Raw genomic sequence first — 60,658 nt, 5'->3', positions numbered from 1 at the left:
GCAGGAAATCAGCTTGTAGTAATAGAATCTGTTTTCTTTAGTATCTCAGAAATGTGTCATGAGGAAAGGCTTTTAAGCAGTACCTGGGAAAGGCTCTTAAAGGTTCAGAAATATACAGTGTTTAAAATCTACTTGGTCAGCTTTTTCACTGTAGCATCAAGAAACCATACAGCAAGGCCACAGCTTTGAAAGTATTGCTTTATTTATGAGGAATGCACCCAAAAAGGGATTCTTGTCCCTTCTCAGTGAAAGATTGTCAGAGCAGAGTAAAACTGCCTATTAAGCAGGAAGGGAGATTCTCTTAATAAAATACTTGCAAAGCAGCCACCTGGAGATTTGTTTATTAGTTTGCCGAATGTTGTAGACAATGCTGTAGTACAGTTATCAGGTTGGGAAAACAGTGTAATTTTAAAAAAATACCAAAGGAAAAAATCTTATCTCCTTATTCTGGTTTGTTAGTACTATTGTTTGAAAACTGCTGGTGCTGATTATTAGAGCTGTTTGTTCTAAGAAAAAGAGTGTTTCCTCCACTCTCTAAAATGAGTTATCTAACAAGTAGCTCAAATATGCAGAATAACTGTGCAAGTACCTGTATGTCTAATAAAAATGTGCATGTTAATGTATTTTTTTTTTTAAGAAATTAAGTATCTTTGCGGGGGTGGCTGTGGAAAGAAACTAGAATTTTTCATCAAATCGTAATTACCACTTTCTGCTCCTGGATTTTGAAAAGGAAAATATTCTTCATAGTATTCGGAGGGGTTTTTAACTAGTGTTCACACATGTTTTTTTGTGCAAGATGGTCTGAGACTATGAACTCCCTTGTGAACGAGGCTCAGAGATGTAAGTAGCTGTTTGTGATGCTTGATAATTTTTAAAGAAATATAGTTGGGGACAAGTTTTGGGCTTGCAGCCAGTTTATCTTTCCCAGTTGTCTCCTTTCACTTTCTATCTGCTTTGTGCCAGCTCTAAGAACTGAAGTTTTTGCCTTGTGTGTATAAGCTGTATTTTAGTATGTGGCACTTGGAGGGTGCTAGTTGACCTAACAGACCTTTGAGGGAGTGTTTTCTCTCCCATCTGACTTGAAGGATTGCTGTAGTGGTCTTCACAATGAGCTGAGGAAGAGAAAAGATCAGATTCTTAGATAAAAGTTAATTTCTATTACATCCTAAGGATAACATAAAAAACAATCTGAGTCTTGAGAAACTCTCTATGTAGATATTAAAGTAGTTATTTTTCTCCTTGTAGAAAATACATATAAGTGTGGCGTACAACTAACATAAGCTTTTGAGCAAATCCAGATAGAATTGAGTGTCTGGTCTATTCTTACTCCTTTTAGGCCATCATGACTGCATGACCTATTTCCAAAGAGTAGTAAGCTTTCTCATTTGGGTATCAATGTTTAAAAGCTGAAAATGTAAATTCCAAAAAGGTGCTGTTCGATTCTTGGGGTGGGGGTGGTCTGGTGTGTGGGTTTTATTTTGCTCTCTGCAAGTACTGAGACTTTTAGCTTAGAAAATATTTTTTTTTCCCTCTCAATTTAAGAAATAACTTCCATACAGGAAAAATTCTAGGTATTCCACATACTTTTTGTTTGTCAAATAAACTGTTACAAATTATAAGCCTGCATATTGTTATATATTGTTGGTTTATTATCAGTACGAAATTGTATGTATATTTAAAATATTCTAGCAGTCAATAATGGTTATGGTGTCTAGTAGTTGCTTCCCAGAAGGCATTTATTCCATATGGTGTTCAATAAGTCTTATCTTTCTGTAGTCTTTAAGAAAGTGTACATTTTTAATGTTAGGTCTGTCCCCTTTCCAAACTGAAAGCCTGTTACTCTGAGTGGAGATCTGTCTCTGAATCTCTTCTTTGCTGAGTGTCTTCCAGTTCCAAACAGCCTTGACTCCCTGTCGGAGATTAATCTTTCTCATTGACCTGTGCCATCAGAACCTTATAAAAAAAAAATACCGCCTCTTAGATTTTATCTTTATGTGAGTCAAGCTGCTTTGGATATTGCTTGGAAAATACTGCAGGGTTTCTTTCCATGATGATAATTAAAATACATTACAGTATTTATTAAAGTCTATTTGTGTTAGTAGTAGATGAGTTTGGAGCTACTTCTTATTTTAAGATTTTTTTTTTAACGTTAAAGATAAAATGGAGTTGCTGTGTACATGCCTCCTGTTTCTTTTGGACTTAAAACCCACTTTGGAGACGTGGAACTTGACAGTAAAGACCACCAAAATGCTCTCACCTTTAGGACATGTTGGATATGGGCTCAGTGAACTTTGCATGTCGTCTTTCTCAGGGTTTGGTGTTCGGGGTTTTTGTGTATGGGTTTGTGTTTGGGTTTTTTTTTTAATTAGTTGGGGGTTTTTTGCTGGTGTGTTTTGGGTTTTTGTGCTGGTATTGTTAGCTAGTGGCTTTCTCTTTGGAGAGATATTGAGATAGCTCTCAAAGGAGAAAATGGTCTCCATTTCAAAAGCAACCTATTATCCATAACTTCAACCCTTAAATGCTGCCCTGAGTCAATGGGAAAGCTTCTACAGGTGTGAGAACTTTTGGCCTGAGACAGGGAGTAGAAATGTACCACTTCTGTACTTGGTATCTTTCAGGTTTTGGTACTGTATCTGCTGTTAAGTGTCAACCACTTGTTGGGAGTGTTTGCAAAGACATAGGATGAGTGTTGGTCACGCTAATAAACGTTACGTACCTTTATTTAACAGCTCACTCCCAGAGATTTTGCCAATTAAAGAAAAATAGTGGATGGGTGTGTTCTTGTTTTTTGGATTGACAATTTGTTACTGAGATGTTCATACTTTTGCAGCTAATGTATCTGCAAATACAGAACTCCTGCCTTGTGTTTCAGTTCTGTAAGCTACTTTGCTTTTATTGCTATCTCTTGTGTGTCCCTTCCTCTCCTACTCCCTTAAACTTGTGTCGTCTTTTCTTCTCTGTTGTGATTTTAAACTAATCCAGCAGTGAGGTAGCTGGAGCTGTCGTCTCACAGGCTGGCAATATGCCTTATCCATGTTTTGCCAAATATATGGCAAGATTCACTCTGCTCAAAGCAACTGAGCTGTATCAGTTCATATTTTAGTTGCATTTCTCAGATTTTCTTCTAATTATGAAGATGGACAATGTTGGGATTTTTTGGCTTAATAGTTCAATATTTCATTCCAAAATTGCACCAGTTCTATTTAACTCCTGTTACTGTTTAAACTTGTTTGATAGGCAAGATGAATTTTTACTTCATTCAAATAGCTGCAGTATGGGTTAACTTTATTTTTCAGAGGTGTTCTTCTAGGACCTACTTCCAATTTGATAAGGATTTCCTATTTTAAAACTGGTTTATCACCACTTTGTTCCCTCAGTCTGCAGGAACAATTTCAATGCTGTTTCTGTTTGGGAATACCTGCCACCCGCAGTGTTTTGCCTCCCTTGACTACAAATCTTTGTTTTGATTTGTGTTGTCTTGTGTGTTTTTCCCCCATTTCCCTGTTTTGAGAAAATATGGGAAAAACAGCATAAAGTGGAATTGCAGTGTTAAAACTAAGTGATTAAACACCACAGATTAATGTGTAATCTTCTTCCCTTGAACCCCCACCCCTTTTTTTTCCTGGTAAGAGTATATTTTGAGGGGTTTAAATACATTTATTTTTTTAAAAAGCTTTTATCAGCATTACTGTCTTCACAACAGTTGTTGCTAATATTTAAGATGACTTCTGCAAATACTATCTGAACACGTGTAAGGTAGAAGTGAAACCACATGCACATGTTTTTGTAAAGGAGGTGGTGCAGACATGATGAACTTTCTCTAGAAGTGGTCTTTGTATTTTTTTTTTAAATAAACTATTTTGACAGTCCTTTGTCACTTTTCTGTAACTTACAATGTCTGCATGAAACAAAAATTAATTGTGTACTCTTTAACATACACTTTAAAAGTACACACTTACATAGTGTTTGTGGAAATGCAACATAGTCTTGATTATAGCAGTTGACAGAGTGGCAGATTATTTTTCTTCCTCTCCTGGAAGTATTTGTGCTTAGTGGTGGTCTTGTTTTTGAGAGAGGTAAAGCTTGTGTTGTTATGGTTCAGGTGTTATGAGCCATTTTGAACTGTCAGAGAAGAGGCTTTTTTTACTTAAATTTTTATTTTTGATCTGTCAGTGTCACTGACACTTTTAATTTTCAATATTTTATTTTAAAATATTATTTATGTTTGAAGTTGTTATTTTGTTCAAAATTATTTTACCTTAATACATAACTGCTGTAAAATATTCAGGTAAATGTTTATTTGAGAGTAGAGTCAGCTTAATTTCTTAAACTGCAAATGTATTGACTTGGTTAAGATTGTGACAGCATCTGGCAGTGATTTCAGCAGGTGTTTGTATGAGGGTATTAATACTACAGACACACTCCCCCAAATTTGTTTATTGACTTGTATACTTCTCCCATCAACAAATGTGATTATAATGTCTTTTATTTATGTTACTAGATTTGGTAGCTGATACTGTTATGCTTTAAAATACGGTTTTCCAAAATACTTTGGAGGCACTGAGATTCTGTGTGTTTAAAATTTATTTTTCTGCTTTAAAGGGGATATGTCTGTTACATGAGTGTGGTTGGTTTGCTGGTTTTCTTTTTTTTTGAGAGTGGGGTTTTCAAAATACAGCTCTTAGATTTCCCAGCCTGTATTATGAGTGGTGTCATGTCGCTTGCTCAGGGAGGGGTAATGTGCAGTCTTCAAGAAATACTACTTTCTGAGAAGTATTTATCTGAAAGTTAGTGCTGTGGCTGGTTTAGTCTGAGAGCCTACAATTGAGTGTTTGGAAGGTTAAAAACAAGCACTGAGGCTACTTCTGTAACAGATTACTTAACTTTCAGGTTTTCTGATAGCGTTTGACTTGACAATTACTACACAGGCTGCATTGGAAAAATATTATCAGTTGTTATTGTTCCTGAAATGTTAGAAATCTGTGCAGAAGCTGGCCAGCCCCTTGGAAGTGTGGCAAAAACTGCTGGTGAGAAGTTGTCATCCAACTCGCCACACTCTCCCTACCCTTTTTCTGTAGGCAGTGTATTAGCTGAGTGCAGTCAGCAGGTTTGCGGCAGGGCCAGGCTGGAGGTTCTTGGTTCCTGAAGCACCCTCCTCCCTGTGAGCCGCGCTCGCAATAGTTGAGCTGCTGTCATGATACGTTCCATGTGGACTGGTGTGTCCAGGCCGGCATTGCCTGGCAGTGACGGGTGCTGTGGCACATGCGTGCCCTGGGCACCCTTCCGCTTCCCATGTGCTGCGTAGATTCGTGCTTTCCCTGGCACTCTTCGCTCTTCTTCCTTGCCACGCAGATGGAAAAAAAGGAAGATTTTAATTCTTCTGATACCTGCTGTGAATCTGAGTGAATGTGTGCACATCTCTTGATGTCATCTGTACTAGAAAAGTGATCTTTGAGCAGGACTCCTGCCATCCTCCTAAATTCACTGCAAGAAAATGAATACATTTTTCTGCTTAGCCAGCCCTTCAGTGCTTAAGCCAAACTGACCTTTACTTCCATTTTCCCCCACAGGCTTCTGCCTTCTTTTTCCAGCAGTATTAAGTTCTGCCTTTAGTGGCCTCTACAGGCTTACTTCTAAAGACCTGACTAGGGTTTGCCTCTGCCCTTTTCCCCCTACCGAGGGATCAAAATTCCGTGCTCTGATTTTATTTTGTTTTCCCCCTGTTTTCTTTGCTGCTTATGCTTTTGCTATGTTTCATGTGGCAATTTTAAACTATTGTACTGACCATTAAAAACAGGGGAAAAAACCCTGCCATTCTGACAGTCATTTGGTGTCTTCAGTGCAAGATAGGGGAGTGGGCTTAAGCCAAGACACTCAAAATCCCCGAGTAGCATGCTTCTGGGGGATATTAGCAACAGAAATCATAATTCGGGTGTTTTGCGATGAGAATGCCTTGCTGCTGGCAGTAGCTGCCTGAATCCCTCCTGGCAGGGCCCACTTCAGACCCACGGCTCCTTTTCCGCTCTGGTGCGTGAGGACAGGCTGGGAACTCTCCCATAGCACTTTCTCTTTTCCACCTGCTGATACCTTAACTTGGCAGGGTATCTTCCATCAGAGATGAAGAAACAGGTAAAATTAGGCAACTGAATCACGAGTATGCAATGCGGTCTGCTCTGGGGTCAGTAGCCTCCCGCAGTTGCACGGTGCCAGTGCTGGTCTGGACACTCCTTCACAGGAAAACGCACTGCAGTTGATCTATCTATGTCCTTTAGGTTTTTTGCATAATGCATAAATACTTATCCTTCATAGGTGAAGTGCTCAGCTGCTAGTGAGGTGTGTCATGTAAGTAGCAGGTGGGGAGAAGGAGTGTGAGCTTGCTTCTAGCTGAAGTTACAGAGTTTGCTCTGTTGCTTTAAAAAGTGGTGGGTTTTTGGTAGAATTTTCACAGTTCACTTCTCTCCTTAAAAAACAGTGCTGCTGCTGCAAAAGGGGTGGTGGTTCTTCCCCCTCTTCATGGTTATGCTGAGCTGGCCCAACTGCTGGCCTGGCTGAAGGCTAATCATGGAGGTGCTTCTTGCAGTGTTAGTTTTCAGGTGGATTAGTAAGCCGATGACACTCTCCTAGATTACCCTGAGCTGACTGTGTGAAGTTGCACACATACCACCAGCTAACTTCATCTTTCTACCAGCTTCTGTCCTCTATTTAGATGTCCTGGCAGTGTTGTGATCTGTTTGATACATGGCAAGGTTTGCAATTTATAAGTATCTGCTAAGGCAGAGGAAAAATTGGGACCAGAAAAGAGCAGGAGGACCCTGAAATAGCTTTTTCTTTAGAATTTTGTTGGTTAGGTGTCACTGAGGTAGCAGCTTGGGCTATGATGGCATGCATAATCCTATATAAATGCAGTATTTTGTAATTTATGTAAAAGAAAACACAACAAAACTCCAAACAAAAACCCTTAGGAAAATCATGACATTAAGATCTAGAAGTGTAAAGGAATCTTTAGAACTTTTTAAATTGCTTTTCTTTGTGTTTTAAACAGACTGACTTAATATTTGAAGGGTAGGGGCGTTTTATGGGCTTTCATTTTGTTTGGGTTTGGTGGTTGTTTTTTTTACATCAGTCTCTCTTCATCCTAATATATTCAGGAAAACTGCTTACTTTACAGGATTGTTTTTCTGGCAATCACTTTTACATCATGTTTTACCCAGTTTAAAAATGAAAAATCACTTAAAACGAAAAGGAAGTCCAAAATTCTTTTCTCACAGCTAAGCATCTGCAGAAAGTACACCTTTTACTTTAGTGGAGCTGGGCTTTAATTTATTTACTAGATGTTTTTTTTCTGGCCTTTTTTAAATTCTTCTAACTTTTATTATGTGATGCTAGTTGTGGGGGATTGCTTGCTTGTTTTGAGTACGTTCCATAAATGTGTGAACATGGAAAACTGAAAGTAATGGATCAAAAACTTTTAAAATTATACTCCTCGCACTTTCTGTACTTTTTTTTAAAAGGGCAGGGAGAGATTATACTCTTACATACATTCTATTTGCCTAAATTATACTTAGAAAAGTATTTAAAGCTACCTCCATTTTACAGAAGGATTTGTATGCTGGCCTGGGCTATTCCTGAAACATTACGGGAAAATTCTGCCTTCAGTTTCATACTAGATGCCATGTTTACTAAAGGATTTCTTGATAACATCTGGTTAATAATTGAAACTCCAGTGTTCCTCATTATGCTGATAGTGTTAGGTGAAAAAATTGAGGTAATGAGGTGATGGAATTAGCACAGTGAATTCTATGCTTGCAGCGAAACTGAAAGCCCAAGTCTTTGGTGTTTTGTTGTGTGGGTTTCTTAAAAAAAAGAATGGTATAGCTGCTGTGGACATATGGAAAACATAAATTAATTCATGTGTAGTTCTGCATGTAATTTTATGAATGCTGTGTATATTCCTATTTTTCACTAAAAGTTCTCTGTGCTGTAGCACTTCTTCCCCACCCTCCTGACTGGTTGTATTTATCTGAAAATTTCTGTAGCATTTTTCTGGTATAAAAAACCCCTACAATTCTAATTAGCTAATTTCCTTTTTTGTTGACAGATGATGATGTACCTGCAGATATGGTTGCAGAAGAATCGGGTCCTGGTGCACAAAATAGTCCATACCAACTTCGCAGAAAAACTCTTCTACCTAAAAGAACAGCTTGCCCTACAAAGAGCAGTATGGAGGTAACTTTTTTGTTTGGTTTTAATTGTAAAGTAAATCTTACTGTTTCAAGAATAGGAAGCTAATTAGTGCTTTTCATAAGTTAACCTAATGACTGAATTGATTTATTTCATTAAAGGGTGCCTCCACTTCAGCTACTGAAAACTTTGGTCACAGAGCTAAACGTGCTAGGGTATCTGGAAAATCCCAGGATTTATCAGGTAATAACTTTTTGTATAAAAAAGGGGGGGGTGAAGACATTTTGACTTCACATGCACACACCTCCCCCAAACCTATTTTTCCTGTCTGTTCTCCAACTAAGAAACAGTAGGGGGAAAAAAAACAACTACAAGCTTGGAAGTATGATTTTAACCTGATTTTTAGAATCTGGTCCTCTAGTCTGCCTGCTTCACTGCAGGCATGTTGGTTTCGGGTTTGTTTTGGTTTTTGTGTTTTTCTTGTGGTTTTGTTTGTTTTGTATTCTCTGTGCTGTGTAGTTGTATCCAAGCTACTGTTAGAAGCGGTAATGCTGCAGCACTCTGACGAGCCTTATTTACTATTTCTCATATTGATGTATTGTTCCAGTATATTGTTTAGAGGTAGTTTGGATATGTCATTATAGCACTTCATTGTGGGGGGAGGGAGAGAGTTTGTGTGTATTTATAGATGAAAAATACACATATGTCTATATATATGTACAGTATATGTACATATTTCACACACATATACAGTATATGTACATTGTATAATCATGGAATCTTTGGGTTGGAAGGAACCTTTAAAGGGCATCTAGTCTAAACCCCCTGCAGTGTGCAGGGGGAACATCTTCAACTAGATCAGGTTGCTCAGAGCCCTGTCCCACCTGACCTGGAGTGTTTCCAGGGATGGGGCATCTACCGCCTCCCTGGGCAACCTGTGCCAGTGTTTCACCACCCTCAACGTGAAAAATTCCTTCCTCATGTCTAGTCTAAATTACCCGCTTTTAGTTTAAAACCATTACCCCTTGTCCTATGGCAACAGGCCCTGCTAAAAAGTCTGTCCCCATCTTTCTTAGAAGCCCCCTTTAAGTACTGGAAGGCTGCAGTAAGGTCTCCCTGGAGCCTTCTCTTCCCCAGGCTGAACCAGCCCAATTCTCACAGCATGTCTCCATAGGAGAGGTGTTCCATCCCTCTCATCATTTTTGTGGCTCTCCTCTGGACCCAGTCCAACAGGTCCATGTCTTTCCTGTGCTGAGGGCTCCATGCGGTATATGTGTGTATATAATATTGTGTATATACATATGTGTGTGTCTTTGTGCACACACATATATAGGCACACGCACATATCCTGCTTGTTAGTTTTTCTATGTAATTTTTCAGTCTGCTTCTACCCCTTTTTGTCTCCTGACACACTGTTTATTTCCAGGAGATCTGCTGTCACTTTTCCCTGGAAAATCAACACCAATGCCTGCCAATTCTCATAGATGTGGTTTCTGCTGCTTTTCTTGGTTTTTTTTAGTCCATGTCTCCCTTAACATTGTGAATTAAAACTGAGCAGCTGGCACAAGGCTTTGGTCCATTTTCACTACTTCTGTTGGAGTCTGCTCTTCCTGGCTTCTCACCTTCTCCATAGTGTAAATCTTATCTTTCAAGTCCTCTGTCTCTTCCCCCTCTGTTTTATTCTTTCCCCCCTAGCTTTGATTAACTCATTTAATTTCAGCAACCTCAGATTTCTATCCTTGAGATAGCCAGAACCAACTGAACATCAGCTTGTGTCATTCTACTTCCAGTTTCATTTCCTGATTTGATATCTGAAGGCTTGTGCAAAGTTGTCTTATCATAGACTCAGTTTCTCTTGCCACTTCTTAGTTTTTCTTCAAGGTCATTAACTTTGATGTGTTCTTCATTACACTTTTACCCACCTCCTTGCTTTAGTGAAGGTATGTAACTTTTGTCGAGTCCTGTGGTACAAATTACAGCATAAATGATGCTAATTTCCAAAGGAATTCTCCACACTTTGACTGCACATTCCTTTTGTTACATCCTTGAGCTCATGTAGGGAGAGTACGGGCATTGTGAAGGCTTCTGCAGAATGGAATTACCAGAGGAATTGTAAACAATGCTTTTATAATTGTACTCTTAAGATTGTGTTCAAACCAGTTGCAATCTAACAAGGGAGTGTCCTTCTCAACCCATTTTCTATTAATCTTTTTCACAGTATGGGTGATGGCTGTGTTTTCTTTTCCCCATTAAGTTTTTGAGATATTCCTCTAAATTTGTACAAGTATTGATTGCAGTGAGATTTTTTTTTTTTTTTTCCCGTTGGCTTTTGTTAGCATAAATAATGATAGCTGTTGTGACTGAGTTGTGAGCATGAGACTTTCTGGATTGTCATCAGTGGAGATTGTCTGTTGTCATCTGGAACACATAACTGTTTTTATTTTAGAACTGTAGGTGAAATGAAGGCATGGGAGTAGAAATATAGGAAAATGTCTTGGTGGAGAACCTTTCCTTCTTGTATGAACTCCGAGCTGAGGAAAATTTGGCAGAGATGAAAGGAGAAATGTCAGTCAATTAGTGTTTTCAAATGGAGTTGAGCCAGTAGCTGGAAAAACAGAAGACTATTCCTTCTTTTAATACTGATTTCGGAATTAGTGCTGCTGAGAATTGCTGTTTCAAATTGGGGGGGAGATCACCCTCGGATAGTGTCAAGAAGAACACATTAGAAATTTGAAATATTGGTGTGTTTTTTTCGATTATTTGCAACCCTGTCCTCCAGTGGTCTCTGCAGTGGACAATGAGTTCTTTCTTCCTGAGGCAGGAATATTAATGACTATACAAGAATCTTGATGAGAAAGCAACACATTATGTAAAAAAAAATTATTTACATATTTTCTATAAACTCGTCTAAGTAGAATACAAAAAAATGAAGGAACCAAATTTAGAGAAAAGTATGATGGGACTGTGCTGCTTACATCAGAAATGACCGGTGAACCTACAAATTCAGCATTTGACATCTGTAGAAAACGCTTACAGTTTTTAGATCTTACTCATCCAAATATTTGTGTCGTATGCTCATATATTTCTTGACCTACAGAAAGATTTAAATTCAGTGTATTCTCACTGTTTCCTTACGTTACCTCAACTGTAAATGTATGCTTCCTCTTACGGGGATATTTCAGCCTTCAGTACCACTTAGCTCATGTCATTTTAATCCAGGGTTTTAATCGTTTGACAGACTCTTCCTTTTTGTTTATTACTGCATAGGTTTTTTCCTCTCTTGCTTTAAAATCACTACATTTGCATATCTGTTTTATACTGGGCAGTTCTTGCTGTCTTTTATAACCATCTTTGGAAGACTTCAGTTCAGAGACAAGTAATTTCTTCCTTTTCACTGAACTACAGTTGCAGTAGATATTGAGACTCTAGGTTACCGGATCACTCATTGGTTGATCTGTACATTAGGTACATGCACAGCTCATAGTTCACAGAACTTACTATCCTTTAAAATGTATTTTTTTACTTTTCCTATTGATTTGTAAGAGATTTTTCCAAGAACACTGCATGCTATGTTTTCTGACATATTTCTACTTCTTAACGAGAAAATATTCTTACTAAATGCCTCCTTACAGAACAAAAGCTATTTGTCTCCATCTTCTCCACTAAAATGGACAAAAAAGGTATCCATACAAGACATAATTTACAGTTTGGAGTTCACGGGATGGTGTTCTTTGTCTTTGTACAATGACAGTAATTCACTTTCAGGCAGCTTTCCCTGCCCTTTGTCTTGGTATTACTATACTAGTTTCTATCTACTACGTGATCAAAATTAAAACTGAATTAGCTTCATGCATATCCTGTGGAAACAGAATGACATAACCAGCTGTGTTTCTCATTTTCAGTTGTCTGCTATATTAACGCTTTATTAACACTTTATTAAAATCATGAATCACTCAACTGTCAACTTATGTGAGGGCAAAGATAAAGATTGGTTATGACCTTTTGCACTTTGTTTTTATTTTTATTCTTGTTTGGAAAACTGTCAAATTTCTAATTTTTTTTTAATAAAAGTATGCATTCTGTGCTTAACCTTTGCTCTGTCAATAGGCATAAAACTGTCAGGAGTAGCAGCACATGACTCTGTCTGATTTGGTGGCCAGACAAACCTTTAACACTGTTTCAGCTTATTTTTGTAAACTGGGAGGAAGAACATATTGAATGCATCCTTGTTTTGTCAGATTGCTAAAAGATAGCCAAAACGTGAAGTGTGAATTCATAGAACAAAAGCATGGAGATCTGTCTTGGACCCAGAGGATATTTAACTCTTCACATTAGAAGTGAATTTGCTTTTTCAAGTTCTACTGGAGAATTCCACCAAGTCATCACTATATATCAGTGGTTTGAGTGCAGAAATCTTAAATCAACGCTGCCTTCTAAATTGAGCAGAAGGACAATTTAAATTAGATCTTTCACTTCTACAGGTTTTTGGATAAAGGTGGGTGAGGATAGCAAACACCTGCAAATTCATCTTCTTCATTTTGCAAGCAGTGCCTAAGTTTCCAAGCAAATACAACTTGAAAAACTGGGGGGTGTGTGTGTATTGTGGCAATTATGGTAAGAAGTTCTTTGACGCTTTAAACTAGGTCCCTGCCCCTTGCAGTAAGGAAACTCATCTGGATTTCAGTTTTCATTTTGAGATGGGGCCTAGGAAGGAAGATGGGAGTATGAACTACTGAGCAATGGGAGACACTACACTAGTGAACTTCCTCTTAAATAAAAAAAAAATTACTCAAGGTTCTAACATATATGAACTTAAAGCAAGAGAAAATTCTGCAGGTTGTTTAGGGAAGTAACTGATTGTCTTGGGAAGAAGATCAAATTGTGTGCCTCAGATTTGTGTGTTGAAAGGACAAGATGGGTCATGGAAGGCTTGTGAGGATTTGCTGCCTTGCATTCACAACATCATATTTCAGCTTCTAAGACAGTAGAAGACTGTATCTCCACATCTAACTGGAAAGCTACCAGAAAAAGATGAATTCAGGAGCAATGTCCAATTATCCTGTAATGCATTTCAAGGATAATTAGGACTGTAGAATGAATTGCTGCTGCCTGCTTGACACAGGAAAGAACCTTTATCTCCAGTGGAAAAGGACCTTTTTAAAAACCAGCACTGATTGTGCATGTAACACTTTTTGGTGATGCCCAACCATGGTCACCTTATGGACTGCTGGTATGTGCTACCCAGACTTTGGGCTCTGCAAATGTTTCTTGAGCATAAGGTCTTTCCAGACTACTTGCTTTTTATTAGTTTTGCTAACTTACTGGCTTCAGCCTGTAAGGTTTTTTTGTTTGTTTTTTGAATAAAAAATAGTTGTTTTTAATCTGGCATTAATAATACTACTGTTGAAGGGAACTGTCTTGGCCAGCTTCTGGACATTCATTCCTGTCTCCTTCCTTGTGCCCGTGCTAGCACTTCTGTAGCTTGTGGTGAACTACAACAAGGAGCTGATCCATAAAAAAACTAGTTTGGAGGAGGATGGGTAAGGATGAGGAAAAAAATTCTGGTTTAATCTGTCCATGATCAGTACTACAAACCTAAAGGATACTTTGGGAGCAGATAGCTATGGGAATGTGGAATGGTGAGACTCATCTCTTTTTGTACAGCATAGATTTGTGTTGGATTAAAGTGGCATGTACGTATAGCTTATGACTGTAAGCTGTGTTACTCTTGAGAGTAGCCATCAGTCAATTGGATAAATGCCCTCATAGCATCTTAGAGGGAATCAGTATTTGTTAGTCACCAAGGTGACATTCATACAATGGTGTAACAAGGAACAGGTTCAGGGAAAGTCACTGCAAAGTCAGTAATATTTCAGAATTTCTACTAACTGGTCTGACCACAGATGTAAGCATGACAGCCTGGAAAGAAACAGCTGTGATCAGTTCTCTCGTAGTACACAGATTCAGGTGGTGTGGTCTGTAGATCAGTTTAGCATTTTTGTAAAAGCCACAGTTCTGGTCCTTACAGTTCACATCTTCTCTCCTAGCTGGAAATAACAGAGTTGTTTGTGCTGCCTTGCCCAGGGAAGACTTGGGGCTTATCTTTTTTTTTTTTTTTTTTCTTTCTTCTTCTTTGTGGAATCTCACATGGAAACTATTTTTCAGAATGTTTATTCCCTCAAATTTAGTAGGTCACCCTTTCTGAGGGTCACTTTAGTAGTCTTCCTGTAGTAGCCAAAATCATAACCCGATTGCTCCCTAGGTTCAGATGGTCTAGGAAAAAAATGAATAATGTAAAGGGTATTACATGGATGTAATTACATTATGAACTTATCAGGAGCTTTAATGCCTTGCATACAAATCCTCTAAACTTTGGAAGCTGTTCTGTACAGTTCTGCCTAAGGATCCTAAAGACAATAACCAAGCAAGTGACCTGTGCAAACCGAACTCCCCTGCTGTGAGGATACCTGCCACAGAAGGGTCTCGTGAGAACGCAAACTACAGATGGGGTTTCCTACATGAACTGTCGTATGTAGAGTGCATGTGTGCCCAAAAGCAGGGGTTTAACAAAGTGCGTTCACGTCTCCACAGAATGATATGGGAATACCACTTTCTCAAACCTCTCAAGAAATACAACACCTGGCAAGGCTAACACTTCTCCTGGCTTAGATTTTTCATTTTAAAAGAAAGAGCGTAAATGGGAGCAAGTGGGAGGAGACAGCTTTGGAATTATTGCTGGCTACTGGTTTCCTGCATCCCAGACACCTTTTTTCCTAATGTGTTCATTGTGGGAGAACAAGGAAGTTTTACTAGTAGTTTTTCCAGAGGGTGTCTATTTCTGACTAAATTCTATTGTGTTTGAAAACATGCAGAGGTTTTGACTTTGGGACTGGATTATTATTATTGTTATATGGATAATGTGGGTTAATTGAACCACAATGAAGCTAATAGCATTGAGGAGCCAGTATATCTGGAACATGCACAGTAGCCTACTTAATGTCTGCAATTGTATTGCAGATTGATTCCTCCAATAGAAAAGGTGAACTAAAAAGTTTTGAAAGAGGACTTGAAATCTATAACTTCTACTTCTATAATCTTCTACTTAGATTTAGATGAAATGTGCTTTTAAAAAAAAAAACCAAACAAACCTGCTTTGATATCATTGGTGTTTTAAATAGAAATATTTCAAATGTCAAGTTTGTTGATCTATTTTGGTCAGAAGTTGGGCTGGTTAAATAAGTCAATAATCTTACATAGATTACTGTTTAATAGCAGCACCTGCAGAACAATATCTTCAGGAGAAGTTGCCAGACGAAGTGGTTCTAAAGATCTTCTCCTACCTGCTGGAGCAGGATCTCTGTAGAGCAGCTTGTGTGTGTAAACGCTTCAGTGAGCTGGCTAATGATCCAATTTTGTGGTAAGTGAAAAGCTATTTCTCATTATCTTGAGAAATATTAGATGTGCTGCATGAGGTGCCAGTACAATAGAAAAATTGAAATGTTGGTTGCAATTAGTTGAATTAAAACCAATTGTATTTTAATATGTCTGGTTTACTTAAGCATTATTTGTTACTTATGAATATCTGATTATATGTGTTAAACAGTAAAACTTTTGATTCTCTAGTAATGTAGATACTAGTTAAATAATGCTTGATTTAAAAATCAGTGAGGCATTCCTTCAGTAGCCACTCCTTTCCTTCTTCACCTCTCTCACCATTTTCACGCTTTTGCGAGGATTGTGTTCCTTTATGCAAAAGAAAAAAAAAACATATTTCTTAATGTTAAATGCAAGTTTTGTCTAGTATTACTTCGAATTTTTTTGGTTGATTTCATTTTTGTCTGGTTGTGGAATGGTTGGATTTCCCCCTTATGAATCCAGCCTACCCCTAGTTTATTGAGAGCTTGGATAAATGGGATCTAAATTTGCATTATTTTATGGGGGAGAAAAAATAACATGTTTAAGAGAGTTTTGGGGATGTCTTGTCAGATGAATTAAAACTTCTGAGATTCAGTGGCATCTTGTAAGTTTGGGCTTAATATCAGGAGCCTCAGACACTGTAATTATTTGTATTCTGGCACTAATCAAAAGAATCCAATTGTGTGCTTCGTTTGCTATTTTCTTCTTTTTAAGCCACTGTAATCTGTCCACTGATGAACTCTTCTTGAAATACAGTACATCATTTGTTCTCTGTGAATGCATTTTTTCAGCCTTTTTTTGGCAAGGTGAGGAAGAGATAGTGGCACACTTTGTTTTATTATCCATATGCCACTAGCTTTCCGAAGTGTTAAAGTAATGCAGAAGTTAATATAAAATTAGGCTAACTCCAGAGCGTAGCTAACTGCTTAAATTTCTTCATGGAAATTGCACGTTCAACTCTCGTTGCTTGGATCATGAAACACGTGTCAAAAATTTTCTTAGAAAAAACACAGAAGTCAGTCCAACAGAAAAATTGTTTTGGAAGTGTTTTAAAGTGGTTGGTACTGATCTTGGTCAAATTCACTGTCGCAGACTGGCAGATGCTGTTGGGGAAAAAACCCACTAGTTTTTAACATTTGGTGTGTTATGTTAAAATGGAAGAGTAATAAGAAATACATTAATTTTCTCTTCTGCTTGATACTTCTGCTCAGGAAAAGACTGTATATGGAAGTATTTGAGTACACTCGTCCAATGATGCATCCTGAACCTGGTAAATTTTATCAGATTAATCCAGAAGAATATGAACATCCAAATCCCTGGAAAGAAAGCTTTCAGCAACTGGTAACAGTAGTATTCATTTATATTCTGATTTAAAGATGGTTTATAAAAGTAAAAACCCCAACTTCTGAGATGTGGCTGACAATGGTAATTATTTAGGTTTTAGACTTTAAATAATATGATGGGGCTGAAGAGGTGGAGAGAGATCCCTGTATTGTGTTACGCATTAGAGAGATATCTGAAGTTTTTTTCCTGTTTTGAGGCATACTTTAGGGAGGGCACATCATGGTAAAGTGGAGTGCTTGAGCATCCAGATATTCTATCTTGGGTTTTCCTCATGTTTTGCATCACTGAAATTCTGAGGGAGAGATTGTCATGGTCTGTGGCTCACAAATAAACTTAAAATATATTGTTGTCGTCATATATTATTAAACCAGCATGCATGCTGGTTATCAGATTCATATCATCTTCCTCTAATAAACCAAACAGTATGTTAATAATGCCACTTGGGCTTAAATAGTGATATGGCTGACATGACTGGAGCTAAACAATTTATGTTTAAGGCATGCGATTGAACCCCTAAGTCAAAGTCTCAAAGGTATTATAAGAATGGCTGGACATGATACTTGAAAAACATAAGTGAGAGAAATAAATATCAAGGTGAGTGTGCTACACAATGCTGCATATAATTGGTTAGTGAAATTCTGAAGCCTGTTGAGGACAAATCCTTGACTTGGCTTCTTTGTTCAGTATTCAAGGTATAGGATTCAGGAAAGGTATAGGATTTTTTTTTTTCCCCTTACCTATATATACCTTATATATATTTCTTTTCTACAAATGCAATTTGTTTTGTGTCAAGCTGCTAGAAAATCAAAAGATGGAAATAAAGAGCATCTATTGTGGGGTGGATAAGGTACATGAAGCTTTTCAGGCACTTCAGAGGCTTCTGGCTGTGTAGGTATGTTAGCCTCCTGGTTTAGCTGACGACTGTCTTAGGATCAGGCTTTTTTGGTGCTGCCATTTCAAATTGGGTGCCTAATATGGGAGGTCAGAATATGATCCTTAGTTCCTGGAACAAACTGATATCAGCAAATAGCTTGCTAATTAGTGGATTAGCAGATCTCCTGTCTGTGCATTCAGATCCACTGATCTGCAAGCTTATCGTAAACTGTTTTCCTTGTTTCAGTACAAAGGAGCACATGTAAAGCCAGGTTTTGCTGAACACTTCTACAGTAATCCTGCAAGATACAAAGGAAGAGAAAATATGTTGGTATGTGTCTAAAACAGTTCTTAAGAATATTTTTATAATTTGCATGGATAGTTCTCTCTAAACCTGTCCTTTTTCTTCTAGTATTATGATACCATTGAGGATGCTCTTGGTGGAGTTCAAGAAGCTCATTTTGATGGACTTATCTTTGTTCATTCTGGTATATATACTGATGAATGGATATATATAGAATCTCCAATCACCATGATCGGTGCAGGTATTTAAACTGAAATACTTTGTCTCAAAGTATGACTTGTGTTAATTACCACCTTAATTACAAAGATATTCTGGTGTATTAAATATCCAGTATAAATGCCTATCTTTCTTCATCAGCCTAATCAATAAGTATTTTCTGTACAAGTGTCAGAAACTAAAAAGTAGCTGGTGCTTCTGACTGAAGTACCATTGTCTGCTTGTTAGTTCTTGGAATAACTTACCTTCTTATTTTGTTAGGAGAAGAAAAATCGGGTTTGTCAGGAAGTATACTTGGTTACATGACTGCAGCTGAAATTTTCAGGTGGTTCTTATGAAATTTGTTTATATATAACCTATCTCCAGAGTAGAATCCAGCAGTGGGAGCAAGCCCAAATTAGTATCTGTCCCATTTTCTTCAGCACTGTAATTCCATCTCGAGGAAGGAAATGAGAGCATCCAACAAAGATTCTGAGACTGGAGGTTCTTTCTGTCTCCCAACTCTTCCTCTAAAGGAGAACCTTTATGGAGAAGGAAATAAGACTTTCAGAATAGGAAGGGTTTAGGAAGTTAATATAAAATAATATACCTGGCTGCAAATTGTGATGCTTGTGGAGATGTTTGGTTTTCCTGTCCCCACTGTGAGCATGCTAGTCCCCCGTATTACAATAGCGTGGTAAGAATTTAGACTGTCTTAATGTTTGGTAGAGATCTTGGTTAAGAGGTGTCAGACCTCTTGCTCCTGTGGTAACCCAGAATTGAATTGCCTGCTGCCTGCATTTTCTGAGATACTGTCTGTCTGGGTTGGTTGGGGTTTTGGGGTTTGTTTGTGTTTGGGTCTTTTAGGTTTTGGGGGGCAGGAGGGAAGTCCCTCTTTTCAGGTATCTATTTATTCTGCATACCAACTGTTTTGTTCTTGAGTGAACCTATTCTGGCACTTCTTGCCTGGGCTTTGCAGCCTTGTCCGTGCGAATGATTTTGACCAGTGCAGTCAGATTATTCCAGTGTTAGTCTTAAAACTTGTCCCTGCAGATCTGCAAGATGCAGCTGCGTTAGTATGTCAGTTTGTTGGTTCATGACTATGTTTCTGAAACTAACATCCTGAACATCCCCACTTATAGTGCTTTGGTTTGTGTTGTGGAGAGGTTTTGGAGCACAAACTGGATTCCTTTTGCATGAGACTAATCTAAGAGACCTATTCCTGGAATACTCTTATTGCATTCTAATAGTTGGTGTGCGTTCAGTCACAGAGGGACTAGACTAGGACTAATCCAAAGTCAAAGTCTCTTCTACCCTCCCTGTCCTGCCGTGCATGTGGTGTGGATGTCTGATCCTCAGCAGTCTTTCACTCCAGTACCACTGCCATTATGCTGCAATGCTTGCTAATGCAGACGTGGCCTTAGACAAATAACAGAATACCCCCGGCTTCTGTTTCAGATAGGGGATGACAGTAATAGGTGCCAGTACAAACAGGGCAAGTCATTCGTGAAGTGTTTTAAAATCCAGAAGAAACTGGATCAGCACTGTCCTAAGATACAAAATTTCTCCATTATTTCATGAAACTTGAAACAACATCTTTGATATCTGGTTAAACTTTTGCATGTTCTCTGTCTCCTTTTAAGTTCTGAAAGACCCTCTGCTTTCCCTTCCATTGGAATTAACTGTTTTTCCGAATAACTTGGCTTATCTTAACTACAGCCCTTTAAAATCAGAGGATCTGCATTGTGTGTTTTTGTAACAGAATAGCTGTCTTGGGGATCAAAACCTCCAAGAGGAATCCAAATGCTAGATGTATTTACATTTCAGTTTCTGGCACTACTGTCTCTTCACTTCCTCAGACTTTCTCCACTGAATGGTCAGTGACATTGTAGAGGGAGTCAATTTTCATTTGTCTGGAAAAGAAAACAAATTAAAGTGAACCACTAAGCCTTGGAGAACTACCTCTTCTCTGTTCAGTCTGGCATGCTTTTTAGAATGGTAGGATTAAGGCAGCACCAAATCTTTCTGCAATTCTACTCAAATTTCTTTAATAGTTTCTTTTGCTGACTTCTGAAGAAGCACAGTGTTATTAGAAAGGCAGCTTTACATACCTAAAGCTTTCAAGAACCTTCTGCTTTCTCATATAAGCAAAATGTTCTTACAGAATAATGCCTGGTATTCTAGGTTTGTTGTCCTGTTTAATTTTGGCATTCAGAAGGAAGCCTTTGGAGGTATTACTATTACTGGGGCTTACCTGAACTGTCAAGTAAGAAGCAAGAATAGGGGTCCTGTAAGGAAATTGATGCATCTGGCTCAGTGGACAGAAATACCTATGAATGTCTTCGAAGAATTCTGTTTTCCAAGGTTGGGGAGGGGTTGTCAGATTACCACAGGAATACAACCCTTCCATGGAGTGCTCATCTCACTCAAGACACAAAGTCTTGTATCTTAATAGCTGAATTTCAGCAGTTTTACAGACGTGTCCTGATCTGAGAATCTTCGCTGAATATATTTTTCCTGTATTTCAGGAGATATAGCTTTCACTTTTTCCCTTTATTTTCCATTTGACTTAAATAATTTGCAAGTAAGTGAAAAAGGGATTATTGAATGATTTTTCCAATCAAGAAAAAACATTAGTAAAACCAGTAAGAATTATTATTGTAATTTTAAGGGAAGAAAAAAAATTTAAATGGTAAATACTGTCATAACTTGGTATTTACTTTTGAGTGCAAGAGGACTTGCACGTGCCTGAACTGTTTCAATACCATTCTGCATCTTTGAATTGAAAATTCTATTTTAGACTACTTTAGGACTGTGTTCTTTGGACATTTTACAGACTGCAGTAACTAAAAGGGCCTCTGCGTTTTTTGCCTGATACGATTGAACAGAGTCACAATTATTTCCTGCAGAATCTAGTAATTTTTCTATTAATGCACTGAAAAGTTAAATTGTTTTATTCCTTTTGAGGAATAAAAGAATTCTGAGGCAACATCCAGTTAGTTTTTAATTCTTTAGGCAGTCCCTTATCATAGGCTTTCTGCTAAATTATTTCTAAATGGTCTCGTCTTGGTCCTTAAACTGAGTGTTAATTCTGATCCCATGGAACATGATTCCCTCAGACTTCAGCAAACAGACTTCTTCAGAGCTATGTTTTGTTTGATTGTTAAATTAGTGGCCCTTTTCTTTCTTTGCCTTTTCTTATACTGGCTTCTCTCTTCCAAAGTGGCCTATGCCAAAAGCTGGAATATAGAGTTCTCTGAATACTTCTTTTTCAAAGATTAAATAGGATGTTGCAGAGAATTTCTGTTATGCTTTCAGAGTGAAACCAATGCTTGAGCAAGTCCCCTTCTCCCTCCTCAGCCTTTTCCTGGGGGGAATCTAAATTCAGTGATCTTACTAATTGACATGTTCCATAATGTGCATTCTGGGACCTCCCAAACTCGGAGACCTCTAAAGTAACTCATGTGCTTAGAGGAAGGAGATGTCTGCAGAGAACATCATCCAAGTGCATGGCAAACACTTCCAAGCACAATACCACAAATCTCTCTGGATGCTCTGAAACACTATCAAACAAAGCAATGTGAAGTGCAACTTTTCCTTGCCCTCTTAAGAGGGGAATGCAGTTGTGATACTAATTTATGGCTCTCTTATTTTCCTGTTTAGGGCTCTGTTTTATTTTCTAATTTTGGTTTGCCTGCAGTACTGCAGTGCCATTCTTTCTCAGATGCTAAAGTGTACTGTTGTGTATATACCAGTGCATTTGCACCATGGTGAAGAACAGTTAATTATATAGAAATGTTGCCAGGCCACAGAAAAATACTTTGTATGATGACACAAGTCCTTGTCACAGCCTCTTTTAGTTGTTATGTAGTACTTAGTGAATAGTGGTATGAAGAAGAGCTAGACTACCTTAAAATATTTGCAGCTCTGCAGTAATGAAAGCAGAGATCTGGCTTTTAGATAGTGAGAACAAGCTGGATAATGATGTAAATGTTGCTTCATTCTGACTGGCACCTTTCTGCCTGAGTGATAAAGAACAGGACATACCACTTGTCTGTACTAGTGTCAACAGACAAAGGAAAAGATCTGTGTGTGAGAAATCCTGTGTGTAGGCTCTTCGATAAAATACAGAATTTAGGGCAAATACCTGGTCACATTTGTGTGTCTCGAGTTGGGAATGGTTTGAAATTGCCATCAGATAAGTGATCTGCTATAATATGTGAAACTTCCATATTTACATTTTGTGTATTGAGGAAGGCTTCTTCTGGCTTGCATATTTAACATGCAGTTTTGAATCGGACAAACTATCCTGCTTGTGAATGAAGTATTGTCGAATTTATACCAACGTAAGACTATTGTTAACTTGTGCTCCCTCTGCTGTCTGTTGCCATACCAATGTAAACATTTCCTTCCCTTGGATTAAGGATAAAGAATAGAGCAGAGCCTTGCTGTTAACACAGGAAATCAAATCGGATGTTATGGGAACCTGCAAATTAACCATTTTGAAACGTTCTGTACATACTTTCAGAAGTATAGTTCAATCTAATTTTATAAGATTTTCTTCTAAAGAGTAATAAGGATACCAATTCAAAACTCTGAATCTTACATTTGATAAGTGTGGGGAGTTCACTTATAGGTCATGAGCAGATTATGAAGCAGTTGTTTAAATTGGTTCAAATTAGTTATGGAATGTATGTATTTAGCTTTAATAAAGGGTTTAGAATACCAAAATAAGTTGTACTTAGTAGCAGAATTACAGTCCCTCTAGACCGGAATCCATGTTTAAATTGTTAATTCAATTTGTAACAAGTAGTAGTCAAAAAGTAGCTTTGTACAAGAAAAGATTTTTCTCATGGCATTAGATATTAAATTGGTGCAAGAATGTCTTAAAGTTCTTCACTATCTTTGAAACTTTCTGGTTTAAGATTCTTCTGACATGAAGACTACTTATGTGCCAAGAATAGTTTTCATTTTCCTTTGTTGCTTTGAACAGAATTCTTTAAGTCTTGAGGACTTTTTTGTCAGTGGCATAAACTGAGACTTAATAAATGTCTTCTTTACAGCACCTGGAAAAGTAGCAGATAAAGTTATAATAGAAAACACTAGAGATTCCACCTTCGTTTTTATGGAGGGTTCTGAAGATGCCTATGTTGGATATATGACAATCAGGGTAAGAATCTCAAACTTGAGCAGAGCTTTTAATAATATAATTTTAATATCTGAGCAATTAAATAAATACTACATTTCTGTGTTGTCTTCCTTTTTCAGTTCAACCCTGATGACAAATCTGCTCAGCACCACAATGCACACCACTGCTTAGAGATTACCGTGAACTGCAGTCCAATTATAGATCACTGTATTATTCGAAGTACTTGTACGGGTTAGTGGGCTTTTTATTGTTTGAAGTTAACACTCCGTTTAAAGTTAGTAAACTAACCAGAGCACATGGAAGCTGCACACAAAGTGATTATGATCACTATTGACATATTTCATTGATTGATACAGGTGATTGTTACAGATCTGCAAGCCTTATTTGCCTTGAAATGGCATTTTTACAGGGACTTCTTTGTGTCTAAGACTGTGATAATGTCCAAGACTAATGCTTAGTCTTCTATTTGAATCAGTTTGGCCTCTCTGGGCAGTTAGTTTAAAAACTGAAAAGTGGCAGTTTATATAAACTTACTTGGTTTTGGTATATGTAGGTGTAGCTGGCAGGAGAGGGCATTTGAAAGGAGCATACATGGGACTTTTACATTAAGTTCATTGCTATATGCAGTATTGGGATTGATGGCATTATGACACTCATGAGCTGTGACTGCTACGCTAAGTTCACTTTCCTGTCAAGAGTGGAATGATTTGACATACTCAAAACATGAGTTCCGAACTATACATGCAGAAGAAATGCATAGTGTGGAAAGCTAGACTCATTTCACCATCGGAGATAATGAGGAATTTATACCCCGATTTGGGGAACATTGGTAGTCTCGATTCAGGAAAGAAAGGGTCAGAGACAGTGGAAGTAAGAGGCTGCAGTCATTGGCAGGAAGACATGGCAGTTCACAATCACTAGGCACAAGACATGCAAGTTTAACATGTTTGAACACAAACAGATGAAATGGAGTTTGGAGTGTCAGAAAGAAGAGGTACAGGAGAGTTAAGATATTGAGTCTTTGCATGAAAATGGTAATATGAACTTCATATACCCAAGTTCAGATAGTGAAATGGAATGGATCTACACAGCAGGCTGTGCATAAAGGCTGCTTAGGTCAGCATAAAGGCAAGGAAACAAGGAGATCTTCAACTAGATACTGAAACTACACTCTTCTGGTACAAACCAAGGAGGAGGGAATTCTGTAGAGAACTGTAATAAGAATGGTGGAAGGATTCCTTGTCTGTGCTTTGTAGAGGGAGATACGCTTGCTTTTGGAGGTTTCAGGCTATACAACACTACTTCACTTTTTGTTAAGGCAGCTCTATGGTTCACATCATCATCTGTTTTATTTGAGACCTATCAGCTAATCTGTGGAATTTTTAAAAACTGAAAGAGAGGAACAAAGGACAGCTAACTGCTCTCAGTATCCTCATTTCTTTGTTTAATGCTAAATACTGTGAAATTGAGTATATGAAGAAAATTTGTTCTAGAAGTTTCTATATACCAATACTGGGGACCCTGATAACAAATGAGAGGAATTACATGATTTTCTTGGACCTCATTCAGCTTGGCTATAAAAGTAGTTTGAAGAGCTGCATGGCTTCATATTGAAACATGTTCCTATAGATAAGCTAGTAGATCTTGATGTTTTTGTGAAAACTGTTTATTTAAAACTAAGCTTTGATAATTTTTTTCATGACCTCTTTTCATTATGGAAAACTATTTGTGAGAATTTTGGACTTTTACCCTTTCAATACTCTGGATTTCTGAATTTTTGCTGTGTTGTATTGCCACTTTTTTCCAAAGTTAAAATTTCAGGTTGTTTTTGGATGCTGTTTGTAGGCAGTACCGTCATCACTTATTATTAATTTTTATTGACTTTTTAATCCTATGAAGCCTTGCTATAGCCTGCTTGGAAAGTACTGAGCGTGTGTGTGTGTTTAAAAAAAAAGAAAAAAAAAAAAGGCAGTCTGCCAGAAAAGGCATTTACTGTTTCCAAGTCAATGACATCTCTGAAATATTGATCCATAAGCATTCAAAGCCTCTTTCCTAGCACATGGTTGATACCCTTTCTGTAGATCTCCTAATTACGTTAAAGCATATTTCTACATTACATCATATGTGAAGTTCTTAATGTATGTAATATGTAAAGATCGGGCGATGTAAGTGCGAGTGATTTAAGCTTGAGGTTTCTTGCTGCCAGTCCAAAGCATCTTTGAAATATTTTAAAATAAAGTTTAAATGGCAAGATCCTGAGTCTAGAGGTTCTATTGCATCCATTGTAGAGAAAATCTGTATTAGCCTTTACCTGGATAGATAAAACAAGAAGTGGATGGCAAGATGCCCTTCTCTCTTTTTTTTTTTTCTTTTTTTTATTGCTTAAGTGTGTGCAATCGTTCTATTCTGAGTAAACAAAATAAAGCCTAAACCAGTAATACATGTGCTTGGCACTCTAAAAGGACCAATTTCACGCAATCAATAATGAAGTCCAATGAAGTGAGTCAGAATAAAGACTGCTTTCATCTAAATAAGCAAAATTTGGTAGAGGTATTCTAAAAGAATATCCCACACTGGGTTCCCAAAAATCCACAGTTCCTTGGTGTCATCAAAGGAGGTAGATGAAAGGGGAGTGAAAGCAATTATGAAATATAAGAAAGGAAAAAATCAGAAGTTATTAGCAATTAGTAAAAATAGGAAACTAGGAATTGCAGGAAATTGTGGGAACACCACCCTCCTGCCCCCAAATACAGACATCCCAGCAAAATACCACCCTACCCCGCAAAGAACTTGAAAAACAAGACAAGATATAAAATCTGTCTAGAAGTGACAGTGATTGCATCTTAACTTGGGGAAGAAAGCGAGTTTTAGCAGTGATGCTGATCCATCATAGATATGGAAGAATTTGAATGGCAAAGTGTTGTGTAATTTTTGTTCCATATTTAATGAGAATAGGCAGGAATGATGAATGTGCTCATACCCTAAGGAGATAATGAAATATGTTCCACTCTTGACAGTAACTGTGGATGAAGTTAAACAGCTGTAAAAATATACATTCTAAAATCATGCAGGAGTTTAAAAAGAACTGGCCAAGAAATCTTCTGGGCTCCTATTATGTATCAACAGTAACTTGAAACCTGGGTGAGGTGGTGTTTGTCCCTGGGGCATAGGGCATGGGGGAGACTGAACAGGATGATGTGTGGCAAACAGTGCTGCCTATTGATCCTGGGTAGAATAATGAGATAGTAAATGCAGGGGTTTGGTCAATCAAGAATTTAAAATTTATTATTAAAGCAAACTAATGTGTATTTACAGAAAGTTGTAATGGTTGCATCACACTTCTAGCATTTTTGGTTACTTCCTTTGACTAAAAGAAGGTAGCAGTCCTGGTATAATTACATAGACCCTTGAAAAATATTTGATTTCACCCTGCAGTGCCTTAAAACACCAGAATTTTGCAGCATTGCCAGAGCACACATTAAATATATGAAAAATAACTTGTAAGGTAATTATATATGGCTTTTTTGTGGCTATTTCAAAGATGACTTCTTGACTTCAGGCCACTCTACTTCTTCAAGTCATTGATAAAAATGCATATTGATGAATTTGTAGATGATGAAGACTTAGGGTGTTATTTATAACCAAGAGGATGGGTTGCTACACCCTTTTTGGAAGGTGGGGCTGTCAAACAATATTCACAGTAGTGTGGACAAGTGTGAAGTTACACACACAACTTGCTTTTTTTCCTAGTTTTAAGTGATAAACCTCTATCTTGGGAAGCCAGATTGCTGGAAAAAGCTTAAAGAGTCATTGTGGGTGAACAGCTAAATACGAGCCCTTGTGTAGTCGAGTGGCCAAAAGAACTAATGTGATGGTTAGTTATACTTGTGGGAATATTGAGCAGAAGTAGAGAGACTGTATTTATGCCTCTGCTTAGTCTTGCTTCAGAATAAAGTGCCCCTGGTGTCCATAGCAACATGTTGAAAATTTAGAAACGGTTCAATGAAAAGTCATAAAAGATAAGGCAGGAAAAATTCAGTTGTAATGAAAAACATACTGACCACTATTTGTTACTTTATCAGGGAGAAGGCTGAATTGCTTGCACTAAATACATGCATGCATTGAGTATGGCATACAGTGGTATAAAGAGAATCAGTAACTCTCCAGCGTCAGCATCCAAATTCAGATGAGAAATTAAAGTGTAAATTAACGGGGTAACAACTCTGTAACCAGTTAACAAGCTTTACCGTGGTTTCTAAGTTGTTGGAAATACTCAAGTCAGAATTAAATGTGTTTCTAAAAGATATGTGCCGGAGTTCCTGCTACTGGAATTGAAGCAGGAATTAATTCAGGGAATTATTATAGCCTGTATTATTCATAAGATCAGACTAGACAATCAAAATAATTTCTTTAGGATTAAAAAAAAAAGCTCTGTAAATGAGTCTATGAATTATTGAAGTATAGTCTTTGTGGTGCTATGCTAGAAGGTAATATGAAAGCTTACTAATAGAGCATGTACTGGCTTGCTTATTTAGTGATGTGTAATTGCGGGGAAGGTGTGTGTTATGTAGGCCAGATACCCTGAGATGAGATCTCACCTTTCTGAAATCACTGTGAATCTGCCATTGATTTTTTTTTTTTTAGTGGCAGCAGAATTTCATCTTTTCATTCTTCATGGAGTTCAGGGAGTTGAGCTGATCTGATGAATTCCTGAGCAGTCTGAGTCCTAGCTGCCTAAAAAGAGTTTGTTTTCTGGGTAATGGTGTGGTAGTTGAAATGATCCAAGGAGCTTTGTAATTCAGCAGGGAAGAGACCTGTTGGTTTCTGATGTGTAGTTCTGTACTCAAGATTGTGCTCTTTGTCTCCTGCTCATCTTTAGTTAGACAGCATGTCTTTATATGCTACAAAATTATTAGTTGTTTGGGCCCTTTGAAGTAGTGGCTTATGAAAGTTTAAAGGGAAGCAAAATAAGGCAGTAATTAGCATAAAATTTTATTACATTTCTGTTGTCCTTTGTTGTGAACAGTCAGTATACAGTCTGCCCAACATAGGGAAATAGTGAGAACTTTTATAAGCATGAATTATTATGTAAACTACTGTCTATTTTAGCAATCATACGCAGCTGCGTAACCTTGGCAGAGTGATTTTTTTAAAGCAACTCCTACCTTGGTTTTTTGCACGTGCAAAATGATGACATTGGTGTTTTTCTGCCTGTGGCTTGCAATACTTCGGCACCGTGCACACTGAATCTTTTTTAAATTTCAGTTCACACTAACTTTTTGAGCAAGAGCACTGCCAGACTGTTTATAAATACACTATGCTTTGAAGCTATGGTAACTGTACCGTTTTCTTCCAGTTGGCTCTGCAGTATGTGTTAGTGGCCAGGGAGCTTGTCCTACTATTAAACACTGTAACATCAGCGACTGTGAAAATGTTGGACTCTATATTACAGACCATGCACAGGTATTTTCCAGTATCAGTTTCTTTACTTTGATAAAATTGCTTACTGTTCTTGATTCCCATCTTACTTTACATTTTTATTTCCCAGGGAATATATGAGGACAATGAGATCTCCAATAATGCATTAGCAGGGATTTGGGTTAAAAACCATGGAAATCCCATTATCAGACGGAATCACATTCATCATGGACGTGATGTTGGTGTTTTCACTTTTGACCATGGCATGGTAACGTATACATTTTCTTTTGAGGAAAGAAATACAAATGTTGCATAGCTAAAGTTTGCATTTCACCGAAGAAATGTTCTTTTAAATATGCTTTTACATGTGAACAGATGTTTTAAAATATGCTCACTGTTCTTCTCTTGCCCTTCAGTGGGCAACTTCACTTTAAAGATAATTTTATCTGGAATAGGTTTCACCAAGCTTTTTGCAATTGATTGGCAGCCTGTTACATTGAATTATGTTGCAGTGACAAAATACCTCTTGAAATAGGATGTAAATGGTAGGCTTACATTTACACTATTGCTTCATTCTTTTTCTTTTGAAACAGAACAAAAAATGAGGTGCTGGAAGATTTAAAAATGAAATAAAATGCTCTGTGGAGACTTAGTCTTATTTTAATGTTAAATCTCTGGTATGTCCAACTTCTCTGGAAAGAGGACTTTTCTAGTATGGAGTTAGCTGTGGAATTTTAACACAGAATTCTGTTTCAGAATTCAGTCCTCCTTTCATAAAAATGTTTGTTTCTGTGGGATGAAGGTGATAACTTCCATGTACTTTCTTGTAAAGTAGTGAGTAATGAGTTTGCATAGCCCTTGAAATAAACAGAATGGATTTTTGCCACTGAAGTAAAAGATTACTATTTGCTGATTTGTTTTAGCAAAATATTCTACATGTCTTCCCAACAGTGCCAAATCATTGTTTTTCCTGCTTGAATGACAAAGACCCAGTTCCCACCCAGCTGGCAAAATGAGCAGTTTTCTTCTAGTTGCTCTTAAAATTACACACATAAAAACTACAAAATGTGATCAGAGTATGGTGAACTAAATGTATAACTGTATAAAGGGTGCTGAAGTTAATAGTCTTCACTGTGAGGTCAAGTGTAATGTTCAAAATCAACATGATTTCAGATTCCCTCTTGCCTTTATAAGGATATCTGGGAATTTCATTATCTTTCTGTATGGGATGGATACTGCAGGGCATGGATTGCCTATGATTTTGGTGATAGGGAATAATAAACTATACAGTCAGTTGCTTTGGGAGTTGCATTTTTAAAGGTGCTGTAGATAAATAGGAAGTTCTTCTCTAGTGCTGTGCTGTTGCTGTAATGAAAACCTCACTGTAACAGACTTGATTTCAGAACGCTGCTGAAGAATGAGGTCAGCCAAACCAGTGCACGTTCCATGTACTGTGGGATACTAGTGCACGTTTCCCTCCACACATTTTGTTCCTAGCCTTACTACCTGACACACTTCTTGCCTAGCTATGTCTAAATATATGCTAGGCCTGTTCCTTGGCAAGAAAGACCATAATTAGACCCGGCATGTTATATCCACGGATATTCTTGGTAAATAAATGTCTTTTATCATCTAAGTAGTGTTTTTGCTGGTAGATCTCATTTAGTCCCTGAGAAAGATAAATACTTCTAAAAAGCATTAGACGCTAATGGCTTTGACTAGCTGAGGAAGATGAGTTCCAAGTCACACTTTTGCAGACGTAGCTGGAGTGTAAACTGGACCTCCGTTTTCTTGTTTCAGTTTTCTCACTTTATCTTATGACCTTTGGGTCCACTGTTCCTTCCATATCCCTTGTGTATTTCAACTTGCTGTCACCACCCACCCACACCCTCCAGTTTAGTATGTTCAGAGCACTAACTACAGTAGACATTTGCTTTTAACTTAGATTCATTCAGTGCTTGCTCTTAGGAAACTATAGTCCACCATTTTAAAGTAATCTTATTCCTAAATAAAATATTTATTAATTCGGGTACTAAATTGCTTTAGCTTTCCTACTGAACTTCTATATGATTATGTTCTACACTACGTGTTGTGTTGGAGGACTGTTGGCTAGGTCTCAGATGCCTATTGAATTAAATAATAATCTCTCATAATAAGACATTTCTTTAGGGAAATAAATTTCCATAATTTTTATGAATGATTAATACAATTATAGCTAATGCATAACATAGCAAGCTTTCGGGGAAAAAAAACCAAACATGTAGTTTTATTGTGGTAAGAGGAAGAAGAGAAAATGATTTTTGAAGATCCATGTTTTGATCCCTGTCTGGGTGTTTATAGGCTGACTAAATTGTGGATTTTTTTTTTTCCCTTTGTTAGGATATCTTCCCTCCCTTGTAAGTACTTGTTCTATTGCTTCAGTTCTAACCCAAATCTGGTTGGGTTCTTGATGAATGTTGGCAGTCTGGAAATAGTATTAACAGAAAATCCACTGTAGGTAAAAAAACTAGTGAGGCCTTTCTCCTTTCTGCCCAAGTTTCTGGGGAGGTAGAGGTAAAGGAGCAATGCAGTACTAGTTGTAGCTGTTTGATTTGTAGTTTTCTGGTCTCAGCAGAAGCTAAGTGGGTCACGCAGTGCTCTTATTTTTGCTGCTGGCACACAATCTTCTTCCCAGTGGAAGGTCAGATGTGGTGAGATTCTTCTCTGTTGAGTGCTGCTTCTCTGAGTGCTTGAGTGCTTCTTCTCCACTCTTAGTTACATGCTAAGGACCATATTTGTTCTGTGCTGGGCAAGATTATACCAGCCCAGAAGAATGCCCTTCTAGCAGTGTTCTGACAGATTTCTTTACATCATTTTATATTCCCTAGAGATGTGGTGGTTTGGCCATTTTGCAAAGAGTGGTGGTGAATGTAAGATGTTACGTCTTAGGTTTATATTATCTTATTGCTTGGACACTGCCACTGCCTCATTTAAGCTGCATTAACATATTGTATAAGCACTCCTAGTCCACTGCAGTGGATACATATATGCATACATCCCTCCAAGACAGGCTCAGAAACATATAATGAAGTGATTTCAGCTGTAGAAAAGCTGATAAAGGAGAGTGCTTCAATAACTCCTGGAGGGGAGATATCTGTATCTAGGTTTGAGGGTTAATTGGAAAGTCTGTCTAGGAGCTGCTTCTTGTTTAAGTACTGAAACATAAATATTAAGTATATGAGACTGAAATATTAAAAAAAAATTAAAAAGCCAGACTAAAAACTTGATTCATTTTAAATAAAAGTGTATTTGATCTGTTTTCTTACCGGTGGAATGCCTGTTCCAATGCTGTGATCAGTGTGGTATCACAAGCAAGATGGAATAGAAATAAATTTTTCCGTTTTGTTTAAGGGAAACACTAGTACATTAAAGAGAATGTGTGAATAATATTTATCTCAGCTGCAAATATTATTGAAATGTTTATTAGTCATAAACTCCTTTGAAAGATCCCTCCCCCCCCTTCCATCTCAAAGTCTGCTTTTGGCAGTGTCCTCTGTTCTGTATCATGCTAGTGACAGAGTTGATGAAATTACATTGTTGGCAATACTTCCATACTTTTTAAGTTACATGGTATCTTTCAGATACAAATCCTACCTACCTAAACAAATAAATGGATTTTCTATGTTCACTTCTCCCCTTCTTTTTGGGTATGTTTTTTTGTTGTGGTGGGTTGGGGGTTTTTTTGTTTGTTTGGGGTTTTTGCCATCGCTTGTGACTGCGAAGTGGGATAAGTACATTCCAGTACTGAATTCCTACCCTACACGTTATTTTCCCGTGGGTTTCTGTGCTGGAGTGCTGGCTCTGAAGGGTTCAAGAGTGCTTTGTTTTTCAGTTTCGTGCTCTCAGACTGTTCTTTGTGTTTTGATACTTGTAGAAACTTAACCTCTTATTTCTAAACTGGCAATATTCTGATGTTTGCCTTAGTGCTTGTGCCAAATGTTTAACAAACAGGCATTAAAAATGCAGCTTGGCATTGGCAGCCCTCAGCGCCTTACACTGACCTCTCTTGCCAGTTGCCTGAGATGAGTTATGAGACATTTGTCATCAATTGTATTTAGTAGTTGTATGCAAACAACAATTATGATTTATTGTAAGAATAAGCAGAATTTTATAGTTTAAAGATGGGATCTAGGCATAACAGTCTTGGATTTTCATTGCTCCCAAATGAAAAACGTAGCACTATTGCTTGTTTGTTTTCTTTTGATGAAAGAAAAGTATAGAAGCATGTGTCTTAAGTTGGGTGATTGTGACTAGTTGGCAGATCAGTCTCTTAAATACCACAAATCAGATAATTTTAAAGTGTGTATATAAAGCCCAAAAAATATAAATAAAGCTTATGCCACTTTCTATACAGACTACATAAATACTCAGCTGGCCTTTTGCTGCAATAGCAATTTTTTTCTACGCACTAAAAATAAATGGGTTGTTTTGAGTCTTGAATATGGCTCGCTTTTTTATAAAAACTACCAGCTCTCAAATAAAGACTATTCCAGGCTTCGGGAGGCAAATTTTTATAAGCATATTTTTTATGCTGTCAGCCACACTTATTATGGCTATTTAATTAAGCTGATACAGAGTCAGATACTCTTTAAGCAGTTCATTTCTTTCTGTCTTGGTCTCTGGTTTGGTTTGGGTTTTTTTTACCCTGTTGGGAATATGAGTGTCAATACATATTTTGGAAGTGTTAAAGCTTGCACAGGTGTGTCTTTTTTCTGTTTTGGTTTGGTTTTGGTTTTTTGGTTTGTTTTTTAAATATCTGTATTGTTTGAAAAATACATGAAATACCTCTGCATTTCTGTAATGTTGTGATCTTTGAGACAGAGAAAGAAAAAAAGACCCTTTTAGAAATACATAGGGAAAAAATTCCTCTGAGAAGAAAAGCAGTGAACAAAATCCCATCAGTTACAAATTTTAACCCTAATGTATTTCAAAGCAGTATTTGTTAGGCTAGATAAAATGCAGAAAGCAGAAAAAACCCCAAAGTTCAATTACTAAGGTAATCTTAATGTAAAAAGTCTTCTGAGCTTGTCCATCTGTGCAGGGAGCCCATCTTTGCCATCACATCAACTTTTTCTGTACACTGAGTAGTGTGTGGAAACATCAACATTACCAGTACTGTGGTGTTTGTCTGTTCATGATTACTTTCTCTGCTCAGTTGTAACAGGATGCAGTGGTGTGTTCTTGCCCACACTTTCTGTCACTGTAGCTGTCATCTTGCACCCACAGGTAATGCTTTGCCTGGTGTGTTAAATTTGCTGTACAAAGCTACTTTTTCATATTTAGGATTTTTTTCAAGCAGAAAGCTACTGCTTAGGTGTTTTGAGTCTGCTTACACTTGTTATTTTTGTGTAAGAGTGTAAATTTTTTTTTTCCCACATGCATTCTTTATTCCTTCTATTAATCACAAGGGCCCTTCTTTTTTTACTAAGCAATACTGGCACTGTCAGGTGCTGCGTCCTTCAGGTTCTTGTACTGCTAATTAACTAATTATAACAAGAAGTTGTCACAAAACACAAGTAAAATACCCAGCACATTTGAAAATCGTTCTTAGAAGGAGGTGGAGGCAATACAACACTTGTGAGCCCTCTGTGCAGAAGGGGATTATTTGACTTTCCTGACCTTAATAGCTGCCTGGCAGAGTCTCCATAAAGAATCTGGGCTTGAGCTGCCCGACAGCTGGAAGGAGCTTAAGAGCTGCAGGTTGGGCAACCCATGTGTGCTGCTAGATAGAAGTGTAAGAAAGGAGCAGGCTGTTTCTAATGATGTGGCTGGTTATATCTGGAGCTAGCAATAAGCTTTGGGTTTGAGAAACAGTATTAGCAGGCCCTATGAATAATAGATCATCTAATTCCATAATTAATAACAAGGAAACTGTGTTTGTTAAGAAAATACTTGTTAACTTTCCAAGAAGAAAATGTTGTCTGAACCCATATGTGATTTCTTGGGATACAGAAGTTCATCACATCCTAAAAAAATTAAAAGGGAAGATGTCTTTGAGAGGATGTAGTTCAAAGGCACAACAATGCCTTTTTGAAGAGAAGCAGTTGTGGTGGCGTTGTTCTGGGAAAGATAACAGGGGTTACCTGGGGGCATCTTAAAGACTTTGAGATAAGTTTAGCCCTTCTCCCTAGGGGAGTGAATTTGGGCTAAAGAAGTTGTTGGTTTCAACAGAGAATGGTATCGGAAGTAGGCAGTCTGGAAATGAGGTGATGTTCAGGACTAGAAGAGCATGTGTTTCTGACAAACAGCAATTGTGTTGGTTTAACTGAATTTGGTTTAATTATAATGCACACAGGTGGTGTTCAGACAGGGTCTCAACAAGTGCAAAAATACAGAGGGTTTAACTGCATCAGCTCAAAGCCAGCAGTTCAGCTTAAGGTGACACTGCTTGAGGTGGACTTGACTTTATAATGCAGTTTCTCTTTATGAATATTGAATGTTATAGGATCTTACCTAGCAGAAAGCCTTGACTTTCTGACCCAGCAGTCAGCCTTATAAAGGAATGAGAGATGTAGATTTTTTTTTTTCATCTATCCTTTTTGAGGAGCATTCTCCCTTCACAGAGGCTTACAGCAAATTCTTACTTTCCTCTGAATCAGCGGTCCTACTTTTTTAAGGCAGTAGAATAGCAATCATTTCAAAGGCTCCATTTTCTACTTTCTTAAGAAATGACACTTGTACTCTGTCAAGTGATGTTATGGTGTTATGGTATGTATGATGTTACGGACATAGTGGGCAGAGTACCATTAATCTACAGGTACCTCTTCTGTTCCTCTCTAAAGTTGCATATTATGTAGATACATTGGGACACAAGCAGAAGTGAAGGACCCTTCTCTTTCACTTCATTTCCAAGCAGCTTTAAAAGTTACACAGTATACGGTATTGTTTTCAGGAATTAGAAGTATTTGTACCATAGTTTCCTTACTATTGAATAACAGTGCTTGCTGAAGCTTGCAAAGATACTGCTGACCACATGATAAAGGCCCTGCTTGTTTGAAACTTCTACGTGGCATCTGAAAGGGCTGTGATGAAGCGCAACTTGAAATACCTCTTCTCTGTCATGTTGCTGTAGTCGCAACATATTTGGCACTCAAAGGGAAGATAATGTGTGAAGTAATTGGAAAGATACCAGCATATACTGGTATAGTATTATTTTGATTGAAATTATATATTCCATTAAAAGGATTAAGCTTTACTGTGTACCAAATTGTCATCTTACTTAAGTTTCTCTGAGGGCTTCCTTTTAAGTGAAAATTAGTAAAAAGAAGAAGAAAAAAAAAAAAAAAGTGGTTCCTTTTGGGATAAGAAGTCCCAAAGACTGCCTGTTGGCATGAAGGTCTATTTCTGAGGAAATCTTCTTTAGATTCCCCTGTTAGTGTGTGGCTTCCTTGAGAACTCTGAAAACATCTTGACTTACTCTGAAGAAATTTATCTTAAGTCCTTGAAAAAATATATTCTGAATATTTACAGAAAGTAGGCTTTTTCCATTTGACTTTTTTATTCGTCACCCAGAGGGGCCTGGGGAGCCAAGCTATGCACTGATAGTATTTTTTTTTGAGAATGTTTAATCAGTGCAGTGCCTTTCCTGTCTGCAGTCCTCAAAGTATGTATTTCTGCTGTTTTTTTAAAATGGAAATACGTTTGAGGTCCCTTAGCAATTCACAGCACACGTGTTATACAACAGTGAAATGGAGTGCTTTCTACATAGATTGGCAATAGCTTCAGTAACTTCCGTGCAGTAGGTAGTAGAAACTCCAGGACTGAGGTGCTCATGGTAGGGTCATGTGAGTACAAATGCTGGAATCCAGTTACCAGGAGGTATTTTTTTTTTTGTAAAATGAGCACAGGTTTGTTTTACAAAAAACAAAGGGTTTTTTGTAGATTGCAAGTAAAACAACTCTCTTGATTATCATGACTGAGTAACTTAGGTGGCTACAGAAAAACAGTATTTGGCTGAGGTGCCTATGGGGGTGACAAAAATCAGTGAAAGTTGAGCCCCTTTCCTTTTGGGTCAGATGTTTTACCTATATACATGTTATCAGTTCATTGAACAGGTAATCTTTTGCATGATGAGGACTGATACTGCTAAAACTATGGCTGGTATCATATAGATTGTTTATACTGTAGAGGGCTTTGCAGAGCACAGACACAGCCATCTAGGAGAAAAGAAAGAACTAAGATTGGTTCACCTTATCTTTTAACCATATGTTCTTGGATGTAAGAGACAGTGCAACTTTGCTCGTTTCTCAGCAGTAGAGTACTGCTCTGAATGTCATGTGCTCTGTTTTTAGTCTTGCCCTTCGCAGCTGCCTGCTGGAGATATTCTGGGTTAGAGCTTTCAAGAGCTTGCATCCAAGCCATCCACAAATTAAAACACAACACTTGTCTACCGTCTCCAATAAGAGATGCTTCCTCTCTTTTCAGTTGTTTAGTTTCTGTTCTTTTAGTTTGGGCAAAATGGGTGTTAGTAATACCATTGAAGTTCACCTCAAAGAATAGGCTGAATTTTAGTATCACAATGTTCTAAAACTGTGCCAGAACCATGCTCTTAAAAGTTACTTTGCATGGCGCTGGAATGAACTAGAATAGAAGAAATCACTGGGCAGAAAACAACCATTTTGCCAGATGAATTTTCAGACAGACCAGTTCATTGTGCTGCTGCGCAAGTGCTTGTTGGCATAGCGGAAGGAAGATGCTTGGGATGGCTGTGTGGAATGTCTTTTTTTTCCATAGCTATACTCTTTATAAAAGCATTTGTTTAAATGCAGTTTTGTTGTGGGCCACCTACTACTGTTGCAGTGTCTAAATGAAAGTGTACACCATTTAAAGGGGAGGGGGGATAACAAGCTTACCAGTTGGCTGCTCAGACCAATCCAGCCCTGGAAAAATTACTTATCTCCCACATCCATATGTATTTATTCTGACCAGTTATTTCAAAGAAATTTAGGACACTTCTTCCTAATGAAATCATATTCTTACCAAATATATATGAGCATGGGTCTGAAAATAAGCAGGTAGTCTTCTCTATAGCACTGTTCTTTTTGTGTTGGACCTGTGGGCTTTATGGCCTTCGAAAGGAGTTGGATCCTTAGGAGCTGCTAAGGTAACCTGATATTCAGCCCTCTTTGAGGTGCTATATCCAGAGTTACCATTTTCTCTTGATGTTTCCATGGGTGGTAGTAAATAGCAATGCAAACACAGTATCTTTGAAACAGTATTTGGGGGGGGGAGGGGGGCGCGGCGGGGAATGTGATATAGTAGCAGTAGCTGTTTTAATTAGCTATGTAAGTAATGATATATTGTCAGTTTTGGTACTGTTTTCTATTAAATGAGGATTGTATTTAGAGGGGAGGGAGGGGAGAAAATAGCCTTCGTTTTCAAAAAAAAAAAAGACTTTTACAGGAAACTGCATGTTTTGTGTCTTAAGGGTTATTTTGAAAGCTGCAACATACATAGAAACAGGATAGCAGGTTTTGAAGTGAAAGCATATGCCAATCCTACGGTAGTTCGGTGTGAAATCCATCACGGACAGACTGGAGGAATCTATGTTCATGAAAAAGGAAGAGGACAATTCATAGAGAACAAAATCTATGCAAACAATTTTGCAGGTGTTTGGATTACCTCAAACAGTGACCCAACAATAAGGTATCATTTTCCTCATTGATATTTTATTACTTAAAAGAGATTCGATGGGGATGGGAAAAGTGCAATTTTACTTCATTTATTTATAATGAACTGTAAATATTCCTGTATATATAAAAATGAAATTGCTCTGTGTTATGTTGAACTGCATTTTTAATTTGTTTATATACATGGAAGTGTGTGTTTCTCCAAAAGCCACAGAACGTAGATTCTCTATTTTAAATCTGAATATTGCACAGTCCTAGACACTACATGTATAGTATTGTACAGTGTATTATAATAATTTTGTAATGCAAATACTTTTGTTTCTTAGGGGCAATGCAATTTTTAATGGGAATCAAGGTGGTGTTTATATCTTTGGTGATGGAAGAGGCCTTATTGAAGGAAATGACATTTATGGTAAGTTAATTTGCTTATTGCATCCTAAATTCTGAGAAAAATGAATATGTAAGTTGTATTAAATAACATTTTTGTTAACAGGTAATGCATTAGCAGGAATACAGATTCGAACAAACAGCTGTCCCATAGTTCGACACAACAAGATTCATGATGGTCAACATGGTGGAATTTACGTAGTAAGTATTGCCTACAAACAGGCATGCAAACTTGTTTTCTTTTCATATAAACTTTGGAAAAGGGTACTCTATATAAAATTCTTTATTGTACTTAAAATGACTGAATTTCTTACATTATAATTGTTATAGGTACAATACAGGTTAATTGTAATAGACTGAAGCTGGTGTTGATATTTAAAAGATGGAGGCTCTTATGAATGTCACTAAATTATTTCTACCGAAGTAAAAAATTTAAAACGGGAGAGACGGCAATTTCCCCATTTCTTGGATAAAAGCTTTTTAAAGGCTTAATTTTCATAGTATCATTATCATTGCTATAAAAAAAAGTTAGAAATCTGTGCAGCGTTTTTGGAGTGTAATGTTTACCACTAACCTCAGAAATTTTTTTTTTTTTTTTTGCCTTCAGGATGATATACATTGCAATTGCTGTACGGTCGTGTATTGTAAAAGTGAGGAATAAAGCACAATTTCCAGCATGTGCAAGGGCTCTGCTAATTGAACTGAAAGAGCTGTCAGGTTCCCTTAAGCAATACCAGATTTTGAGAAATACTTGTGTATCTTTCTGCCAAAAGTCAGCTAAGGTTCAGCTAATGCTGCAAATGCGCAGCTTCATCAGTTCATTCTGTAAATCTAACCAGAACAGCTTACCCTGACCAAGAATACTGTTGCTTTTATTTTTAAGTGCAAACGTGTGGTAAAGTTAGTTAGCTTAAGAGACATGCCAGTTTTTTGTTAGTCTGGTGGACAGGGCTGGGTGTAGGTTTGAGTGCCAGGAGCCACAGCTTTCATCCGATTGCGTGGCGCTGGGGAGGTACCTTTTCTACCAACAGCTAGCAGAGATTTGCAAATACTATGCAGAGCCTTGAAATACAATGATTTACATGCAGAATGTTCTTTGTTTCATGGCAAACATTCAAAATCATGATGTACTGTTATTTAAAAAAAAAAAAAAGGTGAAAATATATACTCAAATAGAAAAGAATTACTTTGCTACAGTAAAGAAGCCATGTTGGGGAGGGATGCGTACAACCAGAAAAACAGTATTGGCAGTTAGCAGGTTTTCTCAACTCTTAATTTGTCTTATATTTAGCATGAAAAAGGACAAGGTGTGATTGAGGAAAATGAAGTTTACAGCAATACTTTGGCTGGAGTGTGGGTGACAACAGGGAGCACTCCAGTCTTGAGGAGAAACAGAATACACAGTGGGAAGCAGGTGAGTTTTGCTCTGTGGTTACAAGGGGGCCGTAGAGGAGAAATTTCTTTTAGTGTGTGTTTTTTTTTTTTTATACTTCATTACTTTGGAACTAATAATGTAATCTCAATGTGTTAGGTTGGAGTTTATTTTTATGACAATGGACACGGCGTGTTAGAAGACAATGACATCTATAATCACATGTACTCAGGGGTTCAGATAAGGTAAAATGTATTCTGATTTTACATTAAAACAGATGTAGCTTGGCTTGTGCTCTTTTTGTGTCTTTTTAACTGTTCTTGTAATTTTGTTTCTAAAAGTAACTTTTGGAAATACAATATGTCTCTGCTTCAGCTTAGAAGAAAGTTACTACTAATACAGCCTGGTTATTGACTAGAATGTGTGGCCCTTGAAGTCTGTAAAGCTAAAATATGTTTGCATGTTTGGAAAACACTGTATTTTAGTAAGATTTTTAAGCAGTGAGAGATATGGGGCACTTCTGTAGAGGTGTTTTAACCATTTGGCCTTGGGAGATAGTAAACTGTTTTAAATGACTTCTTTGCTTATGTTTCTCTCTAGAACTGGAAGCAACCCCAAAATTAGACGCAACAAGATCTGGGGTGGTCAGAATGGTGGTATTCTTGTCTACAATTCTGGTAGGTTTGTTTTTCACATTTATCCAGAACTGTTTATGTTCTGCAATATTATCTCTTCCCATTTATTATCCTTTTTGATTTTTATTTTTTCCACCCTTCCTTCATTTTTAGGGCTTGGATTTATAGAAGACAATGAAATTTTTGATAATGCAATGGCTGGTGTGTGGATTAAGACAGACAGTAATCCTACGCTAAGAAGAAATAAAATCCATGATGGAAGAGATGGAGGCATCTGTATATTTAATGGGGGAAGAGGTAGTTATTTCCTTTACTGGCATATACCGAATATTCTGGATAAGAGTTTAATTTCAGATTAAGCAGTGTCCTTTTTAAAGTCCTCTTTAGAAACCTCGCTCTTGTCTTCTGAAGTAATAAAATACTTGTAACGAACATACACTGATGCTTTTTAGCCTTAATTACATCCGTAATACTGAAATCTGTGGGAGGCAGAGAGGTAATTATTCTTATCCAAGATGACTGTTAGCTTGCTGCTTAGGACAGTCCTTTTATCCCATCTGCTTTTGTAAGCTTTGCCATTTGACTGAAAGACAGCATTGAATTCAAGTCATGTAGCCAAAATCATGCATCTGAACAGTTCCAGTTCTGCCATTGTCAAAGATTCAGGGGGTGGGGGGGAAGGCAGATCTTTAAGGAATCACTTGTGTACTTGTAAATACAGAAGTGGCCCTCCTCTGAAATCCCCTGGCTGTTGTGTGTCTTGATACCAGCTTCTGATATTTTGTAGATAATCACTTGCTGTAAATGAGCTTAATGTTAAGTTAAGCATTTTAAAGTAATCCTGTCCTGCAATAACAAAAACGCAAGTTAAGCTTTGCTGTGGCAGAATGCTCCTTTTAGAAGACAAGAACAGAAAGATGTTAGGAAAAACTGAAAGTGAAAAATTTGGACAGTGTTTCCTTAAAGCTAATACAGAGTTTTCTGTAATGGTGCATATGATCCCAAATTCTATTCTGTATGTTGAAAAAATACACTTACATGATTATACACTGAGAATTACCTTAAAACTTGTATCGCTAACTTCAGTGCCATTGGTAGGTATTCCCCAGATGAAATTAGCAGGATGATGACACATGAGGTCTAGTGAAAATGTTTCACAGAATGGTTACAGGTAAGGAAATGTTAAAAAGCTGCTATGTCATGTTTGTTGGTCTGTCGTAGGTCTTCTGGAAGAAAATGATATCTTCAGAAATGCTCAAGCCGGTGTTCTTATCAGCACTAATAGCCACCCTGTGCTAAGGAAAAACCGAATATTTGATGGATTTGCTGCAGGTTTGTGTTGTTTAAATCAAATTTTGAAGTGTTAGAGTAAGCTCTTCACAAAGCTAACTCTGAGTTTCTTTACCCCACAGTATTTAGATGTTTTAACAGAGATTGGGGTGTCCCTCAGTGTATTCTATAAACCATTTGAGAACTCAGAATTATAGCCAGAATATCTTTACAGCAGTCTCTGGAGTTACTAGCATATTGAGAAACAACACATATTCTGCCTTCTCATTTTTCTGTGAAATACTTTTTCATTACTTTAGAAGAAATTGATAAAGTTGTAGAGGACATATTTATACTTGATCTGCTGGATGCTGGTTTGAATATTTTATCGCTGCTTTAAAACCTAGGAAACAGAGCAAATATACCTTTTGAAAGAGGTTTGAATTGCATCTCAAGTTCAACTTACTCACTGCACAAACTTGAAAAATTATTAAAATGAACATTTCTTACTCTGAAAGAGATGAAGAATGTTTAATAGTGATTTTTGTGCAATTTACTGTTTAATGATCGCCGTTCCATACGTCTTGCATTCCATTCCATTTCAACTAAAATTGCATTCTTGAGTTTTCTCCCATCTTTCTTTCAGAAGAAGCAAGTTTTCTGAGAAGAGCCTCTAAAGGTGTTGTTTCAGTGTGGTGGGGGGGAAGGATAGGTTGCTGTCAAGAGCAGTCCTGGACAAATGACTTGGAAGACACGGGTTACTGATAAAAGCTAAGATTTAAAGAAATTAATTTTAGGTGCCCATCTTGAACTTTTTTAAAAAGATATTTTAAAAAGGGTAAGGTATGTGCACAAGAACTTTAAAATATGTCTGAAGATGACAGCTTTAAGCACCTAAAAATCATATCCCCCTTGAAAATACATGATTATAGTACCATTTTATTATCAGATAAACTAGTAGTGTATTGTTAATCACAGAAACCATGCATGCCAGCTGTAGCTTTTAAAAAGGATTCAACAGAAGTATTTGAACCTTAGTTTTATAGCAAATTACAGTGCAATTTCTAGCTATATGTCATTTTCCTTTTTTCCCCCTGAGTTTATGATGGTTTAAAAAAAATGAACAGACTATAAATCATGAGAGGTACAAATGCACAATCACTAAGGATTTAACTTTTCCACTTTCTTTTCTCTTCTTTGTTCCCCTGACCCAATAAAGGTATTGAAATAACAAATCATGCAACTGCAACACTGGAAGGCAATCAGATTTTCAACAACCGCTTTGGAGGTTTATTTCTAGCATCTGGTGTCAATGTCACGATGAAAGGTGAGGCTGAGCCCTCATTGGTTGTGTCTGTTTACTTTGCATTTTTTAATTTGGTGCTGAGTTTTGGGTTTATTGTACTATTTTTTTCCATTTTTGGCTCAGATTTGGTAACTAAAGAGTTACAGCTGAAGGTAGTAAGCCAAGCTATCTTAGACTCTTAAGACAGCCAGACACTTTGAAAGGTAACCTAAGGTTTTCTTATCATATTAAAACTCAGTTATTAGCTCATCTGTTTCAGAATTGTTTCTGAAATGGTTACTGGTCTTTGGCCAATCTCAAATTGCAATTCTAAGTTAGTATAATGGCAAGAGTTTTGTCACATACCTGAAAACAAGTGTCCAGTAAAGAAACATGCCTCACTTGGCTTTTAGGATCTAAAAGCAGGATTATTCACATCCCAAATCACTTTTTTCAGAAAATAGGAAGAGTTTACATAGATAAAATTCCCTTGTATAGTGGGGAAGTGTGCATGAGACAGAATCCTCTTGGAGGAGATTGGAGTGATGGTTTGAATGCCAGACAGCTCCAGGAAGTTATTCCAGAAGAAAAAGGTTTGCAGAATTTTTACCTGCTTGGCTGTACTTGTTACACCTTTTCCTGCATATTCTTTACACCACTTAAAACAAACTCTGGCTCCCTGCTTCATGGCTCCTGGGCTTACTGACCTGCATCAGTCAGTGCTGTGATGCTGCTGGGAGCGGACAAAACTAGTTTGAGGTGCACTTTGGGACATGACATGAATAACAGAGAGGATTATCAAATTCACTATGCCTTGGACACATCCTCTAAATGGTGGTCCTAATTCCCACTTCCTTGTGTTGGAAAGTGCTGCTGCCTTAAACTCCTTTGGGGGAAGAGCCATGCTTTTCTGCTTTCTAAGGTATGTGTAAAAGTCCTTATGGTAGAGGAGAGGCTTTCAAACATTGGGGTTTCAGACTTCTCAACAGAAAACTGAAGCCTGGTAGGAAAGGCTTGTTCCTCTAACCATTTATTCACAAACCACTTCACAAAGAGTATTTCAGTGAAGTCTTATCAGGTATTTTACGCAATGTGTGCAAAGAGGAACAGTCTGGTCTGAGGAGTGCACTGTGCTGTCTGGGCATCTGCCTTGTAATCTGGAATTGAGGATTTGATATGCTTCCAATGCCAGAACTAAAATGCAGGCATAGAACTAACTGTTCCTAATCGGTTTAGTTCTTAGAGGAGGGCGGGCCCTCTGCTTTAACACCTCAAGAAAAAACTGCCATTGATCTGGGTGTGATTAGTTCTTGGCTTTTTTTCCCCCCCAACAGATAACAAAATAATGAACAATCAAGATGCCATAGAAAAAGCTGTCAGTAGAGGCCAGTGTTTATATAAGATATCAAGTTACACCAGCTATCCGATGCATGACTTCTACAGGTAACAGGTTCTTTTCTGTCACCTACAGTATGGTTTTGAAATAAACAGTTTCTCTTCTGGTGAGACCCCTAAAACGGTTGCCATGTCTCTTAACACACAAATGTGTGCTCTTCCTCAACTGCAAGAGGATTAAACAAGTTCCCATTGTCTTGAATTTACTGTGGGCTTGAGGGAAATGTATTGTTTCTGTGAACCTGAGCCTAAGGGGTTCCACAGCAGAACTGCTTTTTTGAAACAAGCAATCAAAAATATGCCCTGAAGTCCAAGTTCATGTAAAATTCTCGGTTTAGAATCTTATGCACATCCTTTCTTTAGTGTTGTTCTGCCCCCACATATATTCTCTGAGCACTTTACTCAGCTCATCTGTTTTTGATTCATGCCTGATGTGATGCATTTTACTTCAGATGTCACACCTGCAACACCACAGACCGTAATGCCATATGTGTGAACTGCATTAAGAAGTGCCATCAAGGACATGATGTAGAATTCATTAGACATGATAGGTATGTTTCAAACAGGTACATCAAGCAGTTTTGACAACACATGTAAAGTAGAAACTAAAGAGCTCTCTTTCTTCCTTAGGTTTTTCTGTGACTGTGGTGCTGGAACACTGTCTAATCCCTGTACGCTTGCTGGAGAGCCTACACATGATACAGATACACTATATGACTCTGCTCCACCTATAGAATCTAACACATTGCAGCACAACTGAATTCCTTTCAGAAAGAAAGTCCTGCCATTCTAATATCATAACTGTTAAAACTTTTTTTTTGGAGGAAGTTATACTTGCCCATTTCTGCAGAAAGAGACTGTATTAAAGTGGATGTGTGAGGTGTTGACACTATGGAGCTCAACCTACCAAAAAAGAAAGTGGCAATATGTTGACTCAGGATAACAGAACTGGGCGTTTTAGCATTACTGTGTAAACAAAGACTTTGAAGGGACAGAAGTGAAGAAAAATAAGCTGCAATTTTGTACAGATACCAACTTCTGAAAGCTGGTGTTTTTACAAGTAGCATTGAGACGCAGTCCAATTTGCAGTAGTACTATTCTGTAGACAAGCAGCATTCTTTGTTGCTGCCTTTATGGACATGGGTACCAATTGCTTTTGTAACATGGTAAAAAATGTGAGCTAGCACTTCTGCATTTCTTTTGATTTTTTAACATTTATTCAGATTGAGAAATATGATTTTAATGCTTTAATCTCATGTAGTTTGTTTCTAATTTCAAGCAAAAAAATCTTATTGTACTTGAATGTGTCCTGTTTTGTTAGCACACCTAGACTTGCTGTAACTGTACTCATGTCCCAGTATGTACGTTCTTTCTATGAAAGAGAAAACACTAATCTTAAATTATATCCAGCAATTTTTCTGGTGTCCTCTGAAGTTAGAATAATCTCCTTCCCTGCCCCCGCGATAGTCTGTACTCAAACCACCCTAACAAAAAAAGCGAGTGTTTTAATGAGACTTCCTAGACTATAATGCACTATAAAACAAAGTACCCATGTAACTAAGTTTTGTGAATGAAATTTTACTATGTTTTAAAGTACACAGTAGAAAGTCTCCTCAAAACAGTCTTGTACTTTACTCTGTTCATAGTTTTTTTTGAACAGTCTGGACATTACTTACATAACCTGCTGGAAATCACAGCAATTTCCTGCTCTAATGAAGCTGAGACAAGTATATATACAGCCCTATACAGTTTCATAGCTTTTTTCCATTTATGTGTATTGGTGACAGTGGGTAATCAACAGCCTGAAAGTGTATGCATGTACCATAACATCTAGACTTAATATATTGTGGAGTACTCAATAACCATTATGTAGAGGGTAGGTAAGAATTAAAGGGTTTAATTTCCTAGGAAAGACAATGGAAAAATGGTCATTTTTAAAAAATAAAGTTTATTAGATCATAATGTTGTCTGATACCACCTTTTTGACAAACCACCACTACAAAAACACTTGTGTTCTTAAAGATGATTGATCATAGCGGTAAGTTTCTCCACAGCATTTGTGTCGTGCGTTGCACCATCCACCACCAGGCACAGATACCTAAGGAGAATAACAAAGTCAGCCTCATGGGGCATGGACAGTGAGGGGCAAGCACGTTACTGGCACAGGCTTAGAAGACAGAGATGCCATTTTGTGTCTGGTGTAAAGGCTGCCAGCAGCAGCCGTCAGTGCCTGATGCAGGGGCAGCCACCACTACTGTGATGTCCACCGCTGCCTCACAGTGCAAATGAAGCGCTTAGCTCTAGAGACTAGCGTGGTGACCCAGGTCTTAAAATAGTGCATTACTCATCGTATCTGCCATCTTGTAGTTAGGCTGTAGTACCTCCCTCCCTCACTGCTTGTTAAGTACATCTAATGTTCACAAAAATAGTCTCACAGCACAGGGGGAAGTTAAAACTATGAGCAAAAGCCACCACCCAAATTTTAAAAGGGATACGTACTAAACTTAAAAGTGAAAAACCCAGGCCTTACCTAAATATTCGCAGTGAAATGGTAACTTTTTCAAACTCTTTTGCTTTTCTGTGCCCCTTCTGAATAACTTCCTCTGGAATATTAGCAAGTCTTGCTGCATTGAAGCCATAGCTCTTTGGACATGCTCCTTCAATGAACTTATACAAGAATGTAATTGTTTCCTGGCTTGGATCTTCGCTCTCGTTTTCAACCATACATGCCTAGAAAGAGGCAAGTAAGTTACAAGGTCAGCACATGTAATGCTTCCCCACAGACTAAAATGTGTGAAACCACATCTGTTTCTCAGGACAGAAGAGTGCATGCACAGCACAAGATCTGCCACCCACGAGGAACCACCCTGTCCTTCATCAGTGCTCCCAGCTGGTGCCGTACACCTTACACATACCATGTGACCAAGCCGCACAGCCACGTTGTGTGAATAATCCTCCACCAGCGAGTGGTAGTGCGTGGAGAACAGGGTCCGACACTTTATTTTCTCTGCAAGTTCTTTCACAACTGCACTAGCTATAGCTGTTCCATCAAAAGTAGCTGTGCCTCGGCCTGGAGAAGAAAAGGAAAAGCAAAGACAAACGCAATGTAGTTTGCCATACATCAATTCACACTGTTTTTTCTCTGTTCTTCCCTATGTGGAAGACTGACCAACAGCCCTGGGTAGTAGTGATAGCCACCAGCATCAGGGTGAAGTGACCTGAGTATTTACCCTGTAACAATCACACTCTCTTCTGCACCACCAGGGAAGACATTTCTGCTCTCTTTGAGACTCGCTACTGGCTTGCTCAAGGTTTGCTACAAGTGCTTATGTAAAGGAAAGCAGGAAAACTTGGCTAGAAAGAGGCTAGTACTGATTGGGGGGTGGGAGGTGGTGTATTAGTTTACAGGGCACCTAAGTAGTACATGTTTTAGAGAAAACTATATAGATACTGACCAGTTACAACATTAGGACCATCATGATAAAACTGCCCCTGTGTACCTGGCTGTCATTTAGAGAGCCTGACCACCTTACACCTAGCCTTTAATCTAAATTTCCATCTATTACAAGAAAAAAGGAGTAATTACCCAGTTCATCCACAAGAACAAGGGAATGCTCTGTTGCATGCTGGAGGATGCTAGAAGTCTCACTCAATTCAACAAAGAAGGTACTTTCACCTTTAAAAGAAAGGACATAAAAGTAGTCAAAGATCTGAAAACCACAACTAAACCCCCATTTAAATCTGCACTAGTGTCTTGATAAAGCTAAAATGAAACTTGACAGCAAACTGAAGACAGACAAAAAAAACATACAGCTTTTTTTCCAGCATGAAAATGATAGGTCTCCATTTGCCAGAAAAAGCATGGTTTTGTTCCTTAAGAGTACAGTTAACTGAGTAAATTAGACAGATAAGGCGGCCTACAACTTCTTTTAATAGCTCATCAGAGGTACCAGCTGGACAAAAGGAAGGGCACAAAGGATACAAGATGAGATTAATCTTTTGCCCCTACTTGCTCTTAAATGCATAAGGCAGGCCTCTCAGGTGTGTGGCTTTTCTCTGTGAAAAAGCAAGCAGAAAATCTTAAAAAAAGACTAAGAGACTAGACTTAATCGGTGTGGTTGTTGATGTCATAAGGTAATGAGTTATCCAGGTAATTAAGTAGAGTACATATGGGTACAACCTCGAGTGAAGTATGACAAAAGGAGTATACTGCTGCTAAGGACTGACCATCTTACAAGAGTTCCAGCAATGCAAATAATACAAGACCTGAAATTGTTTTTTAGCAGATTACAAGCAGAAGTATCATTACTATTCACACCTTTGCACATGATAAATCCACATGTATAAAGTCCAGATTTACTAGTTCCTTGTAGGATTCATTCCAAATAATCAGATGCAGCAGCAATTAATGTAATTCCAGAGCAGGCAAGCATTTACATCCTGTACTCATGCTGCATGAGCACTGCTGTGCTCTAATGTAAGTTTTTCCAACATGAAATACTAAGGAGTGTCCAGCAATCCTGATCTCCTGCATTTATTAAAGAAATTTCCATGATGTAATAGATTTTTAACAATGTTTAGGAATAACCCATTTGTTCGCTTTAGGAAATAAACCACTAAAATTACATAGACAATTTTTTAAATTATATTACTTGAAAGTTACTTCATGAAAGTTCTGTTGACATCCGTTAGGAAATGACTGCCATGGAACAACTTTTGCTATGCTTTCATTTCTACACAGTGTGGAAACGTTAAAACATTTGTGCACATTTGGAAAAGCTCTCAGTTGATAGGTAAAAAGTTGAAAATGCTACCATCTTCTGCAATAGAGAGAGGTGATCCAGAAAGGGCAGCTTTTATTTCTACCATAAGCACTTAAGTACTCTCCCATTCTTACGATTTCTTTTTGTAACTGAAATTAAACAAAATGGAAAACAGTTGGGCAAAGAAAGCTTTAATAAAATTCTCTAGCTGCAAGGAAAAGCCTTGATTTAGGGAAGTGTAAATATTTTTTTTTAATTAAGAACTCAGAATGATTCATTTCCAAATTCCTTATGTGCAACAAATTCAGTAGGCTTAACTCCTTTCGTGTTCACTGACCCACATTTTTCAGCACAAAGATCACAGAAAATCTGCACCCTCCTTAAATGAGTTGTGATACTACTCTTATTACCATAAAAAAATACTTTGTTTTTCTACGAGGCTACTGGAATGTCTTTCCCATTCCAGTTCTTGTGTCATTCTCCACTTCTGTCTTCCTCTCCACAAAAGAAACAAAATACTCCAAGAATTGTCAACTACTGCTTCTGAGAAGGAAGCCTGCCTCTCTCTCTCTCTCCATCATCTGAAGAAATCAGATTTCAGACATAAGGCAGGCATTCTGATTGAAAAAAGGGACCTCGAGTTCTTGCGGAAGGGTACAAAAACAACTCCTCTACGACAGCTACCTGAACATCACTGTCCTACTCCAGAACACCTAGAAAAAGATACCCAAGTAGAACACAATCAACTGTGCAATATCAAAACTGATATTCCTCAGACTTGCATCCAGCTGGAAGGTGGGCTTTTAATATTAAAATTCATTAAAAAGAGGTCCTATGTGTCTGTCAAAAATAACGGTCTGTCAAAAATAACGGAGGGCAAGCATATAAAACAAATCGAGCATAACTACAATCCTGTTTCTACTCTGAACAATAATAAGTAATAAATTAGTTGCCCAGCTCTCCCTGCAAAATCAACAGACTCTCCCTTTCCAACTTGCCTCTCAAAGCAAGACAAGAAACTTGCTTGGTGGCAAAAGCACTTTGGACAGCTGGATTTCAGAAACTCACCTGCCATAATCCTGTCTGAAGCACCAAGCCTTGTAAATACTCTGTCAATAGGTGTAAGCCTGCAGACTTCAGCAGGTACGTAGCATCCCAGTTGAGCCATTATAGCCAGGAGACCAGCCTGCAGAACAAATATTGTAACAGTTAAATTTTTACCATGTGCTTGGAGCTTCAGTTCCTCACAGAGAACGAGGGAATGAGACTCGTATTTATTTCCCCTAAAACAAAGAGTAGAGTACATAAAGCTTCCCACTGTTTTAACAGCTCCAGGCTGCAGCATCATCATCTGAAGTAGGACTAAACTACTCTGAAAGCCTTCAAAACACACGTTATCACAGCAAGCAGTGTTTATAAAGCAAACTCCCTGTTGCTTTCCCAGTTGCTGCTGATCTGTTTTCATCGTGTTCAACCTGCAGAAGCATCTTTTGCCAGATGATGCCAAGTCCTGGATAAGGCCACTTGAAAAAGATAAAAGATACTCTATCACTTTTTCCCAACCATCTCTCATAAGAGAAATAAAACTTACTCTTCACCGAAGTAAGCGAAAGTAGAAAATCTACTACCTAAACACGGGCATTTTCTACCGGACTGTATTTCATCTTTACATTGTACAAGTGCTGTACTGTGCTGCACACCCCGAAGACCACTGCTGAGACCTTTGACATTTATAAACAGCCAAGTCATCAGTTCCTTTATGCAAAACACAGAGGTACTCTGGAACATTCGCTCTTATGTAGATTGTCAATCACCTGTCTCATGAGCGTAGATTTGCCACCCATATTCGGGCCAGTTACTAACACACAGGAAGCTTCACTACTGCTATCTTCATCTTTGCTGCCTATCACGATGTCATTAGGAATAAAGTCATCCCCAAAGAAAGTTTTTGTAATGCATGGATGGCGTGAATTTTTAAGTTCCAGAAAGGGAGGAGCACTATCCACAGGCAGTAGAATTACAGGTCGGCACAGTGGTCCATCACCATCTTGACTGTAGTTAGCAAGGGACATCAAGACATCTATAAGATTAAGAGAAATTCCAGTAAGTCACGCTTCCACTTTTTTTTATTCATTCACTGGAATGCATGTACTTATTGAATAGCATTTTTGAAAAACACAATTTTCCATTTCCACGCCATTTTCCTGTTAAGGAAATCACCCAAATAGTACTCCAGAAGAACAAGGAAAAGGCAGGGATATTCACAATGTCTTTCCTCATTCCTTCCACATTTCTACTGATGTCAGATCAAAAATTCTCCCCTCTATTTTTAATTTAAAAGTCTTTAAAATCGACATCATTTAACTTCAAAAGCTATTTTGTTAAGGTACATGTATAAGATATTATTTTCTGGCATTGGTTTTTAATTTGGAACAAAAAGAAATCAGCTTCTGTGACAGTGAATTACTTTGTTAAGAATCATAATACTGCTTGAAAGTTGCCAGAATAAATTTATATAAACATTAAGATTCCATTGGCCTAGGAGAAAGCAGCGGCACCACAATCCCCCAACAATTAGGCTAGCTCTAAGGTTCTAAAAGCTGATTACCTACAAAATGAGACCTTGTTATGTGTACATAAAGTCTCTAAAAATCGCATATTACAGCTGAGCCTAAAAGCTGTCTCCCTCTCTACTGAAAATCAGTTCAGTACTTACCCCGGTACTGCAGTGTAGATAATGCAACTGCCTCCCACCTCTCCCAGCCCACTCAGAGAATCCCTTCCTAGACAACACTCGCTGCCTGCCTGCCCTCCCTTTTCTGCCCCAGGGGCATTCAGAGAGTGCTTTCATTTTTCCCTGGAACAAAGACATCCCAGAGCGCCTCATGCTAGCAGAAAATTCACAGTACAAGAGTACACCAGTCCTGAGAAGGGAATACAAGGAGACTGTTGTACCCCAGAAATTTAAGGAAGATGTGGGGAAGTCTTCCTACTAGACTACCTTCTTCAATGCAGTGACAATGACCACGTTTTTTATTTTTAAAGGCTGCTGAGAAAGCAGCCCACTCAGATGGAAGGGAGATGACTGGCAGGTTAGACTTTTATACCTCCATCTGCATCATTGCCTTCGTTTAAAAAGAAGCTACTAACCCATACACGAGAATCCTAAAAGCAGTGAGAGACCTACCAGGCTACGCTGAACTGTGAGAAATACTCAGCTGCACACCTACAATGACACAACAGGAATGAAGAAAGAGCTTGCAGACGTCAAGACCCAGGCAACTGTTCTGCCATTTACTGACAGGAAGGAAACAGGTGATCACTGTTAATCATCAGTGCTGTTACCACACTCAAGAGTTTTTAAACTACAAATTAAGTGCTGGCAACACATCTTTTCTTGCTCATCCAGATCAGATTTCATTATTTACTAAACAAAAGTTTTTTTACTATGTGTCAGAATGAAGAAAACCTCTTACCTAACACAGCAATGCACTCCACAGCTGTCTGCCAGTCTTTGCTATTTTTATCGAAGTTGTAAAACAAACGCCTCATACAGTCTTTTAGCGCTGCATCTCTGCGCTCTTCAGCATTAACCATTGCAGCCAGCATCTTCTCGATCTCCTTGGTCCAGTAACGTTTATATCCCTTCCTTGTTGACTTCAACTCATATTCCTCAGGCAAATTACGTGATACTACACTTTCCGGTATTTCCATTTGGTATCGGTTTTTGCCTGCCCCCCAGTACAGCACGGATTTGAATCCAAGCAGTTTGCGTTGCTTATCCAGATAATTGTGAAGATCTTCGTCAACAGCTTTAATATCCTGTAGTGCTTTATCATAATCAGGGTCAAAACCTGCCTTTGGAGTAATCACTCCTGTCTTTCGAGCCTGGTTATGATCAAAAGCAGTATCCCATCTTTTAAGCTCTGCACTCAAATCCGGGAAGTGGCCATCTGGATTTTTGGCTTTGCGAGTGACTAGCTGCTTAAGGACTCTGGATTTGAAGTCACTGGCAACTTCTTCCATGACATCAACAATTTCAGTCATTACTTTAAACCCCTCCAGTGCAGACAAAAAGTCAGCAATTTTTTTTTTGCTATATTTGATTTCTTCATAAAAGATGGCCCTGCTGTCAGGATGGTTCTGACTTTTAAGAGGTGATCCAATACTGTGAATTTTGCTGAGCAGCCTTTCAAGGTCAGGAAGTTTCTTCAGGTGCTCACTAACTTCCGACATTTTATCTGGCACTGCCAGAAGGTCCTCAACAGCATCTAAACGATCGTTGATGGATTTAGGATTACAAAGCGGAGCACAGAGCCACTGTTTCAAGAGCCGCTTCCCAAATGGCGTACAACAAGAATCAATCCTTTCCAACAAAGTACCTTCTGTGGTTCCATTGGTTCCGTTCTGCAGGACTTCCAAGTTCATCAGGGTGACTCCATCCAGCACCATCCGCTGGTCAGTTTTAGCAAAGAAACTACTTGAACTCGTAGTTCTTGCGGTATCAATATCCACAGGGATATACTCCTCGAAGTTTGCCAGTGATAACAGCTCCTGATCAATCAGACATTTTTTGAGATAAAAGACACATCCCCCAAGAGCTGACAAAGCCAATTCACTGTTTTCACCAGGAGTTAATCCCAACGAGTCACTCTCTGAAGTCAGAGATCTGATTACAGAGGGGAGAGAACATCCATTTTCAGAGTTCTGCTTCTCCTTGAAATATCCTTCTTCAAGAAGGACTTTTAGTGTCTTAGATGCATTCCAAAACTGGGAACCAGAGATCAGCGCTTCCTGAATGCAAGAAACAAGTGAGCCCTTCAGTATCTTCTGTGTGTCCACAGACAGGTTCCCCTTCTCATACAGTACCTGCACAGGAGTGTAATGCGCTACTAGAGTCCTAAACCTTGAACAGTGCCGGTCATCTGAGAACTGGCCTACGTAAAACTTCCCCACCGACGTGTCAACAAAGCAGACCCCATAAACACGTTGTCCAGAAGAGTCATCTTTTTCCTTAACGCACAGAAGGTATTTGTTATGGTTCTCAGAGGGATCACAGTCCAGAATGCTGTAAGTCTGAGTTCCTTTGGTGATGATTCTGCATATTTCCCGGCGTACAACCTTGTCAAATTTTGTTGGGTGGGCCATTGACTTGTAGCGTGTTTCCATCATTTCAGGAGTTTCTGTTTGCTCGACACGGGCTACCTTGTAGCCTTTCTGCACTAGAACATCAGAGAATCTGCCAAACGCTGTTTCTGGAAAACCTGAATGGGCCCAAGTGCCTTTCATAAAGATCAGGCCCAACTCATTTACACCAGTGACCGCATCCATATGATACAACTCATAGAATTTCCCAACTTTGTAGAAAATCACAGCATCGAAGTTCTGACTTTTCAGCTGCCACCACCTCCGCATTCCTGGTGTACACTTGTTGAGATAGTCCTCAGGTACATACAGAGTACACGGGTCATAATCAGGGTCACCTTGCCGCTTCCTGTGCGCATCTTTCTTTTTCCCTTCCTGCAGCCAGTCGAGCTTTTCATGTTCCCATACTGCAAAGCCGCTGATGCCTCCACTGCAAGTGTTTGCCTGAGATTCAAAACTTTCAGGTGCTGCAAATGATGTCAGCTTAGACTTGGCTTCTAAAGAAACTGTTGCTGCTCTTTTGGGCGTTTCAGAACGTTCATTTTCTAAGCTACTCCTTTTAGCAGGCTTGTTTATCTCTCTTCTCTTTCGTTTGGAAGGGACTTTTATGGGACTTTCTGCAACACTCTCTGCGTCTGTTTCTGTGTCAGTAGATTCATTTTCATCCACCCCACTACTGGCTTCCTCACTGCTTGCCGCTTCTTTCACATCAGGCTTGAACTCTACATCAGAGCCATCATGATCACTGTCAGAATCCAACACTCTCCTTCTTTTAGCTTTTACGGCATTTTCCCTGCTTGTTACACGCTTATTACTCTTCACATCTTCCTCACTATTGCAGTCATCACTGTTGCCTGATGCACTTTCACTCATCTGCTGAAAAGAGACATTATTTTACCTGTAGAAAATTCTGACTACAAAGTAACGCATCGCTGCTGCAAAAAGAAGTGCAAAAATACGCAGTAATGCAGTAGCTACAATACTTCAAGCAAGAGACAATACAGCCACAGCCAAATCCATCTACCTTCACATTGGATAATGAACTGCTACCAGCCAGTGGCATAATTATTACTCCTCTTTATATTCTTTACAGCCTCATCCATTACCTTGCATAAGTGATGCTGATGAACAAAACATTTAAACTGGACAAAAGGCATTCGGTATATGAAATTCAGCACAAAGGAGAAACGCCTCCATAAGCTAACTCTGTGCTGTAAGTTTTTCCTACTGACCTATGTCAGAAAAGGGATTGGGTTTTGCAGCCTGTCGGTACTAGTCTATGTGAGTTTTGCCCATGATTACTTTTTTGAGTTAACCACCTATTTCCACCCACAAACATACTACTTTATAGTAGAAAGAAACAAAGTAAAATCCACCATTTGCCTTTTCAGCCTGAAAATTTAAGAACTGCTGGACAAAAACAGTAGTGGAGGGACCGCGATGAGTACAAAGTGCCAGTGCCCACTGCACTGTTGCCACGGACGTAACACAATGCTTGGAGTGGCACCTGTCCTCCAGGGCAATGTCACATTGGAGAAAGAGTAATGGGCCATGCCGACACAGGAGGTAAGGAAAAGCACTATCCCATCAACAGTTTCCTCATACCACACCTTTCCAAAGAAATCTATTCCAATGCATATGGTGGTACTGAAATAAGATTTGAATCATTCACACTACACCGTGAATACAATACAACAGAAGATCTCTTTTTAGCTACCCCACCAACAAACTGGTGTTAACAATACAAGAATTTGTATTTTAGTGCTACTCTGTAAGATAAGGGTAGACTCCAAAAATCCAGTTTAAAACCTTAAGATGAATACTCAAAAAGTGAGAAATTTCTATGTTATGACAAATTAAAATTTCAGGTCAGTCTTAGGGGAACTTGGAATATGAATAGCAGATAAAGAAGATAAAAAGATGCACCAGAAAAAAAGTACTTTACAAGTGAGAAAGTGGGTTACCAGGGAGTGATCAAAGAGAGTTAGAGAAGTTAAGTAACTTCTGAGGTCAGTCCTTAACATAGAGAACACCAAAGAGATATCAGACTTGTCTTTCCAACTAGAAAAGGTGAGACACCAGCCTATGACCTGACAACACAGAAGCAGTACAAAAAAAAAGACATATGGATACATATGCATGCAGGGTTAAAGTGCAGATAAGCTGCAATTACCGTATCAGAGAACTGCAGGATATTCCATACTTCGCTCCAAGAGAGAGCTTTGAAGTTCTAACACTGTTTCTGAAAATGACAGCGAGTAAAAAAAATTTTACCTCCATTTCCTCCTCTTCCTCCTCCTCTGTGTCTGAAGGTTCACTGCATACTGCCAGTTCAAGCCGCTTAGTTTTATCTTTACTCATTGCATCGTCCGCTAACACCATTGCTCTTTTAATTTCAGGCTTTGTACTGTAAAACATACCTCCCTTCAGCGTCTCCCCATCTGATGAACCTGTAAAACCACAAATAATTTGTCAGAAACTGAAGTTAGCCTAGCATTTAGCCAGTCCTTTAGTTAGTGCTCATACTTCACTTCTAAATGTATTCAAACAACTAGTATAATTCTCTAACATTATGTTGTTACCAGTCATTCCCACCACATCTCAAGTATAGCAATCCATCACTCAGCCTGATAAACTCCCCCTAGAGAAAGTCTAAACACTCACAAATGAAATGCCTACCTAGCATATGAACACTTGAAGAACTGCTTCTGTTTCTGTAACTCATTACCACATCTGAATATTTCTAAGCTAAGCTCTAAACATCCTCACACTAGCTATAGTAACTATTAAAAAACAACACTTTATACTAGCAGTGCAGCAGACCTGACTGAGACCACACAGCTATTTTAGCAACAATAGGTTAAGTTCAACCATAAAGTTATCTTCAAGTTACGGGCATCAGTCATCTATGGCATAGACCTCTTGGATAAAGCTCTTCTGGCCGTTCAAACTGCTCCTGCAAGTGCAGCAAGGCGACCAGACCCAACACCAATCTATTAGCCAGATTAGCTGATCATCAATCACACTGGCAATTCACCCTGACAGTGCAGGGTATCAAGCAAAGCCTACTATTAATAACTGCACCATTCCCTCATCCGCTTTTATATCCCTTGAGCACCATAGTTCCTCATTCCACTACCTGTACATGAACACAAAACCAAAGCTAAGCCATCCACAGACTGATTTCTAGAAAGGCTCCCCAAAGATGCTGAGATTCATCTCAATGCCATGCTCAAGAAATGAATGGTATATATGGCATATATTCAGCTTGGGGAGAGAAAGAAGGACATAGGAGTACACTATAGATGAGGAAGGGCGATTCTTTTTTCTGCTTTTGTAAGTTTAGCTGGCTGCATATGGCAGTAGGATCTGCCTGAATAGGTCCTTAAACCTGCTTTTGTGCATCCCTTCATAGGCTGCTATTAACTGAAGCTTCATCTCTAAGTCAATGGCAGACAAAAAGCAGCTCCCTTGTAGGAGGCCAGCTACCTCAGAAATAAGCCAAACAGAATTCTTTCTCTTTGAGCTTGCATGAGTAAAGCATGGAGTTACAAATAGCTGCTTCTACAGTACAAATACAACATGTTAACAAACCAGATCTCCATTTTAGTTTTGCAAATGCAGTGAGACAATTTAAAAATATTTTCCATTTAATATTGAAATTTTAACAATGGCAGCAGAAAAATCCCATCACCTAATTTAACTGCGTACTCAACTGTGCAAGACCTGCATATTCACTTAACCAACTTGTATGTAACGCCACTTCTTGCATGCCCAACTGTTAGAGGTCTAGCCCTGTGCTGTCTGTATTTATTCAGTTACAAACAATAACACAATGTAAGAAACTTCTCCATTTTCTTACCCAAAGACTCCAACACTCTTACTTCGAATACAAAGATGATTTTTGTCTGAATTTAAAAGCAAAGCATGTATTTTAAATATTTTTACTCTGTTCTGCATTAACCGCATTTCTTAGAGATAGACAAGTGTTTCTGTGCTTAAACATTTCGAACACTTCTTATTTTTCAATTCTCCTTACCTGTAGTTGCTTCTAAGTGCAACAGTGCAAGCTGTTAAAATATATTTGAGTCTTTTAAAAGACCTTCAGAAAGATACATATAAATCATGGACCAATTCACTTGCATTAAATTATGCTAACACTTATGGTAATAACAGTACCATTTAAATTTAAAACTAACTATGGCTTAAGCGCAGTACATTTAAGTATAAACAAGCCAAAAAAAGATTAAATGTTCACATGATATGGAACACACTAGTAAAAAGAAAGAAACTGTTTAAATTCAGTTGTTTCACTGACATCATAAGCCAATCCTAAAGTGTATCAAAAATACTGTATTACACCCAAAGTACTCGTCTGACTAACAAGACAGTTTACAGGAACATGATTTACACATGGCAGTTTACAGCCAATGTTTTACAGTTTTCAGCAACAGTAAAATTATAAAACCAGGGGAAAACAGATCATAATTATTAACAAGGTGAGATTTATTGTGCAAAATGTTTTAACTCTTGATTACATTTCATTTTTTTTTTTACATTTTGATTTTTGACATTTTTTCAAGATGACAAACACCAACTTTGCTCTGTAACAACAAGCACTACCCTAACACACACTATGAATTTTCAAGTTACATATTTTATTAACAAAACTTTACTGCGTTGCTTAGAAGAAATTAACACTGCAAATTAATTTTAGTTACCTAACATCCCATGCCTAGTCTTTTGATTCTGGACAAACTGCAGTTCACAAATAGCTGCCTAAAAACTGGGTTTGACACTCCTAATATTTTAAGGATTTCAGGGCTAAAAACTGAAACAGTGGATTTATCTTTTAGATCTTTTTTATATTGATGGGAGAAATAAAGGGAAAAATATTTAAAACATAAATAAGCTTTGTGTTCTAATCTAATAAACAAGAGGGCTTTGTGGTTTATGTTTAAAGAACTGTATAACCATAAACACACCTATAACCCTCAAAAACTTGCTTTCTCCAACTTACAAAGTACAAAACACGCTTTCCCACTCAATATTAGTCTTGGTTTTGCTGCTCTTTCTCTATGGAGAATATAATACCTTATACTCCACACCTATTTTTCCAAAACAAGTGGCATATTTCCATTTCAAAAAGTTTTATTTATCTCTCTTACCTTTATATGGCCTCAGATATTTAATACTGACCCAGCCCCTTGTAGGGCTGTCATCAAAAAACTGTACGTGGATACGAGTGGATTTCCCTTTTCCTCTGACTATTGTTCTTTCAGTCGGATGGTTGTATATGAGGCACGGCCACCAAGGATAACCTTCCATCTTGGCCCAGACCAAGTCACCAGGCGAATACTCACAGGAGACACTGTAAAGACAACCAATGCGTAATTTAAGGAACATAAACAGTTAAAGCAGCTCTCTGCATGAATGTAACTGCACACTACTTCCCAGTGGCTTGCCCTCTGAAGGTCTTGGAAGACTCCGAGGTGGTGCAACCTGGATTACACAGGCCTTCTATACCACCACCACCACCACTCCCTCGAAATGACTTTTTGGATTTGCTCCTCCAAGTTCTGCTGGATCCCCAGAGCTTTATGGTCACAGAAGACCGGCTGAGGTCAGAAGGGACCTCTGGAGGTCATCTTCTCCGACGTCTGCTCAAGCAGGGCCACCTAGAGCCACGCGTAACCAGACCCTCCGTGGACTGCTTGAGGGAGGGGGAAGAGAGTAACTGCGAGGTGCAGCTGGCTGGCGGCTCAGGCACCTGCCGTCGTGGCACGGAACAGAAAATAAATTTAGACAAAAAAAAAAGTATTCCAAAAGCGGGAAAAAACCCTAGAAGCACGGTCCCCT

The 60,658-nt window shown here is 38.2% G+C and overlaps 2 protein-coding genes across 3 annotated transcripts; one reads left to right on the top strand and one right to left on the bottom strand.

The window, feature by feature from the left end:
• Positions 1 to 8,103: 8,103 nt before the first annotated feature.
• Positions 8,104 to 46,853, top strand: FBXO11 (F-box protein 11). Its single transcript, XM_010294386.1, has 22 exons — positions 8,104 to 8,226; positions 8,343 to 8,424; positions 15,454 to 15,598; positions 16,809 to 16,938; positions 18,062 to 18,145; positions 18,227 to 18,359; positions 23,377 to 23,483; positions 23,582 to 23,693; positions 28,819 to 28,925; positions 29,011 to 29,148; positions 38,347 to 38,564; positions 38,875 to 38,960; positions 39,042 to 39,136; positions 40,227 to 40,349; positions 40,467 to 40,552; positions 40,908 to 40,984; positions 41,096 to 41,239; positions 42,164 to 42,274; positions 43,431 to 43,538; positions 44,831 to 44,939; positions 45,344 to 45,442; positions 45,522 to 46,853. The coding sequence occupies exons 1-22, from the start codon at positions 8,119 to 8,121 to the stop codon at positions 45,649 to 45,651; spliced, it is 2,532 nt and encodes an 843-aa protein (XP_010292688.1). The 5' UTR covers positions 8,104 to 8,118; the 3' UTR covers positions 45,652 to 46,853.
• Positions 46,820 to 60,160, bottom strand: MSH6 (mutS homolog 6). Of its 2 annotated transcripts, none has more exons than XM_010294387.1 (9): positions 59,968 to 60,160; positions 57,074 to 57,249; positions 53,131 to 55,675; positions 51,469 to 51,734; positions 50,723 to 50,840; positions 48,478 to 48,567; positions 47,807 to 47,961; positions 47,422 to 47,621; positions 46,820 to 46,989 (listed from the first exon to the last, which is right to left on the bottom strand). In XM_010294387.1, the coding sequence occupies exons 1-9, from the start codon at positions 60,125 to 60,127 to the stop codon at positions 46,908 to 46,910; spliced, it is 3,792 nt and encodes a 1,263-aa protein (XP_010292689.1). In that variant the 5' UTR covers positions 60,128 to 60,160; the 3' UTR covers positions 46,820 to 46,907. The 2 variants fall into 2 exon arrangements, with proteins under 2 accessions (XP_010292689.1, XP_010292690.1); XM_010294388.1 differs by having other exon boundaries at positions 53,131 to 55,672.
• Between the last annotated feature and the right edge of the window lie 498 nt (positions 60,161 to 60,658).

The sequence above is a fragment of the Phaethon lepturus genome, unplaced genomic scaffold (genome assembly GCF_000687285.1).
Source record: "Phaethon lepturus isolate BGI_N335 unplaced genomic scaffold, ASM68728v1 scaffold10959, whole genome shotgun sequence".
Taxonomy (NCBI): domain Eukaryota; kingdom Metazoa; phylum Chordata; class Aves; order Phaethontiformes; family Phaethontidae; genus Phaethon; species Phaethon lepturus.
Note: the sequence above shows the minus strand (reverse complement) of the source record. Positions and strands in the feature narration are given on the sequence as shown.

Bases quoted from the DNA above. Each gene is read 5' to 3' on its own strand.
- FBXO11 (XM_010294386.1), top strand. From the start codon at position 8,119: ATGGTTGCAGAAGAATCGGGTCCTGGTGCACAAAATAGTCCATACCAA. The intron at 38,565-38,874 runs GTATCATTTTCC...TTTGTTTCTTAG, and splicing joins AACAGTGACCCAACAATAAG to GGGCAATGCAATTTTTAATG. The intron at 43,539-44,830 runs GTGAGGCTGAGC...CCCCCCCAACAG, and splicing joins TGTCAATGTCACGATGAAAG to ATAACAAAATAATGAACAAT.
- MSH6 (XM_010294387.1), bottom strand. From the start codon at position 60,127: ATGGAAGGTTATCCTTGGTGGCCGTGCCTCATATACAACCATCCGACT. The intron at 57,250-59,967 runs GTAAGAGAGATA...GTGGTTTTACAG, and splicing joins ATATCTGAGGCCATATAAAG to GTTCATCAGATGGGGAGACG. The intron at 47,622-47,806 runs GTATGTGTAAGG...GCCTCTTTCTAG, and splicing joins CTGTGCGGCTTGGTCACATG to GCATGTATGGTTGAAAACGA.